General features: G+C 39.2%; 1 protein-coding gene across 1 annotated transcript; it reads left to right on the top strand.

Annotated features, from left to right (window-relative positions):
- Positions 1-37,303: 37,303 nt before the first annotated feature.
- On the top strand, positions 37,304-71,043 carry DSG3 (desmoglein 3; the record flags this gene model as incomplete). Its single annotated transcript, XM_080714704.1, has 16 exons — positions 37,304-37,351; positions 46,357-46,392; positions 47,092-47,220; positions 48,446-48,601; positions 49,033-49,177; positions 50,413-50,579; positions 51,639-51,767; positions 52,273-52,458; positions 56,218-56,489; positions 61,316-61,455; positions 62,762-62,989; positions 64,453-64,710; positions 65,843-65,982; positions 66,281-66,344; positions 68,305-68,552; positions 70,420-71,043. 16 exons carry the CDS (start codon positions 37,304-37,306, stop codon positions 71,041-71,043), a joined length of 2,970 nt encoding a protein of 989 aa, XP_080570830.1.
- Between the last annotated feature and the right edge of the window lie 1,046 nt (positions 71,044-72,089).

The following is a 72,089-nucleotide window of genomic DNA, read 5'->3' as shown; positions in this document are numbered from 1 at the left end:
TGCAGAAGCTGAGAGCCCAATTCGCTAGCAGCAATGGACTTCATCTCCCCACTTAAGACAGAAGCTCACATCCTCACCAAGGAGAGCAGGATCCACTGCTCCAAGCACATCCTGGCCCCCAGCGCAGTGCAGAGGAGCGCAATGGCCATAAACTGAGGTCTCCCGGGACCCCCGGTGCAGCTAATCAGCCCAGCAATATGGGTGGGGCTCCCTCCAACTTGCCCCGGACATTTTTCTTACATAGTATGTTGTCCAGAATTCCTGCACATGTGTGGAAAGAACAGTCTACTTTGGGGGAGATATTTTCAAATATTCAAGGTGGATTGGATTGGACCTTTCTGCCTTTCCCTAATACTGGCTGCCGCCGCTACTGCCATCTTCCGTCTCCACAAAACTTTTTCTTACATAGTATGTTGTTCAGAGTTCCTGAGCATGTGGGGCAGGAACAGTCTACTTTTGGAGAGATTTTTTTCAAAAATTGAAGGTGGATTTGGTTGTATCTGTCTGCCTCTCCTGAATACTGGCCATCGCCACCACCTTCTTGGTCTCTCCTAGAGTATGTTATTAAGTATTCCTGTGCATGTGTGGCAGGAGCAGGCTGCTTTCTGATCGCTTCTGAAATATTATTCCCAAAATCACCTTTCTTGCAGTGGTGGGCGCCGCGCTGCAATCTTGCCTCTAATTCCACCATTTTCCACTCTCTATCCTATATTTCAGATAGGAAGTCATGACTGGAAATGTTTCTCTGTGTTGTCCCAATCAGCTATTAAATCAAAATCTGTTGTCCATGGTTTCTCAGGGGGATGCATGTCCTATTCGGCCACTGCTAACCATCACCACTGCAGCCTTGGTCACAGCTGAAGCTGCAACTGCAGCCACCACCATCTTCCTCACTCTTGAATATTTTTTAGTAAAAGAAAACAGTACGTGTCTTTTGCAGGAGTTGGGGGCCCAAGTACTTAGTAGCAATGTGTTTTATCTCTCCACCAAGAGCGAAGGCCCACAGCTTCACCATGGAGAGCGGGTTTTGCTGCTCCGAGCGCACCCAGCCCCAGCGCTGCGCAGAGGAGCGTGGCAGCCAGGAGCGCCCTTGGCTCCCGGGACATGCAGCGCTGGGCAATCCAACTATGTGGGGCTCCATCTGACACGCCCCGAAGATTTTTCTTACATAGTATGTTGTCCAGAGTTCCTGCACATATGGGGCAGGTGCAGTCTACTTGCGGGTAGATTTCCTCAAAAGTTCAAGGTGGATTAGAATGAATCTACCCACCTCTCCCCGATACTGGCCACTGCCACCACCATCTTGGCCATCCTCCCAAGCATTTTTTAACATAGTATGTTGTCCAGAATTCCTGAGCATGTGGGGCAGGAGCAGTCTTTTTGGAGGGATAGATTTCTCCAACAGTGCAAGGAGGATTGGATTGATTTTATCTACGTCTCCCAAATACTGGCTGCCGCTACCACCGCTGCCTCCACCATCTTGGTCCGTCTCTTCTTATATTTTAGTTAGGAAGTGATGGGTATAAATGTCTCTCTATATTGTCCCAGTCAGATATTAAATCAAAATCTGATGTCTGGGGTTTCTCAGGGAAGTTCCTGTCCTATTTGGCTGCTGCCAGCTATTGTTGCACCATCTTGGCCCCTCCCTTTTAGTATTTATTTTCATAGCAGTCAGGATTCAACATCTCAATACCAGAAAGATTTTCTTTTTCTTTTCTTTTCTTTTTTTTTTTTTTTTTCATTACTAGGGATGCAACCCAGGGGCATTCTCCTTCTGAGCAACACTGCAGCCCTAATTTTTTTATTTTTTGTTGTTTGTTGTTGTTTGGTGGTACTGGGGTTCCTGAAAACCCTTCTACCTCCGGGTTACACTCCCAGACCCTATTTTTTATATTTTTATTTGGAAACAGAGTCTCTTAAGCTAGCACGGCTGGCTTCAAACCTGTGCAATCCTCCTGTCTCCACCTCCCAACCATGGGGATTACAAGCATGTGCCACCATGCCCAGCTATTTTTTAATTTTTGAAACAGGGTCTGTTATGAGTCTTACTGACGCAGTGGTGAGAATGACAGGTCACACTTAATGTCTTTTATGAATACTTGGTTTGTTTTACAGTGCTCATAACACTCCTATCCTTCTCTAACTAAGCCACTGGCCAGAGGCAAAATGGGGCCCCATGGGTAACCTAGGTTTAGGATCGCTGTCACAGCCGTTTTCAATGGTCAAGGTGCAGAGCTTAATGTCCGGGGAGTCAGATGGGGTTGAGCCCAACTGTCATTTAGAGGAATTGTCCAGCAGCTACCAGAGGAATGTTTTCTTCTGGCCGGGCTAACTTTCAGCCTCTAAGACAGCTGGGTCAGAGCCACCGATCTAGCCATTTGCTAGATCTTATATGCCCTAAAGTGATGTCACTAATTGCATAGGCTCATTGCTCCGACTGTCATCTTGTTTTCTCAGCTGTTTCGTCTATGGACATATGTCCGGGATGTATGTCCGTTACTTCATCCTTCCTTATCTTGTCTTCCAGTTGTCTCATCCTACCAATGTGTGCTGGGGGTTGTGTCCATTAATTTGTAATTTGTCAGTTACATCCTTTTTCTGCCTCATCTTTGCATATCAGGCCAGTCCACCTGTCCTTACACTATACCTATATCCTGACATATATTTCATATACTCACAACATTTTTGACATATATTTTGTATGCTCACAACAGGGTCTCGTGAGTTGCGAAGGGCCTCGCTAAGTAGCTGAGGCTGTCCATGAACCGCGATCCTCCAGTCTCCATCTCCCGAATGCTGGGATCACAAGTGTGCACCACCACGCCCGGCTCCAGAAGATCTTTTGGAGCACCTCTAGGGGAGCAGGTACATGCTGTGTCAACTAAAGCGCTGCAACACGTCCTTCTAGGTGTTAGTCAAAGTATATGCACATGGCCCTTACCTTATGACTTCATGTGAGGTGTGCAGCCCATTTGTGGTTTCTAGAATAAGGTGCACTTTGTCATACTCTGTCACTCTGCATCACCCTAGTTCTTTAATCTGGAGCTCTCCCCAGCCACCTCTTCTGCTTAGCTTTCTTTTACTCACCGCAAGCATTGCCATTTCTCAGGAACATGACTTGAGATTCTTCTACTATCCCAAACTGCTCACTAAGCTTCTCTTCTCCCTGCTCCTTCAGTCATGAAAACCCTACTTTCCCTCCTCCTGCTGGCCAGTGAGCTCCCTGAGAACAAGAACTATGCTTCTCTGGGTTCTTTTTATCTCCAGTAATAGGATGCTATACACTCATTAACTTTAGAAGAACTAGTCCAGTTCTCTCAAGTACCTAAACCCAAATGTCTGCAGTTCAGTGGTGTTGCCTCTAGATGGCAGCCTTTGGGATGATCTCCACAGACTTGAGTATAAGTCACCCCAAGCAAGAAACTGCAAGAATTAACTCACAAAGACAATTCCATTTCAGAAGAAATTGATTGTAATGTTATTATAGAAAATAACTTCTTACGCTTTTTTTTTTGGGGGGGGTAGTGGCACTTGGGATTGAACTCAGGTCATTCTGTCTCTGAGCTATACTCCCAGCCTATTTTAGTTTTTTTTTTTTTTTTTTTTTTTTTTTTTGTAAACAGTCTCACTAAATTTCTGCAAGCCTCCCTAAGTTGCTGAGGCTGGCTTCCAACCCGTGATTCTCCTGTCTCAGTTTCCCCCCACTACTGGGGTCACAGACATTCACCACCATGCTTAGCTTGTAGATGCTTTTTGCAGGTTAATAAAATCTAAAAATGTTACAGAGAAAGTGACTCACTACAGTGTAGTTATTTGAAGACTTTAAAAATGGATGATAGCCAGGCGTGGGGCACATGCTTGTAATCCTGACACTTGGGAGGCTCAGACAAAAGGATCACGGTTTGCCAACAGCCTCAGCTACTTAGTGAGGCCCTCTGCAACTTAGTAAGACCTTGTTTCAAAATAAAGAAAAAAAAATAGGGCTGGGGTGTAACTCAGAAATAGAATGCTCCTGGGTCTCATCCCAGTACTGCAAAAAAAAAAAGTGGATGATTATAAGGCAAAACCAATAGCTGCAATCCAGCACAAACGAATATCTAAAAAGACAGTTTTCAGAGCAGTGAGAGCAGATTTGCTATTCCTAGAGTTAACCAAAAAAGATATATGAATTTGACACCAATTTTTTGTCATTGAAATTTTTATATCAGAGTCATTTATACTTTTCTCACATTATTATGAAAATCATTCTGTCAGCACATATATATTTTGTGCTTTCACAAATCTGCGTAATAGTCATAAATTTGCACCATGCAATTTACTGTTCTCTTATTACCAAAAATAGGTCAATTCCAGTTTTTGGCATTAAAACTAGTGCTCTCTAATACTTACATACATATACATTACATTTACACATGTACATTAAACACATGCACAATTATATAAACCTACACACGCACACACACACACACACACAAAGCTAAAGTACAGGATATGCTTTGTGTGTGTATGGTAATAAGTATTGAACCCAGGGGCATTCTATCTCCGAGCTACACCCTCATCCCTGTTTTATTTTTATCTTGAAACAGGGTCTCACTAGGTTGATGAGAGTCTCACTACTTGCTAAGGATATTCTCCAACCTGTGATCTTCCTGTATCAGCCTCCCAAGTACTGGGATTACAGGCATGCACCACCACACGGGCTTTGGATAGGCTTTTAAGAGGGTGCCATATCAAAGTGTCTCTGAAAACAATTTTTATAGAGTTTCACAAATTTCCCTCTTAATTAGAAGGTCAATTTTCGTTTCCACTAACTGCTCTTGACAGGATTTGTTTAGCCACAAACTTAAGAATAAGTAATTTAGCAAATATTTTAATGTTTCAAAGCCTAGTAAGGATTATCATTATTTGATGTTTCCTATCCATTTTACAGAATCTGATACTCAATAAGTGTAAGTTGACTAAATGAAAGAATTAATCACTTAGTAAATCTGATCAATTATTATATATACATAAACTGATTTTTGTCTCTCTTCTCTTACACTGTAATATTACTAGGCAAGCTGGTGGTTCTATAACCTCAGCTGTGTCCCACTGTTTTCCAGTATGTTTTGGTACCTCCTAGGTGCAGCCTCCACCCCTTACTCCTTTTTTCAATTATCTTGACATTCTGGTACACTCCAAGGATTATTATTAGAACTAACTAAAATTGAATTGAATTTATAGATGAGTAACTTTGAGAACTTCAGAAGCCCATCACTAATCTATATCTCTACTTTTTATAGTATGCTATTTTGCACAGGAGTCTTTAGAAAACTTTTGAAGTTTGCAGATCAATGAAAGAACCTGTTGATGACAAGATTGCCTTTCATCATAGAGATTGTTTGATTGATAGTTTAGATTTCTCACATGAATTCAATAACAACGAAAGATCATGTAATAGGAGAAAATTAGAGTTGCTAATATTAAGATTAGAATAAAGGTTATTGGCTTTTGGTCATAATATATTTCTTGAAGTAACCATGAAAGTCAAATAAATGAACCCAAAATACCAGACTTATATGCTACCTAGAAAAATTCCAGTCCTAGAGCCAACTTGTTGTCACAAAATATGGTACGAGAGTTTTCATGCATGTTACAATGTATGACTGTTAGAATATTTTAAGCATAATATAAATACTAAAGACATATAATGAAAATTAATTCCTGAGAAAACTTCTTTAAATTCTGTTTCAGCTTACTTGAAATAGCATTAACCTGAGTTTATATTGGAAAGGATTACTGGTAGCAATTTTTCCAGTGCTTTTGTGGGTGAAAAAAAAGCAAATATGCAAGAGATTGTGTTACATCATATCATTCTTAAAAGGAATACAGAAAAAATAATGAACTTTTGCAAGCTATTTTTTCAAATAAATTCTGTTTTACAGATAGCACCAGCTACTGTCCCGTGTATTGGCAGGTGGTTGGCATGTGCTCCAGCAGGGCTCGTCCACTGTTTCACAAACACAAAGGCAGTGTAGCAGTGTCAACATATGATGTGGGTAAACTTAGTCAAGTGGAAGTGGGAAGTGAGGAGTGGAGAGCACCTTCATCTACTGCTGTTGCCATAAAAGATCTACCACTGCTTGGAAAAGTTTTGTTTTGTTTTGTTTTTAAGAGAGTGACCCTTTGGAGAGAGATGCTGAATGTTTGTCTAAGCAGGAGGCAGTGAGTATTGTGGTAAGGGATGCTAGGTGTTGGTGTGAATGTCCCAGTGCACCCATGTGACCAGGGTAAACACGGCTGACTAGGGAGGTACTGGCTAGGAGGGCTTCAGTATCAGTGACATATGAGCCACCTCTGCAGGGACCATGAAACTAGAAGACGTTTAGACAAGAGAAGAGTAAAACATAAATATTTATGAGTCAAGCACCATGGTAATTTCTTTTCAAAATTGTTCCCATTCAATCTACCTGATGGTCCTCCATTTATAGATTAGGAAACTCTAAAAATAAAAATTCTGAGTTGGATGCTGTGGCACATGTAATACCAGTACTTGGAAGGCTAAGATAGGAAGATCACAAGTTCAATACCAGCTTCAGTAGCTTAATGAAGCCTTCAGCAACTTAGTGAGACTCTGTTTCAAAAGAAAAAGTTTTAAAAAAATAAAGGGGGGGGGGGCTAGAGGTATACTCAGTGGTAGAATGTTCCTGTGTTCAAACCCCAGCATCCCATAAAATAAAGTAAAAATTTGTGGGACCCACCACAAGCCATGAGCAGTTCCAATGCTCTTTTGTTCATTTGTTAAATGTGTGTGTTTTTTTTTTTAATCATTTTCACTATTTGCCAGTGAGCCTGGTAAGCTAAGAGGTAGATAGGGGGAGAAACAAACACTAGATCTTTACCATCAAGGCCCTTAAAATCATATGCAGGAAGAAGAGTTAAAATACAGTCTGAAAAGTGTTACACATGTGGTAGGAACAAGGGTGCAGATGGAAGAACAAAAGAGTGTGCAGCCCAGCCTCCTGGGCCTGGGAAAGACTTCTTCTAAGAATTGGCCTTTGAGTTCAGCTGGAAAGAATCCCAGGAAATGGCCAGATGAGGGAATGAGAAGAGCATTCCCAGCCCAAGGGCAGACAGCAGAAGGCAGCCGCAGGGAGGTGGGAACAGAGACTGGTTCCTCCAAACCCTTGACGTAGTTGGTCAGACTGAAGAATGAAGGCAGCTGGATGGACAGATAAGAAGGCAGAAGCCTGGGTGTGTATGACATGCTAAGAAACTGACATTTTAAGAAATGTTAGCAAATATCTAAGGTATTTAAAGGTGAAAGGTGAATTTGAACTCATCTGTGAAGTTTGCTCTGGCATAAGGAGGAATAAGGAGACCACCAACCAAATTGTAATGTATTAGGGCAGTGAGAAAATGATTTGAATTTTATCTACATCTTAATGCTTGGGATAACTGATTAACTAACTGTCCATACCCTCAAATCATATTATAATCGTGCATTTGAATAATTGAAGCAATTCTCAGCAATAAAGAGGCATGCAAGAGGCATCACAATCCCTGACTTCAAATTATACTACAAAGCAGTAGTCGTTAAAACAGCATGATATTGCACAAAAACAGGTATACAGACCAATAGAACAGAAGATACAGAAACAAACCCACACATCTATAGTCAACTGATCTTTGACAAAGGGGCCAAACTCATATGCTGGAGAAAAGACAACCTTTTCAACAAATGGTGCTGGGAGAACTGGCAAATTCTCCCAGCACCAAACTGCAAAATTATGGGAAATACACACAATGGAATTCTACTCATCTATAAAGAACAAAATCATGGCATTTGCAAGAAGATGGAAAGACCTGGAGAACATCATGTTAATTGAGATCAGCCAAGCACAGAAAGAGAAGGGACATATGTTTTCTCTAATATGCCCAAACTAGGGACTATTAGGAATATCAGTGGGACTCCTGATAATGGAGGGGAAGCTTCAGCAAAGCCAGAAAGGAGGAGTAGGGGAGGAAGAAGGCTGAGGTTATTTATGGAAAAGCTACATTCGAATATGTGTATACATACCAATATAACATAATTAAAATGGACAGTCAGTATTGGGAGGGAGGTAAAAGGGGAAGTGGGGGGAGAGGGGGGAGGGCACCAAGTACTGTCTGAATATATGTCATTGTCAACATAATCCACATTATGATGTGAGACTATAGTACTCCAATAAAAAATAAAAATAAAAAATAATTGTGCATTTGACATTATCAGCAAGTGGTGGTAGCCAGTTAGGCCAGCTGTGCCCCAAAGATGGCAGTGTAACCTAAAAACACCGAGCCTGGTACCTGCCCTTCTGTAACCTCCCTGCAGCACCAGGTGTTGAAAGAGCAGAATAGGGAAATTCAGATGCCTTCCTTCACCTCAAAAATAATATGCTTTCTACGTGTAGTAGAAAAAAGAAATTAAATCAAAAGAAAACTCAATGTCAACATTTCAAGCCATTATTTGCTAGTAGCAGAGCACTGATTATTTTCTTTGCATAAAATTCATAGGTACTTTGTAGAAAATTTTAAATATATACAAAGATAGAAATCATGACCCATTACCCAGAGACGACTACTGCTAATACTAAGATAGTTTTCTTCAGTTCATGTTAATACAGTTCTACTCCTCAGCTGACAGATAATGCCTATGAACCCCAAATTTCTGGGTGTTACTGAATTTTTCTCTAAACCTTTAATCATTGCATTGTTTTTAAAGTTGAGATTATTATATGTAATATTTTTGCTTTTACATTTAACATTTTTTGTAAAAGGATTTTAAGAGATATTTCATCTCACAAAATTTTTTGCACCCTTTTAAAATTGTAAATAATGATGTGACTAATATTTTTGTTCATAGAACATTACATGCACTTTACATTATTTTTATTGGAGTCTACATTTCTGGTTAAAGACAATGTACATATCTAAGAATCTTGATGTTACAACACATTATTAACAATATAGCCCTCAATATTAGTGGGAAAAACCTTATCTACCAGTGCAGTCACCATAGCTATCCAAATTTTTTTAATTTCTGAAGTCCTAGTTTCTCTTTCAGTTCTGAAACTGAGTCTGTGAATTCAATGGATGTATCATATCATTACAAAGCTTATAATTTTTGTCAGGATACCAGCATGATAGAAGAATATTTGAATAGATAACTATACCTCCCATCAGAGCTGAGGTTGTAAAGGGTGTTTGGGATGTCCATAAAAATTACTTGCTTTTTAGACTAAAGAAAATATAGCCTCTGCTATCTATAGAGGTGTCCAGCCCCTGTCAATGTATAGTATAATTGTAGATTTTAAATTATGGGATATAATTTTCTAAGAAAGTACCAAAGTATATCTAATAATTTAAACCTAAATAAATTTCACTTTCCAAAAGGCATGAGAAAACCTAAACCACATGCCACACAGGCATCTCCCAGGCTCCACCTATGAGATGATTGATAGAACTTGATAAGACATTCACCAAGAAGAATCCTTGGGTTCAAATAGTGTGTTGGGGGTAGGATATTCCCAGCAGCACTAGAACTTACCTTCATTCTTAATCTCAAAAACCGGACATTTCTACACTGTCTTTGTGGGTTTCCTGTACCTTATTCTCTGTTATTTTTCATTTCTACCCTTCTTCCTGCCTTCATAAACTTAGGGAATTTATATTTTCTTTCTCACCTGCACTGAGGTAAAGTGACTGCAAGGGAAAAGTTTCTGTGACAAGTGACATCAAAAAAGTAAGAGAAGATGTTGAGTTTTAGTGTGTGTGTGCGTGTGTGTGTGTGTGTAACTGGACATTGAGCCCAGGGGTGTTCTACGTCTGAGATATACCACCAGCCCTTTTTATTTTTTTATTTGGAAACAGGCTTTTTATTTTTATTAGGCTGACCTTGAACCTGAGATCCTCCTATCTTGGTCTTCCAAGTATAGGAATTACAGGTGTGCCCCACCACCTGTGCAAAGTTTTATCCATTTAACACAGATGGAAGGTCTGGATGTGTGAATGAAAATTAGGCATATACAGTTACCATTTTCATAACAAGTATAAGATGGATGCCAACTTCCCAGAACAAATATCTCAAGCTATTAAGATTAATTGAGGTTTGCTCTCTCTCTCTCTCTCTCTCTCTCTCTCTCTCTTTGCTAGAACTTTTCTTTAACAATGACTCAGGATGTCTTCACAGACTACTAGAATCTAATAGTACACACAGCAAGTGCCATAAAAAGCTAACTGGAAAAATAGCTGAAAATGTGATGTTTTGTAAAAAATATCTATCAGTAAAAAAAAAAAAAAAAAAAAAAAAAAAAAAAAAAGAGAAGGAGCCGGGTGTGGTGGCACACACTTGTAATCCCCGTGCTTGGGAGGCGGGGACAGGAGGATCACACAGGTTCGAAGCCAGAGCAAGAGACCCTGTTTCCAAATTAAAAAAGTATAAAATAGGTCTGGGTGTGTAGCTCAGAAGTAGAAGGGTTTCTAGGAACCCCAGTACCACCAAAAAAAAAAAAAAAAAAATGAGAAGGAAAAATCCTTTATCTTATTCTGGTAGCCTGACCTGCCTGGTTTAGAAGTTAGTACCTTCTAACTTCTAACTGCCTGGTTTAGAAGTTATTCTTGACGTGTCCTGCTTGAGCTTGTTTTCTGCCTGGGGGAAGCCGGCTGAGAATCAGGAAAAGGGAGCCATCCTGCAGCCCAACATGTGGGAGCAGGACACCTGCCTGCCTTGAATTCCAGCCCCTTCCATTCACTCTCCCAGGCAACAGCTGCCTGCTGAGAGGAGATAAGGGAGAGGAGGGAGGGAAGAGGAGAAGAGGAGAAGAGAAAAGAAAGAGGGGAGAGAATATGAATCATCCCGAATTCCTCCCTCCTTATGCTTCCCTCCCCTAGAAGGCAAAAGGAGAGAAAAAAAACAAAACAAAACAACAACAACAAAGACTCCAGAAACCCCCATGGCTCAGGAAAAGTGGTTTCTGAGGAACAGCAAGAGATGTTGTTTTTCTAAAGATAAGGGTGTGTTCAGTACACTGAGTGTTTTGGCCAAATATTTGTCAAGCTTTCTCAGCTAGGAGAGAAAAGCATGTTGCTTAACAGGAAAAGGACTGAGAAATGGAATTTGAAGTTGAAACGACTAAGCTCCATAACAGCCCTACTGGTTCCTTTCAAAAAGTTGAAAGAACGCATCCTTCACCTTGTCAACTGGAAAATCTGAGCAAAGTACAGAAATGCCAAACAAGGAGTTCTGGAATCTCAAGCTGTTGTTGAGTCTTAAGGTTGAGAGTATATTTGTCCCTAACCATCCCTTTTGGGTTTCCAAAAGAGGCTCCTGGTCCTTTCCCCACCTTTATAATCACCTACCTGTTGCTACCTCATATATAGTTGTGCTACTCAAACTGGGCTTTAGGAAATACAATCACCATAATGGGCTTTCATTAAATACTCAACAATATAACCCTTCACAGCACGGATTGAATTGGTTCCTTTCTTCCTCTGACTATGGACACAACCTGATTCAAGATAGCATGACTATATCTTTTTTTATGTTTCAGTTCTTGGGATTGAACCCACTGAGCTATATCCCCAGCCCCTTTTATTTTTGCTAAGTTGTCCACTTTGGCTTCAAACTTGCCATGTTCTTGACTCAGCCTCTCAAGTCAGCTAGGTCCAGTTTGTGCCTGGCACATACTATAAACTTGATAAATGCTCAAGGAATGAATATTTGTTGAAAGAATTCTCTTTTTCTCATCACTTCTTAACACTATTACAAACTTATCTCTTCTATTAACTGTAGATTATAGGAAACTCTTTCTCAAAGAGAAACCATAAAAAGATGTAATCAACCAATCAGAGAAAAAAAAATAAAGGTTACATCATTCAACTTCTACCAGCCATGGTTCACATCTCTGCACGAGTAGATTGAGTTTTTATTCATATTTGAGTCCAATTTCCAAATAAGCCACTGAAGTCTATTCACCTTACTCTGCTTCTTTATAAATTTTATAAAATTAGAGAACTGGGTTAAATCAGTATGTTTTAAACTGTTGATCACAATCTCCCTGTCCCAAAAAAATGTTATGAAGTCAATTTGGATGCCTAACTACACTAACATTTTATTGGAATTAAAGAGAATATTAAAAAAGTATCAAAGTACATCATACAAAGTAACAGTAAAAAAAAAAGTCCTACTATTTGTTTCATTTCTAGGTATGTGTTAATGTATAGTAGGTGTTCCCAATGACATATGCTGGTTTTGACCATAGGTGATGATTAAGAGAAATCTAAAAACTACTAGACTAAATTGTCTTAAGTTTTCTCAGGCTCTCAAATGCCTGAATTCTATGATTAAATTGAAACACCTAGGAAAGGTTTTAATAGTAGAAATGGGAAAATAGTTTCTAGCTTCCTCAATATTCCCAGGGCAGTACCTCCCGAAGCAGGGCAAATGCTACTCTTAAGACAGATACTTCATGCATTTGATATTATTCACTTCACATAAAAGTAAGTACTAGGCCTTTTACATAAAGTGCCTCTTCCTGGAAAATACTGGAAAAATGAGAAAGTCCCCATACCCCTGAGGTTACAGAACACAGGCTAATACCCAAAGTCAACTGCTTGCCTGTGAACAGCAATGAATAAGTAGAAATCTGAAATTTAACACACAATTCCATTTAAATTAGTATTACCAAAGTTGAGCCTGGTGGCACATGCTCTAATCCCAGTTTTTTGGAGGCTTAGACAGGAGAATCACAATATTGTGAGGCCCCCAGTAATTTAGTGAGACTCTATTTCAAAATAAAAAATAAAATAGGGCTTGGGGTGTAGCTCAGAAATATAAATGCCACTGAGTTCAATACACACACAAACACACACACACACACACACACACGCACGCACGCATGCACGCACACACACAGGCACACTCTCTCTCTCTCTCTCTCTCTCTCTCTCTCTCTCTCTCTCTCTCTCTCACACACACACACACACACACACTTCTTAAGTAAAAATATAACAAAATGCACAAATGGTCTATATGAGGAAAATTCCAAAAGTTTTAAAAAAGAAAGAATATATACCATATTTACAGAGAGAAAATCTTGATATAGTGAAGTTGTCAATTATTTCCCACATACAATCCCAATCAATATTCCAGAAAGTTATTTGTGGATATTGACAAACTCACACTAGCATTCATGTGAAGAGACAAAATTGAAATATTGACTCTTACTGATGTTAAGACTTACTAGAAAGCTTCAGTAATAAAGACAGTGTCCTGGGCCCAATGGCAGACACCTGTCCTCCCAGTCCTTTGAAGGCTGAGACAAGAGGATCTTAGGTATAAGGTCAGCTTTAGTAACATAGTAAGGCCCTCAGCAACTCAGCAAGACCCTGTTTCAAGAAAATGTTTTTGGACTTTGGGGAAGATAGTGACTGAGAAAAGCAGCATTTACGAGTCCTGCTAACACTCAATCTCAAAATTTTTTAAAAAATCAAAAATTAGGGCTCTGAAGTAGAATGACACTGGGTTCAATCTTCAGTACCACAAAAACAAATAAATCAATTAATTAAGAGTGCAATTAAGACAGTGCAATATCGCAACAGATAGATAAATAGATCAGTATAACAGAATAAAGACCCCCAGAAGTAGATCACATGAACAGTCAGCTGATTTTTGGCAATGGAACAAAGGTGAACAAATGCAGTTAAAGACAGTCTTTTCAACAAATGGTTTTGAATCAAGAACATATCCCCATGCCAAGAAAAAAGCATGTTGCAAACATTACATCTTTTACAAAAATTAATAAAAATGGATCATAGACTTAATTGTAAAATGCTAAACTATCAAACTCCTGGAAGATAACATGCAAAAAAAACTAGATTACCTTGGGTATGGATGTTACCTTTAACTACATCACAAAATGCACAATTCATGAAGGAAATTGATAAGGTACACTACATTAAAATTAAAAACTTCTGCCAGGCATCTCAGAGGCTGAGACAGGAAGATTGCAGGTTAGGGGCCAGCCTCCACACTCAGTGAGACCCTATTTCAAAATTAAAAAAATAAAAAGTCCTGGGGTGTAGCTCAGAGACACAATGCCCCTGCATTCAATTCCCTCACAAAATAACTTAAAAACTTCTGCTTTGCAAAAGACAACATGAAGAGAATTCGAAATCGAGGGAAAATATTTTATATATTTTATATGTAAATATATATATATATTATATATATATATCTGCAAAAGACAATCTGATAAAAGACTTCTATTCAAATATATAGAGAAGTCTTAAGATTCAACAACAACAAAAAAAATTGTGTCTTTGCATATGGTTAGGTCTTTAAAACTGAAGAATGTTTGTGGCTCTTGTATTGCTCATGAGTCTTGATTGCAGAAATCAAAAATAAGTGACTAAGTGATGTAAGCAAACCTAGAAGATGGGGAAAGGAAGAAGAAATTTTTAAAAAAGTGGCAAATAAGCAACTTCCAACTCATTTTCTAACTCATCTGCATTAATAAGAGCGGGCTATGTTAACAGCAACACTTCTTATCGCCCTTCTAGGTCCTAGTGGTTTGGGGGGCTTGCCTCTTCCTGCCCTCTGTATCTGCCAAGTTCAATATGGATCCAGTGACTCTCCATTTTAGGAGAAGAAAGAAAGAGAAAAACGGTGAAAAGGGGCAATGTACCGACTTCTGTGATTCAAAATTTGATAAGCACAGGAGCAGAAATCACTTGGGGCGTCAGCACTGTGTCTCCCTCCTCTTTGGGATCCCTGGCTCCATATTCCCGGTTCTGCCTCAGTTTCCGTCTGTTCTTTTCACACAGCAACACCCCAGGGCGTGAGGCTCTGTCAGCTAGTTCAGCAAGCGGAAGATGTGATTCACTTTCCTGGTAGTTCCTACAAAACCACCCTAGGGCTGAGTCTCATGGCAGTTTCTTGGACCTTGTGCCCATATCTAAACCAGTCCCTAGGAGTAGAGCCATGGGATATATCAGTATTTTCAGGAGTAAAAAATGCATATATTTTATGTAAAAGACAAAAGGAAACAAAAATAAACCCCCTTGGTGGGAGACCTCAGCCGACAAAGCAAACCACATCTCAGACCACACCACCCGCTGAGGTGTGAGGCCACTTTAGAAGAGTTTAAGGGCAGCTTCCTTGAAATCCAGTAGCAGCCCCTCTCCACCATCACCCTAGAATGGCTACCGCATTGCTCCCAAACCAGTCATTTGAGCCTCAGTCCTCTCCAAGCCTTTGTGAAAAGAAATGATAAGGCCTTTTCATAGAAGGCCTTATCGTTTTTATTTTGAAACAGGGTCTTGCTAAGTTTCTGAGGGTCTCACTAAGTTGCTGAGGCTGGCCTTTGATCCTCCTGTCTCAGCCTCCCAAGTACTGGAGTTACAGGTGTGTGCTACCTGGCCCAGAAGTTCTCAGGTTTCATCACAGCCTTTCTGCCAGGATATTGTCAGTGAGAACATCACAACTGGCAGAATGTCCCTCCAGCTGTTGGCAAAGAGAGTCTCCTGGTGCCACAAGTGAGACATCATTGCCCTTTGAGTCCAGACTCCACCCCGCAGCCAAAGCCATCTTTGGAACAGTGTGTCTGCGGTTCCCCACTTGCATCTCTCTGTGACTTCCCACCTGAAGACTGAAGGTCACTCATGACCTGAGGTCCCTGCCCCTGGCTCCATCTGTCTTCCCACTGCAGAGGCACCCTGGGCTCCAGCACATCAGACCTCTCGTGGCCTCCAGAGTGAAGGCTGGCACGACACCCCGTGCCTTCCCATGTCCCCTCCGTCTGGAGTGTCCTCACTGCCATCTCCCACTCAGTGCCCAGAAGCCCTCTCCACGCCTTACTCTATGTGAGGTCACTGCCGTGCATCACACGCTACCCACAGGCATCACACGCCAAACCCACGTGCATCACACTGTACCACATGCATCACATGCTATACCCATAGCAGGTGGGGCACGTGTCGCCTGTACTGCAGCCACAGCTCGCCGTGTTTAAGGCTTCGTGACGACATGGTCCACTTCTCATTTGACTTTGAATCCCAGTGTCTGATTAAAAAATGGGCAGAGACTTAAGCATATGAGATACGAGGTCAAAAAAGATACACAAATGGCTAATAAGCAAAAGAAAAGATACATGATGTGACATATCATCAGAAAAATGCAAGGAGATGACATACATGCCAATTAAATTATGACAAACACCAAAACGCTGAGAGTACCAAGGGCCAGAGAGGAGGTAGAACAAGGAGACATTCGTTCGTTTTGGTGGGAATGCAAAATGATATGGCCACTTTGGAAAACAGTTGGCAGTTTCTTACAAAACTAGGTCTACTCTTACCACGTGATGCAGCCATCATACTTCTTGCAATTGACTCAAAAGAGCTGAGAACCTGTCCAACACAAACCCACAGGTAAATATTTTTAGAAACTTAATTCATAATTGTCCAAATTTAGAAATAACCAAAATGTCATTGACAAACTGTGATACATCAACACAATAGAAGATTATTGCTCAGCACTAAAAAGAAATGAACTATCAAGCCATAAAAAGATATGGAAGTCTGGGTATGGTAGCACACACCTGTAATCCCAGTACTTGGGAGGCTGAGGCAGGAGGATTGCAGGTTTAAGACTAACCTCAGCAAGTTTTGTAATTTCAAAATAAAAAAATAAAGAAGTAATAGGGCTGAGTTATGGCTCAGAAGTAGAATGCTGGGTTCAATTCCCAGTCCAAAAATAAAAAAAGAAAGAAATGAAGTAAACAAGGAACCATAAATGCATATTACTAAGTGAAAGAAGCTAATCTAAAGAAGCTAATCATACTGCATGATTCCAACTACATGACATTATGATAAAGGCAAAACTCTAGAGAGAATAAAGATCTATAGTTACGAGAGACCGGGGAGTGCCCTGGTTAGATATAAGATGCCCCCTAAAGAGCTCACGCATTAAGCTCCCGGGTGATAGTTGTAATCTTAATTTATTTGGGTGGGCACCCGGGGCGCTGGGGTGTGACGGAGGTGTGTCCCTGGGGATGAGGCCTTGGAAGAGGTGGGAGACCTTGAGCTCACCAGCTCTCTGCTTCCTGCTTCCCGCCTACAGGGTGAGAGGGAAGCCTCGCCCTCTCCTCCGTCTCTCCGCTCCCCCCCACCAGGCCCTGAGATCCTTGGTCCCTGGCCCGACATCATCTAAACCCTTGGAAGTTCTTCCAAGGAAATCATGAGCAAATAATTCGTCCTTCCTCTAAATTACATGATCAGGTCTTTGGATTATAGAAGTGAGAATGCTAAGACAAGGAGGAAGAGTGGTAAGCTCGCAAAGCAGAGGATTTTTAGGGTAGTGAAAATATATAGTAGCAGGTACCTGCCCTTTGCATTTATCCAAACCCACAGAAGAACGGATGTGCAGCACCGAGTGGCTCCTCATGTAAATCGTGAGCTTTGGGTGGCTATGGTCTCCCACTGTGTGCTCTTCACTCAACAGCATCCCACTCTGGTCGGGGACACTGAGAAGAGGGAGGTGTCTTTGTGTAGGGTGGGGGAATGCAAGAGACCTTTTGTACTTGCCTCTTAAATTTTCTGTGAATCTAAAAACATAACCCTTTAAAAATGGGTTGTCAGGCATGGTGGCGCACATGAGGCTGAGACGGGAGGATTACAGGTTTGAGGACAGCCCCAGCAACATAGCAAAATCCCATTTCAAAATGTTTTTAAAATGCCAGGCGTGGTGGCGCACCTTTGTAATCCCAGCGCTTGGGAGGCTGAGACAGGAGGATCACACAGGTTCGAAGCCAGCCTCAGCTACCTAGTGAGGCTCTCAGCAACTTAGTGAGACTCTGTTTCCAAATAAAGTCTTAAATAGGTCTGGGAATATAGCCTGGAAGTAGAAAAGCCTCTGAGTTCCACCCCCAGTACCATCAAAAAAGAATATATTAAAAAAATATTAAAGGGCTAGGGGTGTGGCTCAGAAGTAGAATGCCCTTGGGTTTAATCCTCATTACGTACACACACACACACACACACACACACACACACACACACACACACAAATAATGAGGGAGGAACAAGTAATTCATAGCTAAATATTGAAATACTATAATTCACTGATATTTTGAAATAATATTTCAAAAACAAGGATTGAACACTAAGAAGAAATTGAACACAAAACAGGCAAATGCAATTGTGATTGTTAGAAAAACAAAGTGTCTGTCTGTTTTTCCCTCTGCTCTCATACCATATCTGTGGACACAGAAGACTTGAGAGGCCCCCAAGGCTGTGGGGACTTCTCCTCCTGGCAATGCCACCCTCAGAGGGTGCCATTAGGTGCCTCGGTGCCAACCTCCCAGGCTGGCCCGGCCCAGGCCTGCCTCACCATGCCACCCACACTCTCAATGTCAGGGACCCTCTTTCATTTGGGATTCCTGTGGCCCCACTCTGGCTTCATTAATTTGCTGCAGCTGCTCACAGCACTCAGGGGGCATTTACTTGTTTATTATCAAGGTTATTACAGAGAAAAGAGATGAAGAGAGGCACAGGAGGAGGTGGGGAGAGGGGCTGTCTCCAAACACCACCTGCCGGGAACCTGAGGTCCGGCTCTGCCAGGGCTCCTGGAACCCTGCCCTTGGGCCTTTTAAAGAGACTTCCTTGCATGGATGGCAAGGTTGCCAAAAGACTGGGAGGGAACCTGCAGGGCCGGTCTGCTCCCCGTTTTTCTTGGCCTCCTGTGCAGCATTCCTACCTCCAGGGTGCAGGGCAGGGCCCCTCTGGAATGAGGATTAGGACCTACTCTTGACAAGAAATTCTCTTGGTCAGAGACTTTGAACAACACCAAGACAGAAGGGCTCTGGGGGAGATTAGAGTTCTGTAACCTGCATTGGGGAGCAGGAATTCAAGTTTTAATATCCAGCCTTGGGGTGGGAATTATAACCCAGAATTGGAAAGGAAAACCAAATACATACTTCACAACATCACGCTTTTTTTTTTTTTTAAGTACTGGGGATGGAACCCAGGGGCATCCTACCTCCAAGCTACACCCCTAGCCCTATTTATTTTTAATTTTCTATTTTAAAACAAGATCTCACTGAGTCGCAAACTTCACAACATCACATCACAACACTATTTTTTTTTTTTTTTTTTTTTTGCAGTACTGGGAATGGAACCCAGGGGCATTCTACCTCCAAGCTACACCCCTAACCCTTTTTTTTCATTCTTTATTTTCAAACAGGGTCTCACTGAGTTGCAAAGAGCCTCACTAAGTAGCTGAGGCTGTCCTAGAACTGCAACCCTCCTGTCTCAACCTCCCAAATGCTGAGATTACACGCGTGCGCCACCATGCCTGGCTGTTTTTAACTTTCATGAACTCACATGCCAATATGATAAACATACAAACCTCTGGCTATTTGAAATTTCTGTGATTTTAAAAGCCTAAGGAAAGGTGCCTCAGCCTGCTGTGCTTTCAGCCCACCAATAAGGGGCCATGTGGGCCAGAAACCCACTCTGCACCCAATGGTGAAGTCCTCCCAACATGGTCCTGCCCTTCCTTTTAGAGTTCTTGTTGCTATGGGAAAAGCATTAAAAGTCACCACTTACTGGGCTGGCAATTTTTGGATACAATACTGTACTAATTATTTCAGAGTTTTGATTATCTAGTTTATAATAAAAAGTTAATATAAAGCCGGGCATGGTGGCACATGCTTGTAATCCCCATGATTGGGAAGCTGAGACAGGAGATAGCACAGGTTCGAAGACATCCTCAGCTGCTTAGTGAGGCTCTCAGCAACTTAGTGAGATCCTGTTTCTAAATAAAATATAAAATAGGTCTGGGAGTATAGGCCTGAGGTAGAAAGACTCTGGGTTCCACCCCCAGTACCAGCAAAAAAAAAAAAAAAGAGTTAATATAAATCATCTTTTCAGGGTGCTTGGGGAAAATAAATACTAAAGTAAATAATGTAAAAAATGCTCAACACAACAAGTAAGTGCTGAGGATACTCTAGTATCCTAGAGTATATAGAGATCAGCTCCCTTGCCTGTCTGAAATCAAAGTGTTTTGAGTTTATAATAGATATCGGCTTTATAATAGATATAAGCTCCCTTGCCTGTCTAAAATCAAAGTGTTTTTGTTTGTTGTGGTGCTGGGGATTGAACCCAGGGGTGTTCTACTTCCTTAAGCTACACCCCATCCGTTTTTACTTTTTATTTGGAAACAGGGTCTCACTAAGTTGCTGAGAGCTTGCTAAATTGCTAAAGCTGGCTTCAAACTTGCAATCCTCCTGTCTCAGCCTCCCAAGTACTAGATGTGTACCACCATGCCCAGCCCAAAGTGTGTTGAAGTGTTCCTTGGTCTTCAGGCTATCCCTTGAAGGAGATCGGGAAGGGGAACCCTACCTTGTGTTCCACCTCTGGCTCCAAGCAGTTACTGGACTTTTCTGCACCATCAGGAGCCCAGTTAAGAATCGCAGTTCAATTCCTTCATCTCTACCCCCTCATCCAATGACTCAGCCATCTACTTCTTAACTCAGTAAGTACCTAGTGAGGCCCAAGTGTAGGACCAAGCTAGACGTGGCAGAGAGGCCTCATCCCAGACTCTCAGAGCTCCTGTCTGGCTCTCCAAAGGAGACCCTCCTCGGGTCACATGCTGTTTTCTGCATTTCTTAGCTCATTTCAAGATGAACTCAGTTTATGATGCAGCTGCCCACCTTAAACCACTGCCCTGAAGGCCCTCCTGCTTGTCCCTGCCAGCCTCTTGGGTTAGACAGGCGATGGCAAGGCTGGATTGCAGCAGACTAGGGTTTTCAAGGGCATTGCCTTGAATTTGAGGGCTTACCCCTGGGATCAGCCAACTTGCTCCAGGGCAGGCCTTTCACAGTGATGAGGGGACACTTTCAGAAAGCTCTCATATACCCTAGAAACTGCTAGAAAGCCCCTGCACACCTAGTAATGTCACTTTTTTTAATTAACTCCATTGTCAAAGTAGCAATTCACTTATCGTGTACACACACACACACACACACACACACACACACACACAATTTCCAAAATAATGAAAGATGCTCCTTGGGGCTTTTATTTCAAACTTCTAAAAAGAAGAATGTTCCTCTCATTTTCGCTTGTACTCCACAGGCCTCAAAGGAATTTAGAAGTTCAATTTGGGGGACGGGGGATGCTGGGTGCACTCAAGGTCATTCTACCTCTGAGCTACAACCCCAGTCCTTTTTATTTTTCGTTTTGAAATAGGGTCTCGCCAAGTTGCTGAGGGTCTCACTAATTTGTCATGGCTGGTCTTGAACCTCCAATCTCAGCCTCCCAAGTTCTGGATTACAGTCATCCACCACCGTACCTGGCTTAGCTGTATATTTTCATAGTATTTTTATTAATAGACAAAACCCTGAAATAACAACTATATACCATTTCATATTTGGGGGTCAAGTTCATTCTTTCTAAATGGTTATAAATGTCAAATAGTAAAATCCCTATTTTTAACGGTTAATGTTTGGAAAAGAAAAATATAGTAAATATGTAATTTATCAAAATATTATTTTACTTTGATATTTTACACATATGCAGTAAATTTGACATAGATGAATAAAAGTGATGTTCTGAAATATACCATCAAGTTTTCAGTGAAATCTTTTCTTCCATTTACTTTTTAGCTTAATTACTTTTCCTCTCACCTCAACACACAGTTGTGTTCTTTTGCATGAAAATTCATTCTAATAGCTTAGTGTTTATTCTTTATATTTTTCTCTATGTTCAAATAATAATTTACAGTCATATAAAACATGCAAATATATATTTACATACAAAACAAATAACAATATTAGAAAATGAGCAAAAAGTAATAACCTTTATTGTTTGCAATATGAAGATGTGTGTGATGTGAGCAAGACTGGTACCCACAGTGAACATCCCAACACGAGTCTCAGAGTGCAGCTCGCCCAGTCACAGTCACCCGACATCACCACTCCAAGGATGCACTGTGTCCGGGGAGCTCATCACTAGTCAGCAGTTTGGCTCTGGGAACTGACCTACAAGGGGGCAGTGGAGGAAACCAGACAGGTTTAACTTCTCCTTAAAAGCAAGCTCAGAAATGGATGGTTCTTCCTCTACCCATAAACAAGGGAGGCAAGTGAGACTTTCTGTAGCCTCCACCTCCCACCACACTTGTAGTTGTACCTAACAGTTACTGCTTGGGTGGCAGTGGTGTTAAAGTTGTGTACCTGGTAGGTAAGATATTGCAATCTTCTTTTTTTTGTTTTTTTTTTTTTTGTTTTTTGGGGGGGGATAAAACTCAGGTTCTCACATGTGCTAAGCACACATTTTAAAACTGAGCTATACCCCAGCCCCAACTAATTCATATTTTTTATTGAAATTGTAGTCATACATGTTAATGGAGTACAAGATGGTAGAGGGAGGCCGGATGTGGTGGCGCACACTTGTAATCCCAGATTCGGGAGGCAGAGACCAGAGAATCACAGTTGGCAAACAGCCTCAGCCACTTAGCGAGGCTCTTTGCAACTCAGTGAGATCCTCTTTCAAAAAATAAAAATACTAAAGAATAGGCCTGGGGCTGTAGCTCAGAGGTACAATGCCCCTGGGTTCCATCCCCAGTGCCACCAAAAGAAAAAAAAGATGGTAGAGGGATACATGCGCACATTAGCCCTTCCCCAAATTCCACCCCACTGCCTCCCCGCCCTCCTTCTCATGTTTGGCCTAGTGATCGACTTTGATATGTTTGTTAATGTACATCATGGACATTAGAGAATTTCCCTCTTACCTTCTCCCATCCCCCTCAGTTAGGTTGCCTTATTTGCTCATCTATGGTTTCTCCTTCTTCATCTAGTTCCCCCATGACTCTTTTTTCCCTAGCGTCTGCATATTAGAGAGAGCATTCGATTTCTTACTTTTGGTGACTGAATAATCTCACTTAGCATAATGTTCTCCAGTTTTAAACATGTTCCCACAAATGATGTAATTTTGTTCTTCTTTATGGCTGAGTAAAATTCTATTGTGTATATATCCTATTGTTTTGTAATCCATTCATCTGTTGATGAACATCTTGGCTGGTTCCATAGTTTGGCAACTGAATTGTTTGGCTCTGAACATAGATATGCATGCTTTGGTTTGGTAGTTTGGTTTCCATTCCATTGGGTAAATGCCCAGAAGTGGTATTGCTGGATCATATGGTAAATTTGTTCCCATTCTTCTGAGGATTCTCCATATAGTTTTCCAAAGTGGCTACACTAATTTGCAACCCCACCAACATTGTATAGGAGTTCCCGTTTCTCCACATCCTCACCAGCATTTGTGATTGTTTGTGTTTTGAATGATTGCCATTCTAATTTGAGTTAGGTGAAATCTCAGGATAGTTTTGATTTGCATCTCTCTGATTGCTAATAATGTTGAACATTTTTTCATACATTTATTGGTCGTTAGAATTTCTTCTTTTGTGAAGTGTCTACTTAGTTCACTTACCCACTTTTTGATTGGGTTGTTTTCTTAGTAGTGAGTTTCCTGAGTTCTCTGTAGATTCTAGATATTAGAGAAATAATTGGTAGAAATTTTTTCCCATTCTGTAGAGTCTCTGTTGAGGTTTTTGATAGTTTCCTTTGCTTTACAGAAGCTTTTCAGTTTCATGCAATTCCACATATCGATCCACCTTTTAATGTCGTGTGCCTTTGGGGTCTTGTTGAGGAAGTTTTCACCTGTGCCTATGTATTGAATTGTTGGACCTATGCCCTCTTCAAAGAGATGCAAGGTCTCTGGTCTAATTTCTAAGTCTTTGATCCATCTTGAATTGACTCTAGTGAACAGTGAAAAGGTGGGGTTTATTTCAATTTTTCTACATATGGTTAGCCAGTTTTGCCAGCACCATATGTTGAAAGGCTACCTTTTTTCCAGTGTATATTCTTGGCCCCTTTATCAAAAATCAATTGGCTAAATGTAAGTGGATTTGTTTCTGAGTCTTCTATTCTGCTTCATTGGTCTATGTGTCTGTTTTTATGCCCAATACCATGTTTTATTGCTATGGCTTTGTAGTATGGCTTGAAGTTAAGTATTGTCACTTGAAGTCAGGTAGTCCAATTTATTGACTTTTTAATTTTTTATTTGTGATTGATTTTTATCTTAAGTCACAAGGAAGTTTGGAATGATTGAAGCATACATGCACACATGAGCCCTCCCCCCACCCTCCCACACACCTGACTCCCCATGTACAACATCATGATTGGCATTGAAAATTTGTGTATGCAGTTTTTAGGGGCACTTTTTCTGCCATCCAGATTTTCAGTGTGTGTGTGCGTCTGTGTGTGCATGTGCATGTGTGTGTGTTTTACTCTGTGTGTGTGTTTTACTGGGGCTGAGCTATACCTCAGCCTTATTTAATTTTTATTTTGAAACAGAGTCTCACTAAGTTGCTGAGGCTGGTTTTGAACCTGTGATCCTCCTGTCTCAACTGGGATTACAGATGTGAGTCACCATGCTCAGCACATTTCCAGATTCTAATAAAATTCTTTCTCCCCTCTATCTCATGTTTAGACTCTGGGTCATGTCTGAGAACTTCACGAAGTTTCTATTCAGAAATCAATGTTTTATAATAATAATTCTTTTCATCCAAGAACACAATAGTTTTTTCATTTTCCTTGATCTTATAACCTTCATTAATATTCTTCTGTACATGCTTAAGAAAATTACTTCCAATATGTGAGATTTTTAACTGAGAATCTATTATTTTTCTCATTTTACTTTCTAGATTCTCATTAATAAAGAAAAGTTACTGTTTTACATTTTAATCTATAAAAATCCACCTTAAATCTTCTAGGAAAAGTGTTACATGAAAATATATGCTAATAAATTTGAAAACACAAGAAAATATGAATATCTTCCTGAAAAAATGCAAATTATCAAAAGGTAGCTCCCTATGCTGCAAAAGAGGAAAACTTTGATAGACCAATAATAGTGAAGCGCTTCAGTATAGTGAAACCCAGTAACTGGGTGTAAACTACCCTAAGCTCAAAGTGCTGCCTTCAAATCAAGACTGACCAATCAAATTTCACTTGAATTGCATCACTTCAAAATCTAAAAAAGAAAAGAAAAGGGTGTCTTGAGAATCTGTCAACCCTGACTTTACACTGGAGAAGAGAAGATTAATGTTAAGCCACCTTATTGCACAAGATGAGTGACAGGCACAGATACCCTGATGTGTCAAAAATAAAGCTTTACCTGACTCATAAATGCTCTATGCTCATGGAGGAGGAAAGACGTGGCATGTGCCCCACCTTTCAGGTCTCTTTGATGTACAGAAAAGGGTCGTATATATTGCAGCGGCACCAGCCTGGGATCAAAGACCATAAATTCATGCTGCAGAGATTACTCTTTGAGGAACACACTTAACAATTCAGACTAAATGAACTCGTAGGAATCTTGAGAAGTTTCAAAGGAGGAAAGTAAATTAAGATGTTCAAAAAGTTAACATGAGCCAGGCGTGGTGGCACACACTTGTATTCCCAGCATTTGGGAGGCTGAGACAGGAGGATCTCGGTTTGCGGACAGCCTCAGCTACTTAGTGAGGCCCTCTGCAACTCTGCAACTCAGTGAGACCCGGTTCCAAAACAAAGAATAAAAAATAGGGCAGGGGCTGTAGCTCAGAGGTCGAATGCGCCTGGGTTCCATTCCCCAGACCCCGGTGGTGGTGGGGAATTAACAAGTTAACATGAAGTTTTTTTGTTTTGTATTTTTTGTTTGTTTGTTTGTTTTTTGTGGTACTGGGGTTCCTGGAAGCCCTTCTACCTCCGGGGTACACTCCCAGATCTATTATTACATTTTTATTTGGAAACAGGGTCTCTTAAACCAGCCAGCGCGTGGATGGCTTCGAACCTGCGCGATCCTCCTGTCTCTGCCTCCCAAGCGCGGGGATTACAAGCGTGCGCCACCATGCCCGGCAACATGAAGTAATTTTTAAAAATTCAATAGGCTAGCCAGGCGTGGTGGCGCACCCTTGTGATCCCCGCACTTGGGAGGCAGAGACAAGAAGATTGCGCAGGTTAGAAGCCAGCCGCACTGGCTTAAGAGACCCTGTTTCCAAATAAAAAAGTATAAAAATAGGTCTGGGAGTGTAGCCCAGAAGTAGAAGGGTTTCCAGAAACCCCAGTGCCACAGAAGAAGAAGAAGGAGGAGGAGGAGGAGGAGGAGGAGGAGGAGGAGGAGGAGGAGGAGGAGGAGGAGGAGGGGAGGAGGAGGAGGAGGAAGAAGAGGAAGAGGAGGAGGAGGAGGAGGAGGAGGAGGAGGAGGAGGAGGAGAGGAGGAGGAACCAAAAAAAAAGAAAAAGAAATTAAATAGGCTAAGCAACATTTTTTTTAAGTAGATACTGGGATATGAGACCAGAAGTGCTCTACCAGTAAGCTACACCCCCAGCCCCATATTTTTATTATTTTATTTTATTTTGAAACAGGATCTCAGTTAGTTGATGAAACTGCAAGATCCTCCTGTCTCAGCCCTTCAAGTACTGGGATTAGAGGTGCATGTCTCAGTGTCCAGCTTAGAATGACCAACATTTTGCAGAAAGACTTATTAATAATTCAGGTAGGTAATGGACTCCGATCCTCTTCTCAATGTCAGTAGATTTAATAACAATGTTTATTCAAAAGAAAACCAATTAGGAATGTCCCAAACTGTGTAAACTGAAAGGTCAATGTTTTTCTAAGCACTAGGTGAATACAAAACATGTCCCTTTGACGTGAAATGATCGCTCTCCCCCTGAAAAAGGACAGCCATAAAATGTGCTTGAAATGTCTATTTTCTCTGACCAACCATTTTGGAGGTATTGTAGCTTCTGGTTAGGATACCAATTGTAACACACAATACAATAAGTTGTGTATGTTTTATAGCTTTGACATACTTAGTAGGAACTGACTAATAAGCATCATTGTAGCATGCCTCAGTAGGTGAAAGCTAGTAATACTTGAGCCTTTGGAAAAAAAAGTGCACTGATGCTAAGGAAAGAAAACTGGTGACTTCCAGGAAGATGGCGATGGAGAAAAGCAGGGCTTACGAGCCCCGCTAACAACCAATCTCTATTACCACAAAATCAGCGCCTTTCATAGCCAGAAACACCATCAGCAGAGAAACAAAAAATGTAATTACAAGGGACAGAGAAAAAGAGGGCTGGAAAAACGAGACACCAGAAAGAAACCAGATCGCAGTGCTGCGGCTGGAGCCACAGCGCGAAGTGGCGGGCGCCATTTTCCCTTGCAGCACCAGGCTCCAGAGAGGAGGGGAACTCATAATGGAGCTCAGAACCAGAGAGGAGATAAGCCGGCCTCACACCCGAGGACGCAGCAGCAGTGCCTTACTGCCGGCGGCAGCAGTGAGCTCACCAGACGGCACCAGACCAACGCACTCAACAGCCCACCAGGCTCCAGAGAGGAACGGCGGACAGCGAGCCGAGGTGAGCCGCTGCAGAACAGCCGGGTAGGATTCGGCAGATTTCTCGGCGCAGGGAGCATCTAAAGCTCCCAGAGGCTGGGCTCAGCACACCCTGCAGGGACTCAGAGCAGAGCACAAAACCAGAGAAGAAATACGCCAGCCTCATGGCCGAGGGTGAGAGAGCAGCGCCATATTGCCACTGGCGGCAGCAGCAGCGAATTCACTGAGTCCACTACAGCTCCATCTGCACACTCAACAACAGTGAGTCAAATTGTGGCCCCTAGAGGAGAAATCCCAGTACTGTACTCCCAGGGACTTGACCCAGTGGGGGAGTGGCGGTGGCAGAGATATCACACCATAGGAGAATGCCCAACCTGGCACCTCCCATGGTCTAAAGTAGCCTCGATTGACTCCCAGGGTCTTTGACTCTGCATACAACCCAGTAAAGGAGTAGTGGGAACCAAGATACTACAGACTCGAGACCAAGAGCACCTTAAGTGAAGTTGTAGTGACCCAAGGGAAGAACCCAGAGAAGGCACAAACTCTCAAAATCATGGGAAAGAGGAATAACATTGGAGCAATGAATGCCCACAACCCCACAACATCAGAACCTGATAAAACAGAAATTCAGAGATTTCTAGAAGATCGAATCAGGAAAATAACTGTAGAAATAATAGAGGTGTTTCGAAAAGAATTCAGAGAGAGCCAAAAAGAGATAAAGGATGCAATTAATGAAGTAAAGGCCTCAATTCAAAGTACAAACAACCAATTAGACCACATGGAGAATAGAATCTTGCTCTTAGAAGATGATCAATCCAAAAATGAACGCATAGTTTCTAATCTAGAAAAAAATATCCAACAGCAGGAATCTGACATTGAAGAAATATGGGCCCATTTTAAGAGAGCTAACCTAAGAATAATTGGAACAGAGGAGGGAAAAGAAGGTGAAACCAAAGGGATCAACAATCTCTTCAAGGAAGTAATAGCAGAAAATTTTCCAAACATAGAGCAAGAGGTCCATACACAGGTCCAGGAAACTTATAGAACTCCCTTTAGACAGGATCAGAGAAGAGGATCCCCTCACCACATAATTGTCAAAATGACCACTGTGGAAGCCAAGCAGAGAATCTTAAAGGCAACAAAAACAAAGGGCCAAGTGACATTCAGAGGCAAACCAATTAGAATCACTCCAGACTTCCCAAAACAAGTCATGAGAGCCAGAAGGGCTTGGAGTAACATATTCCAAACTCTGAAAGAAAACAACTTCCAGCCAAAAATTTCCTATGCAGCAAAACTTTCTATCAAATTAGATGGAAAAATAAGAAGCTTCCATGACAAACAGAAACTGAAGGAATTTATGTCTTCAAAACCAGTGCTAGAAAAAATACTCAAAGAGATTAACTACAAAGAAGAAATAGGTAACACACACCAGAACCAGAGAAAGAAGATTTTCCATCCAACAGACAACTAAGATTGGTTATCTGTGGAGATTCATTATTTATGTTAGTCTATTACCTATCTCTAAATTGTATTGTTTGCCTTTATTGTTGCTAATTCTTAGGATTTCTAGTTGGAATATTAACATACCTTCAGATATAGTATTTGGAAATATTTTATCCCATTCTATCAGTAACTTTTAACTCTGTTTACATTGTCTTTGGATATACAATATTTTTTTTTATTTTTTAGGGAGTTTGTTTACCCTTTTGTTGCCTGTGCCATTGAAATCATATCTAAGAAATCACTGCCAATTTCAGTTTTGTAAGGTTTTATTACCCAGATTTTCTTCTAAAAGTTTATAGTCTTAAGATTTATATTTAGGTCTTTTATCTATTTTGAGTTAATATTTGTATATGGTGTTAGGTAAGGGTCCAATTTTATTCTTTTTTATGTAATTATTATTTTTCAACAATATTTAGTTAAAAGATTAGTATTTCCTCCACCAAATGTTCATGGAAACCTTGTCAAAAATAACTTGACAATATATGGAAGAATTTATCTCTAGGCTTTTATTTAACTCCAATGGTTTATATATTTGCCTTTAGAACAGTACTACACTGTTTCAATTATTGTAGCTTTATATGGTTTGAAATCAGAAAATATACATCTTCTAGCTTTGTTCTTCTTCAAGATTGTTTTGGGTATCTAGAGTCCATATTCCATATCAGGATAGATTTTTTCTGATATGGAATATATGATAGTTTCACCTAAAAAATAAAAAATAAAAAAAATTCTCTGGTAAGAAAGAAAGCAAAAAGAAATATTGAAATGTTATCTTTAAGTCATCAAAAGCTTGGTATCAGATAAATGAAAATGTTATGTGAGAGTATCATCGTTAATATTGGATAAATTGCTATAAAACTAGATGTCAACCACTAATCCAAGCATGGTAAGGAGGGATGGGAAGGGAATGGGGTGGGGATCAGGTAGGGGCTAACTGGGTGATGTGTGCATGTATGTCTACAAAAGTATTTTCTTTATACCATTATGATGTATGAATACAGTGCACCAATAAAAAATAAATAAAAAAATAAAATTCTTACAACTAAAAAAAAAAAAAAAGAAAGAAAACTGGTGGCCAGACGTGTGGCACACGCTTGTAATCTCAGTACTTGGGAGGCAGAGACAGGAGGATCCGAGTTTACAGACAGCCTCTGCTACTTAGTGAGGCCCTATTTCAAAATAAAAGAATAAAAAGGGGCTGGGGTATATCTCGGAAGTAGAATGCCCCTGGGTTCCAACTCCAGTACTGCAAAAAAAAAAAAAAAAAAAAGAAAAAGAAAAAGAAAAGAAAAGAAAAGAAAAAGAAAAAAAAAAGAAAAAGAAAACTGATGAGTCTTTGTCTTTATTTTTATTTTATATTTTTATTTTTTGTGTGGTACTGGGGGTGGAACCCGGAGGCTTTCTACCTCTAGGCTATACTCCCAGACCTATTTTATATTTTATTTGGAAAGAGGGTCTCATTAAGTTGCTGAGAGCCTAAGTAGCTGAGGCTGATTTCGAACCTGTGTGATCCTCCTGTCTCAGCCTTCCAAGCGCAGTGATTACAAGTGTGCGTCACCACACCTGTCCTAGTACTTATATTTGGGAGAATCCTTTTTCCTCTCCATCTGCGAGTTGGTGGTTCTCCCTCAAAGTGGCTGCTGAGATCTCTAGAGGTCATCTTCTTCATGGTACCTACTGCTTCCAGACTCCATCCTCTTGCAGACAGTCATATGTGGCATAGCTGGACACCTGGATGCTGCTTCCAAAGAGGCAGTGTGTCCATTTCCACTGGGAGCAGAACGTTGTACATGTGATTTTTTCCTGTGGGTGGATAGTTGGATTTAGATTTCCTTTCTTTTCTTTTTCTTTTTCTTTTTCTTTTTCTTTTTCTTTTCTTTTCTTTCTTTCTTTTTTTCTTTCTTTCTTTTTTTTTTTTTTGAGGTACTAAGAATCAAACTCAGGGTGGGTATTCTATCTCTTAGTTACTCCTCCAGACGTATTTTATTTTTCTTAGTTATTTTTAAACAAGTTTTTTCTAATTTGCTGAAGGTTTTGATAAATTGCTGAGACTGGCCTCAAACTTGTGATCCTCCTGTCTTGGCCTCTCAAGTACTGGTATTACAGATGTGTACCACCATGACTGAAAAGTTTTCATTTAAAGCATTTTTTTTTTAAAAATTCCCTTCCCAAGAATTAACAGTAATAATACTGGTACAATCTGACTACCAGAAAAACAAAACTCAAGACTTTGTGATACTTAAAAATACTTGAAGACTTTTGTAAAATGCATTTTTGTCATCAAAAGAAAACATTTAAATATGCAAGTGAAAAGGGAATTAGAGAATGTAACAAATTAATATTTCATAACTGGTTCTCATACTTTTCATGCTATAGCATCATATCACTTGAGAGGATGGAAAAGCTAAGGACAATGTTAGGTTTAGGGGAGGTCTCCTGGATCTAACTGAGATTCAGAAATTTGCCTAGTCTGAATCTAGTTTTCATGATATACTCAGAATCTAGAAAGTTTTAGCATTTAAATATCTTACTAGTGCTAAAATATATTTTTATGATTACTATTTTCATAATTTATGCAGAAAAATTGTTAATAACAGACTTTATGGAAAGAGGGGAACAAGATGAGAAACAGAGATTCTCCTACATTATCAGTGAGAATATAAATTGGGACTATAGACTTTTGGATGACAGCCTATTAGAATCTTGAGTTATATGTGCACTTTGACCCAGCATCAGTACTTTAGATTTCCTAAAGATATTTTCATTTATTCATTTTGTAAAGATCTGGGATTATTATAGTAAGTGGAATAGACAAGATTTCTTCCATGAGTAAGCTCAGAGTTAAGCAGTAGAAAAAAAGCCATATAAAAAAATAACAAAAGGCAGTTGTGGTGGCCCATGCCTGTAATCCCAGGACTTGAGAGGTGAGACAGGAGAATTGTAGGTTTGAGACCAGCCTCGGTGATTTAGTGAGGCCTTCAGCAATTTAGTGAGACCCTGTTTAAAAAAATAGAAATAAAAAATAGGGCTGGGGTATAGCTCAGAGGTAGAATGCAATTGGGTTTAATCCCCAATATGGGGAAGGAAGGAAGGAAAGAAGGAAGGAAGGAAGGAAGGACTTTTCTGAAGTGAGCATGAGGTTCATTTGGGAAATTCCTTTTTCACACTTTTTATTGCATTACAAACACTCCCACAAACATGTAATTACCAAATCAAACAAAATGAGAGCAAAAAGAGGTTGATTCTGCTTCCCAACATAAGTAAAATGTTTTAAAAGGTACATTCAGCCATATTTACCATTTTGAAGTCTGGATTTCAATCAGCATATGATATAAATGATACAAATTTGGGGGAGTACAGGGGCATTCTTCTTCGGAGGTACACCACCAACCCTATTTTACTTTTTATTTTGAAACAGGTCTCACTGAGTTGTAGGGGGAGCTTGTTAACTTGCTGAGACTGGCCAGCAACTGGCAATCCTTCTGTCTCAGCTTCCCCAAGCACTAGGATTATAAGCGTGTGCCATCATGCCTGGTATATTATGCAAATTTTTTGAAAAACAATTCCAGGAATCAATGAAGCATGTTGAACTGTATTGCATCCCATCTAAAAGGAAATTGGACCAACAGCTCCAGTTTCTCTAATTATTATAGATTGTTCTCTACAGATCCACAATTGCACTTTCGGATGTGTCTGGACACATTCAGGTGATGATCTTAATGGAAGAGCCATATGATTTCCATTACCTTGAATAACAAAAAGTGACAGAAGCTACTTTTTCAGGCTATTTCACGATGCATGTATCATTTTGTGGGTGCCTGATTTGTAGAACTAGTAACTCATGAAACTATGACATTCAAGCACAATTACATATCAAAATAATGTGTGACATATAAGATTTATTACATATATACTTCCAGTCATAACAAAAGCCAGCAAAGCCTTGCCAGTAAGCCAAAGCTTAATTAACATTCTCTTCTTGATGGACAAGAGAACTGCCGTGGGCAATGAGCACTAGCTGGAGCAGGGACACCTCTGAAGATGCCTCCCATTGGAATAGTCACTCTTAATGCTGAATATGTGACACAGTTCAATTCTCAGCAAAGAGAGACAGATTTCTTAGCTTTTTTTAACTTGAAATATATAGTATCCATTTTCCAACTTTCATCTTTTCAAAACAGTGCAGCATTAATTGAAACACAATACACATGTAGAATGAGGCTCCTTTTTAATGCTTATTATTGTTATGATTCACATTTTTATTTCAGCCTCTTGAGCAAGAGCCAGTTTCAAATTGGGCCAGTATTCAGAGAGTCAAAACATCGCGACTCAAGCAGAAACCACTGGGAAAACCCTCTCCCTTCTTCCCTTTTCCAACAGAGAAGACACAATACCAAAGCACAGACTATCATCCTACTACTGTGTAAACGTGGCCCCATCACCAGAGTGCTGCACTACCTTAGAGGTCCCCATCTTCCAAAGTAAAGGAAAGAAGTATGGGCTTACAGCTCCCAAGGGCACATGGGAAAAAGATCAGAGAGCCTTGTCTGCCTATGGTGTGCACAATGGCTTTGTTGTTACCTTCTGTGAGTCTCTTTGGAACCCAGAGATGAAGCCAGCCTGCATCAGGTTAAGGATGTGTTACTCTCCAATCTAGGATGCCCACACCTTTCAGGGACCACCTCACCAACAATCCTGAGATGGGTTTTAAAACACAAAACTGAAATATGAGTGAGGTCTTTAACTTGTGTACAAATAGAGGATAATAATGATTTTAAAACTAAATTACTTAAGTGTATCAGCAAATTAGAATTTTAAGAAAGGTAAATCAGAGCAAAGGGAGTCATCTAGAACTCAGTTCACAGTGCAACTTAATAGCTGTGGCCACAATGTTAAAATTCACTGCTATCAGTTTTTAACTCTCCTTGTCTCTAGCACAATAACATTTTGAACAATTTTAAGATGTTAAGTTAGGGAAAGAATTGAAAGCTTATTAATTTTCCTGTTCTTTCCAGCCTCAAAACTTAGAATGTTATCATTAAAACTTGCTTTCCTCACATTAGCATCACCATCATCCTCATCACCATCATCATCATATTTGTACTGGGGTCTCAACCCAGAAACATTCTACCTCCAAGTTTTTATTTTGAAACAGGGTCTCACTAAGTTAAGGTTTTTCTAAGTTGCTGAGACTAAACTCAAACCTGCGATCCTCCCTGTCCCAACTTCCCAAGTACTGGGATTACAGATGTACATCACTGTACCCAGCTTTTACATTATTTTTAAATAACTTCCTCCTTTTTGTAGTACTGGGGATGAAACCCAGGTGCATCCTACCTCCGAGCTCCACCCCCAGTCCTATATTTTATTCTTTATTTTGAAACAGTGAGTTTCGAAGGGCCTCAGTAAGTAGCTGAGGCTGGCCACAAACTGTAATCTTTCTGTCCCAGCCTCGCAAATGTTGGGATTACAAGTGTGCACCACCACGTCCGGCTAACTTGTTCTTTTCATTATAAAATCAATGTATTACTACAAAGCCAAATCAAGAAACATAAAACTGCAGCAAATAAAATATATCTATAATTCTCCTCATTCAAAAAATAGGCTTTAGTATATTATGTTGGTTCCTTCTAATGCTTGCTCATGTTTCTGAATTACTCATTATACTATAAGAAAAAAGTATACACACACATACATTCATCCCAAATTCTCCCCAATGCTAACCGACTTCAAACACTAAATTCAAAAAGGTAACCAAATTTTAGGTTGCTTAATTCTACATTACACAAATCATTAATATATTCAATAATGTTCATCCCAGCTCCCTTGTCTACTCACTTCTTCACTTTCAAAGACTGTCCTAATGTCCAAAGACTGTCCACATTGGGAAGGATTCAGTAGTCACTTTTGATTCTCATTTAAAAAAACTCATGAAACATGATTTATGAAATTTGGAAAGGCACCTCTACTAAGAATGTGAAACCTGGTCTTTCAAAGTTTTCTTTTCAAGTGGAAACCAATTTTTTTTTTTTTTTTTTTTTTTTTTTTTGTGGTACTGGGGTTTCCTCGAAGCCCTTCTACCGCGGGGCTACACTCCCAGACCTATTTTATATTTTTAAATTTGGAAACAGGGTCTCCTAAACCAGCAAGGCTGGCTCCGAACCAGCGCGATCCTCCTGTCTCCGCCCCCCAAGCGCGGGGATTACAAGCGTGCGCCACCACGCCCGACAGTAGAAACCAATTTTAAAGATTCATTAATTATTTCTCTTTTAGACTCAACTCCCAACAGATGCCACAAACACCATTTAAGTCATATAGAGTCACTTAGAGATCATCTACTGTTTTTTCTGTAAAAAACAAGAGAATAAACTAGGCATGGTGGCGCACGCTTGTAATCCCCGCGCTTGGGAGGCTGAGACAGGAGGTTTGCACGGGTTCGAAGCCAGCCTCAGCTACTTAGTGAGGCTCTCAGCAACTTAGTGAGACCCTGTTTCCAAATAAAATATAAAATAGGTCTGCAAGTATAGCCCAGAGGTAGAAAGACTCTGGGTTCCACACCCAGTACCGCAAGACAAAAACAAACAAACAAAAAACAAGAGAATAAGTATTTTTGGCTTTCCCACCATACACTCTCTGTCCAACTGCTTGGCTCACCTGCGCCAGCGAAGCATTGCAGCACCATTTTCAATAGAATAAGTGGGTGTGGCTCTGCTCCGGTAACATTTTAGTCACACACAAAAAACTTACTTTAAAGGCAAGACTTAGCTGGGTGTGGTGGTACACACTTATAATCCCATTACTTAAAAGGTTGAGACAGTAGAATGGCAAGAGTCAGCCAGCCTCCGTAACATAGTGAGACCTTGTTTCAAAATTAAAGATAAAAAAAGAGCTGGACATAAAGCTCAGTGGCAGAATTTCCCTAAATTCAATGCCTAGTTTCAAAAAGAAGAAGCAAAACTTTTCTGGAGATGGCCGTGATGACTACAGTTATATAGCATTGTGGATGTGCTTAATGGCACCAAGCAGTCCACTTACAGATGCTTAAAGTGGTCAACTTTATGGATTGTATATTTTTCCACAGTTTAAAAAGAAACAAAATTCCATTTTTTCAAACCACAAGATGTTTTTCCAATACCTGGACACTATAATCCTTTCTGCCTAAATACTCTGTGGCTAAGAGGATTCCAGATGCATCAATATTTCTAAAGGTATAATTGCTCTTCTACCAAACATTTCTTTGGATATTTTGGAACTTTTAAAAGTTTTATCTGTAAGATTAAAAAGAAACTAAAATTGTGCTGTTAGTTTTTCTATTCTCTCCTAACTTGAGGTAGAGTCCAAATATTGAGGTGCTTACAAGTATGTGGTAAAGGGCAGGTAGACTGCTTTGGGGAAAATGCCCTTTGGGGAAAATGCCTTTGGGGAAAAGAGTACAAAGACAACAAACCTTAATAGTCAATTTGCCTTTAGTTATAAATAAAAATAATAAGAGTGTCATTTAAGTATTATCAGAGACCTAATCATTATTTCTGTATTTCAAATGTCCATAGCAAGGCTGGCATATGCTTGTAATCTCAGTACTTGAGAGGTCAAGACTGGAGGATCACAGGTTCGAGGCCAGCCTTAGCAACTCAACAAGACCCTGTTTCAAAATAAAAATAAATTTAAAAAAAGGCTGGGGTGTAGCTCGGAGGCTCCTGAGTTTAGTCCCCAGTACCAAAAAAAACAAAAAAAGTTCAAGGCACCATAAGACTGTTCACCTCAATTTTATTTCTCCTTTCTTTTATTCAAAATCTGCATTCAAAATTGCTTGATGTGATTTTTTTCTTTGCATTCAGAGATATAAAATACATTATTATTTAAAATATTTTACTTAACTTTAGAGGGACCCCCACATAACACAGCCTGAAAATAAGTGCTTCTCCCACAAGATTTTGGGGGATTTTGTTTCAAGTGTAACCTCAGGAAGTCAGCCAGATGCTTGCTCAGTGTGGTCAGGGCTAGCTTTCACACATCCACATCATGATTAATCTACTATTCATCTAGTTCTTATTCCGCTCTGTCTTCAGCCTGTGAACGTTTCTTTAAGCTTCCAACAAAGGATTTCATTGCTGTGGGAATTGGGGTGTGTCCTAAGTTTTTACCTGGAAGAAAGGGTGATGTAAGTGTTTCTGTTGAGACCAATCCCTGGTTTAGGGTGGGGAGGAAGTGCCTAACAGGCCACCTGTGGTCTCCTGGGCAGACAGCAGAAAGGATACTGAAGGAAGGGCATTTCTAACATCAGATGCAGACTGCTGGAAGATAACCACCACTGCTCACTTGCATTTGCTCACCAGGGGAACCACAGACAATGACTGGGCTCTTCCCCAGAACCACGGGGGCTGTGGTCATTTTAATGGTAAGTCCTGTCTTTAGGAATAATCTCAAGCTTTCCCACCCTTTCCTTTCTTGTTAGAGAATATATTTGATTTCTGACTCCCTATTACAAATCCTAAGAGGAGTACAGTAAAACTAAACATAATAGGATGAAATTCCAAAGATTTCTAATTCCCTCCTTTTGTTGTTTGTTAATTCTGTGTTTTACAAAGGAAAAAAACAAGAAAAAAATTGATTTTAAAGTAATCATTTAGTATTTCTTTAGTTAACCAATTAAATAATCCGAATCTCGGACAATTTTGCATAACACCTTGATTTTCTTCAAAAATGCTTTTATTTGTTTTTCAAACAAATTAAAACAGAGATTGCCTCTTATTTTTAAATAGCTTATTTGTCTTCCATTTTCGAAGACTGCATGTCTTTTATTAAATGTATGACTAAGAACTCTACATGCCTGGACTTAATACCTGACATGTTTTTAAAGTAGTCACAGACCGTTGAATTAAAATCAAAGCAATTTTGACTCTAGAGAAGTTGGAAGGATTATTAAGAAAACAGTTTTTATGGTTAGCTATTATGTACAAAACATACCCAGCCATTGTGGGGGGAGGGGGGAGGAACATAACACTTTATAACGTAAAAATTTTCAGTAGAGTAATACTTATATTGAATGGGAAAGTTTTGTAGAGTGTTGTCAAAAAGAGAAGTGGAATCCAAAGAGGAAATGTTAGCTTAGATGCTACAGGCTGTTTTGTGCCTTAATGATGTGCCAGAATTACATGAAAAATATCCATTACATGAAAAATCCACAGTTAAATATCGTGAAACAATATTTAACCTTTCCTAATGTGATGCTAATCCCCACATTGCCAGTGATGAGGTTAGTCGCGTCGGCCTCAATTCACTTTGCTGCTTCATCTTCTGGGATTGAGAGCCAGGGACTTCAGGAGTGACAGCAAGGTGGAGCTCAGGAAGAATTTCTAAAAATTAGAGTTTTCTATTGTTGCAATAGGCTGCCCTATGAGGTAGGATTTCCCAGCTTTCTCTTTCAAGACAGTCTTCAAATAGAAAATAAGTATCATCCCTTCCTACAACTGTGTCTATTTTGATAGTGTAACTGTTTTTGCTTGCTAGGAAATTTATTTGACTCAAAAACACTGTGGAGAGAAATGTGATCATTGCATGACTTCCCCCCATCCAGATACAAAAGTTCTGGACTAAACTGTAGGTGGGTTGATCACTCATTATGTCCAAGCCAATGACCAAAGCTCAGAAAGTAAGGGGCTATGTGGCCAGAGAGGTCGGGACAATTAGATAAGAACAGATAAGAACTCAGAAATGTACCCTTCTGTCTTAGGGAAGATTTGACTTATACACTGCTCTCAGTCAGCCCTCTTATAGAGTGACTGTGAGACCCTTGTGCTGAAGCTGTTTTTTTAATCTGCAATAACTTTCTTACAATGGACACACAGTTGTTTGAAGAATGAATAAATGCTTGGATTAGGCCTCTCTCAAGCTATAAACCACCTTCAGTTCCCCTGCAATGTTGGCCATGGGGGAAGCTGACTTATAAGATGTTTTTCTCCCCTTAGGAAAATTTTACACAGAGCACACACAAGAACTACTTAAGCAACATAACTTCAAACAAAATATTAAAATGAGTGATCTAGACCTAATCAGTACAATAAGGCAGCTACTTGCCACAGGAGATAATAAAACGCTTGAAATGTAGTGGTTCTAAAGTGAGGCATGTTGTTAAGAGTAAAATATACATGCATAAACAAGGAATGTAAAATGCATCATTGCTCATTTTATGTTGATAAGGTCACTGACAGAGCCAATGGACCCATCAGTTTGACTAGAATTAAAATTTGTGTTGGAGAATCTGGTCATGAATTGGAAAGGTAGAGGAAGGTGAAACTGAAAAGAGCATTCTGAGCAGGTTAATGGAGCCCCTTTAGAAATGGGGAGCCACCCAGAGTTTTGCAATAGTGTGCTTATGGAAAAAAAATACTGTTCTCAAAACACTGAGTGGGAATGTGTATCATTTGTTGTTTAAGGGCAGGGTCTGAAAGTTGGAAGAGGTGTCAGGAGGTTTTGAAATAATTCCACCATCCAATGACCATAGGAGGGCTGCCTCTTAAGGTGATATAATAGCAAAGTCACGGGCTTGAATCTGACTCCATCTGGGCTTTGTAGCCACACTGTCAAATAAGAATGATCACACCTCACCCTCTGCCTAGTTAAAATGGCCTTAGTGAAAGATAAAGAAGTGTGCAAAAAAAGTGCTTTGAGAAATATAGTGTTCTGTAATACAAATACTTATCATTTGTAACATTTTAGTAATAATGATCCTTGGTAACTTCTCACTATTGTGTCTTACTATTTTAAGGAAACACTAATATCAGTTTTATAAGTCAGAAAAAGAGCTACATTTTTATTGAGTTAAAAATAGCCACTAAATTAACTCTGAAATTTCACAGGAAAAATGAAAGCTATATTGTAAAGGAATATAAGGTGAATTCTGGGAAAATAATAGGTTTTCAAACTTGGAGCTTTTCTCAAATATTCAGCTATTGAGTTTTACAAATTAATTTTTGGAAGGGAGGCATGAGGAACACCAGCTTATTCTTTTTTTAAAAAATGTTAGTAGCTAGATGTGGTAGGACACACCTATAATCCCAGTGCCTGGGACATTGAGACAGGAGGATCACAGGTTCAAGATCAGCCTTAGCAACTTAGTAAAACCCTGTTTATGTAGGGATGGGGATACAGCTCAGAGGTAGAACACATCTAGGTTCAATCCCCAGTACTACAAAAGAAAAGGTCATATGGATCAGTTTATTATGCTTGTCTGATCCATTTCACACAATATAAAATAAACAGTTTTAGAGGAAGATTTGTGGTTGAAAATGCTCATCTTCAGAGATTTAACCCCTTGGGAAAAAATTAGTCTTCAAAATAAATCATTGTTCAGTGTTTTTGTTGTTGTTAAATGTTTTTTTTTGTTTTGTTTTGTTTTGTTTGCGGTACTGGGGATGGAACTCAAGGGCATTCTACCTCCTAGCTATACCCCCGGTCCTATTTTTTAGTCTTTTATTTTTGAAACAGGGTCTCACTGAGTTGCAAAGGGCCTCACTAAGTAGCTGAGACTGTCTACAAACCATGATCCTCTGGTCTCCTCCTCCCAAATGCTGGAATTACAAGCATGTGCCACTGCCCGACTCATTCAGTGTTTGTTTTTTTTAAGTTCACAAAATCCACAACACATTTTGTCATATAATATTTCTACAAGAATTTGAATAGTGAGCAATTTCATTTTATATTACCACAGGATATAAAACTACTTGTTATGAAGTTAATAGAGATACCTGAACTCAACATTTTGTTTTGTTTGTGTATGTGGTACTAGGGATTGAACTCAGGGGCATTCTACCTCCAAGCTACACTACCAGCCCTTTTTATTATTATTTTTTGAAACAGGATTTTTCTGGTTTGCTGAGAATCTTGCTAAGTTGCTGAGGCTGGTCATGAAGTTACTTATGACCCTCCTGTCTCAGCTTCCCAAGTACTGGCATTCCAAGCTTGGGCCACTATGCTCAGCTCAAAGATTTTTATATTTTTATTTGGAAACAGGGTCTCTCAAGCCAGCGCGGCTGCCTTCAAACCTGCGTGATCTTCCTGTCTCCGCCTCCCAAGTGTGGGGATTACAAGTGTGTGCCACCACGCCCAGCTCAAAGATTTTTAATACTTAAAAAAAAAAAAAAGATGGTAGTGGATGGGGGGGGGAAGAGTTTAAAAAATCAAGTTCAGAGTAGAATGTGTTCTAAATACAGCAGAACTATCTTCAGCCATCTTTTTAATAGAATATCCAAAAAGTAAATTTTGAAGAAAAAGAGTTTTGAGGTAAATGGCTCATTTTAGCAAAAAGAAAGTCTTTGTGCTATCTTTCCTTCTCTTCACCAGTTGTTACCTGTGCTGTTCAATATAGGAAGATAGCTTTGTTACTGAACATCACCAAAAGCTTTGATTCTAAAATCAGAATAACCTTGCCTGAGGATTCTGCCCAGCCCTGCCTGGCTTGGGCAGAAGTCAGAAAAGATGCAATTACTTCTACCAATTAGCCACTTGCTTAAGACCTGAAACTGGTTTCCATCTGGAACTAGAACATCCAGTCTCCATGAAATTTCTCGTAAACCTCTAGCCTTTGGCTCCTTCTTTCCAGTAAAGAGTCATTCTGTAGCCTGAGGTGAGGGCTTGCTTTGGAAAACTCAACATGAGAAAATATATAGTTACTATCCACAACTATATGATGAAGAACTGAATCTATCTAATACACACATTTTTCTTATAAGGTTTCTATATAGCTGGGCAGCTGTACATTGCACAAGTCCAGTAGTTGTATTCACATCAACAACAGTATAAATAGTGCCCTTTGGAATCGTTCAAGGAGCAGCCTATACAATTATACAATGGAGCACTATTTCTTTGCTCAAAAAGGAAACATTTTCATGTGCCTTGTCAGCAATCAATAACAACAAGTCACTCCATATTAGTCTAAGTGGCTCTTTCATACCTTCTTTGAGGGTGGTAACAAAAGTGATTAACATTTACTAAGTACTTACTATGCTTAAGACTCATCTGTGTGATTTATACCTATTAATTTTTCACTCCTCAAAACAACCTATAATGCAAATATAATTATTATTCCTATATGACAGATGAGGAAATGGAAGGATTAAGCAATGTTCCCAAGTTTTATCATTAGTACATGCTGGGACTAAGATTTGAATTCCGGATTCGATTCAGTATCCCTGCACAACATTCAAACAGAACATTTGCGAATATTCAAGGACATTTGTTAACTTTCTAATTTAATTGAGTTTACAAATCAGTTATTGAAAATGAGTTATCCAAAATAAATAATAATTTCTTAGAATTAAACATATATAATTTTCATCCAATTAATAAATTAGCCTTGATGAATATTAGAAGGAGTCCTAAATTCTTAATTTTAAAATGAAATAAGATAGTCCTGTCTTACGATGTTTCAACTTGTGAATTTTCAGCTTCATGATGGGGCAAAAGCACATCCATACAGCCATTCTCTTTTCCACTTACAGTAAAGTATTCAATAAATTACATTGGATATTTAATATTTTACTATAAAATGGGCTTTGTGTTAAATGATTTCCCCAACTTTAGGCTAATGTACTTTTGTTGAGCATGTTGAAGCACTGTGGTTTAGTAAGTCAGGTCTATTACATGTATATAAAACTTAAGAATATTTTTAAGTTATAATGGTAATTAACTTAAATCAAGGAGCAACTTCACAGAGAGAAATCAGGAAAGACAAAACATGCATTTCTTCTGAGTTATACATATGTAACTTATTCTCTCTGTAATCAGACACATTCAAAATTATTATATTTAATTGATTGTATCAGTAAAACCACTAACATATGTGTGTGTTTTAAACATGTCTTTTTGCAAAAACAACGCCACTAAGTCATGTAATGATTTATTTGAATTGTCTAATTCATTCTACAAATTTCTCATAGGCGAGAAGGCATGATCCACTTTTGTCCCCATTCTACAAAGGGGACATTGTCCATGACCTAGCCCAGCTGGACTAGGCCTCTGCATCTCATCCATGGTATACTAATCTATCCCTCCCCATACTAAACTGTGAGGCAACCCTCATCAAAATCTTGGCCTAGTAAAATGGTAGGTGCTATTACAAATGGTTTGTAAAAATCTAGCTACTGCCAGCCTCCAAAACTGTGAGAAAATAAATTCCTCTTGTTTTAAGCAAAAAAAAAGAAAGAAATCTAGCCACCCATATCCTCCAATTATATTTATTGTGCATCTGCCATATTCAATAGAAACACTGAAGATGAAACTATACTATACATATTTTTATTAGTAAATAGGGCATAGGGATATCAAAATGCTTTTTTCATATGTGTTCTTATAATTTAATAATCAGATTTTCTCTTAATCTAATAAATCCAATTCTTATCTATACCAAATATAAGAAGAAGAAAATAAAGTACAGGAATTCTCAGACTAATAGATGATTTTCCCCCATTGGTATTTCCATTCCAAACTACCAAAAGAGTACACTTGGTTGATTTCAATCGTCAGGAAATTTGTTAGCTCAATCTTAAAAATCTACAATGTATACATATTTTAGAACAACATATGGTACAGAATAAATTTTCATAATTTTTATTTGTCAAATTGTTTTAAAATAAATAATTTCATTAGCAAATTAACTAATATAAGTAGCCATTATATAAGTATCAACTAAAATAATTTGTTTTTTCAAATATGCTATTTTAAGTAACGAAAGATTGTGATTATATATCTAAATATCTAAAAAGTATTGAACTATTCAGAAATATTTCTTATCAATTATCCCATATTTCTAGAATCAAAAAAGAAAAATACTACATTCTATCTTTCCTAAAACTAGGAGATTATTTTTGGTGGTCTGACCTAAAGAAAACATAGGCAAGAGTTAAGCATGAGAGTGAATTAGTTCTTTCAGTATTTTGGGTCTATGAAAAGATTGAGAAAACAAACAACTGTCTACAATGTTAACTCTCCATAGCTTAAGGTTTGTCTTTCCTTTGCTTCCCAGGAAAACAGAAATTGTGCTTTCATGTCTATTAGAAGAGTCATCTCTGCATGGCTAGTACAAACATGATCCATACTTTCTGGATGACTCCCAGTTTCCATATACAGAGGGGCATGCCTAGCCCATTCTTTCCCTCACGTGGAGATGAGTCTTTCCTCTTCAGGTCTAAGAAAGCACTTGTTTAATTTCTACATTGCTCTCTTGTTTTTGTGTGTGCATGATACTAGGGCAAAACCCAGGGGCTCTCCACCTCCAGGCTATACTCCTAAATCTATTTTATGTTTATTTTTATCACTAAGTAGCTAAGGCTGGCTTCAAACCTGCACAATCCTCCTGTCTCAGTCTCCCGAGTACTGAGATTACCAGTGTGCATCACCATGCCCAGCCCCTGCTCTGGTCTTTTATCCCAAGTAATTCAATGGCATTGTCTATAAAGAGTAAAGATGTTATAAATCATTTCAGGGATTGTTATGATAATTCTTTTACCGGATGATTTAAACACGTACTCTTTGAAATCAGAGCTTTTGCTGAAATGTTTTGAATCCTATGTCTAATATAATTTCTCCTTTGGTTCAGATTTGGACTTGTCTATTCATGATAGCCTTTGAAAATAAACACTATCATAAATCTGCATTGTTTCAGGAAAGACCTTTGGTGAGATTGAAATCTAAATTGACTGTGACATAAATTCCTTTCCATCACTAGTTTTCTTTCTTTCTTTCTTTTTTCCTGCTTATTTATGCAGACTTTCATTAGACTCTAGTGTCATGGTGGTTTACACACCTGGGATTCAGGCCGCTGAGGTTGATTTCAGCTCTACCAGAGCTGTTAGTTGGAGCTAAGTGCATGTTCTTTCATATCTTTATGTCCTCACACATAAAAGAGGGATGTAACAATAGAATCTCCTTCAGATGGCTGCTGCAAATGATAACTAAGAAAAATAAGTATAAAGTTTTAAGAGTAAAAACCCTCAGAGGTCACGTAATGCACATTAGCTACTATGATTACTGTCCTGATTTCTTTTTTTCTTCCTTTTTCTTGATATTTGGGATTGAACCTAGGGACGTTCTACCTCTAAGCTGCACTTCCAGCCCTTTTTATTTCTTTTTGTTTTGAAACAGGGTCTCATTAGATTGCTGAGAATCTTGCTGAAGCTGGCCTCAAACCTCAATCCTCCTGTCTCAGATCTGGCTTCTGAGTTATTTTCCACAATTATTTTTTCTAACAAATTCTCTTCAGATTACATCATTAGTGTATCACCCAATAGTTGTTAAACACATGCTGGGGGGTGGGGGGAGCAATATAAAAGCACTGATTGGGGAAGTTTACAATCCTCTTGGTCTAGCAGAGAAATTCTTTAATGCACAAAAAGCAAAAAAAAGTAATAAATTATGGTAAACCATCATGGGCTAAACTGTATGGTACAGATTGTGAGTTGTACAATATCAGAATTTGGGAGGCTGAGACAGGAGGATCGCAGTTTGAGGACAACCTCAGCTACTTAGTGGGGCCCTTTGCAACTCAATGAGACCCTGTTTCGAAATAAAGAATAAAAAATAAGGCTGGGGGTTAGCTCAAAGATAGAATGCCTCTGGGTTCCATCCCTAGTACCACAAGAAAAGAAAAAATGAAAAAAAGAAGTCGGACAAAGCATTCCTGGTGGAAAGCAAGATGGAAAACGATACAGATGAATGTCCTCACTTGCTTGTCTTCACTTGACCTTCATTTAATTTTTCAAACCAGTAGTATGAAAATTAGTTTCAATATTTAAGTTAAAGTAACAAGGAAGAAATGAACAGATCTGTATGGTATTTGTTATTAGACTAGCATACCTCCATCTTTTACAATAAGTGTCACTTCCTAAACTAGACTAGTTCAATCCCATTCTCTCTATTCTCATACAACTAAAGGAAAATGTTCCATAATTCCTGATACTATAGGCTGCCTTTGTACAAGCCAGGTAGGCAAGTAATGGTTTTTAATAACTCCCTGTAACCACTTTTTGAACCTTATTGCAATGATATTTGCTTCCCAAAGATGATTCCCATAGTTTCTGAGAGCTGTTTATAGCATAGCCCTATAAGAAATGTCTGATTGCTATAACCAGCTGTTAGGCATAGATATGCAAAGTACAAGAGATTCTCCTATAGATCACTACAATCTATAGATGTACTAAAGAACTAGAGGAACTTGCTTCTATTGAGGGCAATATTTTTTTTCCTGATAGGAATTTATGCTTTGGATACTTTCTTCAAACTTACTTCTTTTGAAACGGAAACAAACTATAACATGAACACCAGAATGCAACAATCAGAATTATTAATTTTATGTAATTATTTATTTTAAGAACTCACTTTAATTTGACTCTGTTTAAATTTCTACAGGTAGTCATATTGGTTCATGGAGAATTGCAAATAAAGGTAAAGTATGAAAGAATTTTTATAATTAATAAAGTTCAGTTTTAAAAATTAAAATTGGGCCAGGCATGGTGGTGCTGGCCTATAATCCTGGTATTTAGGAGGCTGAGACAGAAGGATTGCAGATTCAAAGCCAACCTCAGCAACTTAGCAAGGCTCTCAGCAACTTAATAAGAACCTGTTTCTAAATTAAAAAATAATAATAATAAAATAGAGCTGAGGGTATAGCTCAGAGGTAGAATTCCCCCTGGGTTAAATTCCCAGCACCACAAAAATTAAAATTGTATTTAGAAAAAAAAAAACAAATATTTAATGTTTAAAATTATTTGATAATTTAATTGTGAAAATATAAAAAATTAAAATTCTAGCAAGTAGCCCAATAATATTAAAAAGGTCATCTATAAATGTATTATATCTCCTGCATTCTTTCTTTTTATCCCTAAACAAATGTAAAAACCTATGTATGCCGGACATTAAGGTATTAGGGGAAAACATATGATTAAACACTAATATTAGAAACCATAAAGATTTGTAATGGGCTTAGTTACTTAATGTTTTTCCCATGACAAAATGTCAGGCTAACTTGAATATTTAACAGTCTTAGATATTGTGAGAGGTTCTGAGCATAGGTGTTCATAATCAATATTCAAAACAAAAACTGTCAACAACATGCCTAATAAAATGAAACCCCTTTTACATAAGACCAAAGAACATGCAGCAGATGAGACAGCAGTGCAAAAAACCAAAAGAAGATATAAACGTGAATGGGTAAAGTCTGCAAAACCCTGCAGAGAAAGAGAAGACAACTCAAAACTAAACCCTATTGCCCAGGTAAGTAAGATCGGCAAGAACTTTGAGAGTAAATGTATTACATGTAAATTAAAATAATACAGCAATTTCAATTAGCAAAGACTGGGAAGTCCACAGAATACTTAGACTAGTATCGTGAACAAAAAAAGATTAATAGTACTAATACAACAATAAGAATAAAAAAGATGAACTATAGCTTCTAAAGAAATAAAATGGAATTAAGAGACACATTGACCAATTTTAATGGATAAACCTGTTTGAATCCAAATTCTAACCAACAAATAGAAAATATATAGAGAGGTAAGACAATCAGATAAATGGGAGTAGACTCTAGATTGCTTATACACAAATAACTGGTGAAGCTGGGTGATGAGATGTATCAGGTCTATTATACTATCAGGTGTATGCAAGTTTGTATGTGTATGTAAATCCCCCATTATAAAGTTTAAAATTGTAATAATAAAACAAATCATTTAAGTACATATTTTAACATCTACGGCCTCAGTCAACATTCTAACTGCTATAGTCCAAAAGACCTAACTACACACAACTTAGAGGAAAGAAGATTTACTTGCTCACAATTTTCTGAGATTTCAGGGTTTAGTTCATGTGAGGCCAGGTCTAAGGAGGTCAGGGCTTAGTGGTGAGAAGTCAAGAAACAGAAAGAATAAACTCTTCTCTCACATCAAGAAAGTCAGAAACCAGAAAGAGAGCAGGGGGAGGAGAGACCTTCTATAATCCCCAAGGCCATACCCCCAGAGATCCTTCTGTAGCAACCAAGCCCCCTTCTCACATTGACACCTTGTTTCTGTGAGGGCTAGGGGGCCATTCAGATTCTAAATACAAACTGTTACACCTACTAAATAATTCCTTTCTTTTTTTCCTCTATTTTCTCCTCTTTAAAGAAACACCCTGTTTTTAATGTTATCAGAAAAGAGAGAGCATTCAGAAACAGCCTTGACAATATTAAGTGCCTTTGGCTTTCTCTCAACATTGTAACATCACTACAGTGCCCTCAATCTGAGAAACTATTCTAAAACCAAAACAGTTAACACAGATTGTTTCACTCTTATGAGCAAAAGCAAGAACTTGGCTTTGCTATGACCTGATAGGGAAAAAGTAATTTATAGAACATCAGAAGGAGTGGATAGAGATGACTTTAGACTGTAGGGTGAAGGAGGGAGTGGGGAGGGAAAGGCCTGAGTGATGTTGATCACCTTGACATTCTGGATGCTCTTGATTGCAGATTTCTTCAGATTTCCACAAAACCCAGAAAATTACCTACCGAATTTCTGGGATGGGAGTTGATCAGCCTCCTCTTGGAATCTTTGTTGTCAATCCAAACACTGGGGATATTAACATAACAGCCATAGTTGATCGAGAGGAAACCCCAAGGTTTCTGGTAAGTTTTGATTTCTTATCATTCAGCTATACTTCTTTTACTCCGTGGCTTAGGTGACTCTTCTACTGGTAAATTTAGAAGAGAGATAAGTTCATGAGTCAGTCTACCCACAAATGCATTAGTCCCTCTACAAAGAACCTCCACTGAAGGTTTGTGCCTCTGAAGGAATGCACAGGGAGTGTAAACGAGTGAGGGAAAACCCAGTACACAGTGGCCACAAACATCATCTTGGCATGAGATCAGCAGCCTGCAGGCAGAGGCAATTGGCGAGAGCAGGCAGCTTTCTCATTTGGTCTACCCTTTGGGGAACTATTTTTCTTCTTTGTACAAAAAGTTCTGTCCATATCAGCCGAGGCCTTATTTTTACAAGTTTTAGTACTATGGAAACTAAGTTTGTAGACTAATAATTAACATTTTTTCTCTGTTCCTAGATCACGTGTAGAGCTCTAAATGCCCTAGGACAAGATGTAGAGAAACCACTTATACTACTAGTCAAAATTTCAGATGTTAATGATAATCCTCCAGTATTTTCGCAAAGCATATTCAAGGGTGAGATTGAAGAAAATAGTGCTTCAAGTAAGCCTTTTATCTATCTACCACTTCCAATTCATCTATTTTGCTATTTATTTATTTTATTTTGAGGTGGTTCTGGGGATCAAACCCAGGGCCTTGCTCATGTTTGACAAGTACCCTACCACTGAATTGCACCCCCAGCCCCAGTTCATCTATTTTAAAAATATAAGTATCATTAAGTTGTGCTGTTCTTATAAACTAACTCATCCTCTTACATTCCTCAATAATTTTGCAAAACAAAAAATTATCAAGATAACCTGGTTTCTCCTTTCTAAAATTTGTAGTTGAGCTGATTATCTACCCCCATTGTATTTCTAGATTGTAATTATGCTATGGAGCTGATAATATTTCACTCTGTACACACAATATAATGAGTACCCAGCAGTCATAAAGCTGGAGGGACATCCTTAGGTAGCCTGAGTGCATGAGCTGGGCTTTTTTAATCGATAAGAGACAAAGACTAGATAGTTTGGGAAAGGGGAATAATCATAAAATCACCCACCAAGGGAAGAAATCAATACTGAAAGTAGCCTCAAACCACCACAAAACCAAAGCTTAGGAAACATTGTGGGATTTTTATAAATAGCAAAAAACAGGTACCACGCTCTACCTCTTTGAGACAGAGATATCAGAAATGGCATATATTTTTAAGCATATAGGTAATTTTCAGATTTTTTTTGAAGGTTTGGAATGGAACCCAGAGGCATTCGAATGCTGAGCTACACCTCCTGCCCTATTTTTTTATTCTTTATTTTGAAACAGGGTCTCACTGAGTTGCGGAGAGCCTCACTAAGTAACTAAGGCTGTCCTCAACCATGATCCTCCAGTCTCAGCCTCCCAAACGCTGGGATTACAAGCCACCTCCCCCGTAGTTTTCAGATATTAAAAAGCAAAGATTGCCTGGAATGGTGGTATACACTTTTAATCTCAGTACTTGTGAGGCTGAAACAGGAGGATCACAGATTTGAGGACAGCCTCAACAATGTAGTGAGACTCTCAGCAATCTCATAAGACCCTGTTTCAAAATAAAAAAGTAAAAAGGAATGGGGATGTAGCTTGAAATTAGAATGCCCCTGGCCTCAATCTCCAATATCCCCCCCACCCACACACATACACACACACACACACAAAAAAAAAAAAACATGAAAGGATCGATGTGAAAACTGTATTGAATATTCAATGTGAACATAATGTCAACTTTTACATATTCTTTAATAAATGTTTTCCTGTATTCTTAGACTCTCTGGTGATGATACTAAATGCCACAGATGCAGATGAACCAAACCATCTTAACTCTAAAATCGCCTTCAAGATCGTCTCCCAGGAGCCTGTAGGCGCATCCATGTTCCTTATAAGCAGAAACACTGGAGAAGTCCGTACTTTGACTAATTCTCTTGATAGAGAGGTAAATCGAGTCATTGGCAACATGAGAAAACCAAGGGTGTAGCCGGTCGTGGTGGCGCATGCCTATGATCCCAGCATTTGGGAGGCTGAGACAGGAGAATTACGGTTCAAGGACAGTCTCAGTTACTTAGTGAGGCCCTTTGTAACTCAGTGAGACCCTGTTTCAAAATAAAGAATAAAAAATAGGGCTGGGGTATAGCTCAGGGGTAGCATGCCCCTGGGTTCCAGGTTCCATCTCCAGTACTAAAAAAACAAAAAACAAAAAAATCAAGGGTGTGCTTGGAAGAAATTTGAGAGCCATGGCTCCATTTTACCTGAGAAGAGGAAGAAAAAAGACAAGAAGCTGCCAGTACTTACCTGGGCCAACCTAGAAAGCTGTTTGCCTTCTAGAGTGTGACTAGTTGGGTGGGATTGTACCTGGGACCCTATACATTCCAGCTGAAGTTAAAGAAAAGGTGAAGAAGGCATTGGCTTGCAAGGACAAAGGTGGCACTGTGACTAGTTCCTCAAATGACAGAGAAAAAGAAAAGTTCTTAGTTGAAGACAGACATGTCTATCTGAAACACAGCCTTCTTCAATATCACATTTTTTTTCTAGATTTCTCCTTTTAATTTTACTCCTGCTTCCAGAACCCCTTCCCCCAAGAAAATCTCCTTTCTCTTTTCTTCCTATCACCCCCACCCACCACCATCCCCATCAGAACAGGCTACATATTATATGCTGCACTACTTTCATAAAAATGATTTTCTCAAGTCTAGTGGAGGAGCTCAATAAGTGAGCTTCCCTCCGATAACCAGCCTACCATACTCATTGGCCAGGTTTGCTCGAAGTGCATAGCCTTGCCATCAGAAGTTCACAAAACAGGAAACTGCTCTAGCCCCCTTGGACTTCCACCCTGACCTCCAGAGCCCTGAATCCCCTCTATCATGGTCAGGTAACAGTGCAGTGCCTGGAATCCATGAAGCATGAACTTGAAGGTTTTCACTTCCACAGAAAGCAAGTTATAGACATTCATACTTTTGAAAAATTAATAGTTTTATTTTTTTTCCTCCAAATTTAGCAAGCTAGCAGCTATCGTCTGGTGGTGAGTGGTGCAGACAGAGATGGAGACGGGCTGTCAACTCAATGTGAATGCAATATTAAAATAAAAGATGTCAATGATAACTTCCCAGTGCTGACAGACTCTCAGGTACACTCATTCTTTCTAGAAGAATCTTTTTACATTTATTTAATGCTTTGCCATCCTAATTTAGTGTTTGTCTGCTTATTGGTTCTTATATTTTCTTCACTTTTCTTAAAAAAATAATAAGCTGCCGGGCGTGGTGGCACACACTTGTAATCCCCACACTTGGGAGGCAAAGACAGGAGGATCGTGCAGCTTCGAAGCCAGGCTCGCTGGCTTAAGAGACCCTGTTTCCAAATAAAAATATAAAAATGGGTCTGGGAATGTAGCCTGGAGGTAGATGGATTCCATCCCTAGTACCACCAAAAAAAAAAAAAAAAATCTATTCGTGTGTGTGTGTGTGTGTGTGTGTGTGTGTGTGTGTATGATCTGTGAAAATATAAAAGCTGAGGAACCAGCAGGAAAGCAATACATAATTTGAGAAGAAATAATTGATACTACTTAAAATAAATGTAATTCTTTTGGATAAAGCCAAGCATTGGATCTTAAATTCTGATATCCTCCTTTTCAGTATATAGCACATATTGAAGAAAATACTTTAAATTCTGAGTTACTTCGATTTCAAGTAACAGACTGGGATGAAGAGTACACAGATAATTGGTTGGCCGTGTATTTCTTTACCTCTGGAAATGAAGGGAATTGGTTTGAAATAGAAACTGATCCCAGAACTAATGAAGGCATCCTGAAGGTTGTTAAGGTAAGGACTGAGTTTCTTTTATTGGTAAAAAATATTCTTATTCTATAAGAACTACCATTTCTACAAATTGTCATTTCTACAAATAAACTTTATTAATCATAATAATACATAAGTAGATAGAATGTTTTAATCACTTGTAGCCCCATTACTTAAAGATAGTTTCTCTTATCATGTTGATTTATTTCCTTCTAAGCTATTGCCCTTTCCATAGCCAACACACCAACACACACACACACACACACACACACACACACACATGCATGTGTTTGTGGGTGGGCACACTTTCAGCACAAAAATATACATATAGCCAGGCGTGGTGGCACATGCTTGTAATCCCAGTACTTGAGAGGCTGAGACAGAAAAATTGCAGGTTCAGGGCCAGCCTCAGCTACTTATGTCCCCCCACCGCCCCCCAGCAACTTAGTGAGACCCTGTTTTAAAATATAGGGCTGGAGGTGTAGCTTGGAGGTAGAATGCCCCGGGGTTCCATCCCCAGTTCCGGAAAAAAAAAATCTCGTGAGTTACTCAAATTCACTGCAATTAGATTCAAATTAGGAAGAGATAAGAATTGTATATTGTGAGTTTGTCGGTCTACTTTAGATGTAATAGCTATAATCATCAGAAGAAAAATTCCCAACTTCTTCTAAAAACTGGGAATGTGTAAACAAAATATACAAGATACAAACTAAATGAGGAAAGCTTCTACTTGACAGTCTTCACTATTACAGACTTCCATCTGGGATACTATAGACCAGAAGAAATAGTGACTATCTGATAATACTCCCTGGCTTTGGACCATATGAGAAATTCCTTAGTTAACTCCTTAAGTCCAGTGGAATAACAAACCCATAAAAACTTAACAAGGAAATTGCTAGATGGTTTGCAAAGCATTACTCATTACTTTTCAGAGTGCTATAGCCATCCCCACTTGCTATGAGGGGTTTGTTATAAATTCCTAAATGCTGAGGAGTAAGATGTTCCTTCTCTCTCATATTGGTTTACTCTCCCAGACTAAAAACCCGAGTCTTACTGGCTTTGCCTCTCCAAACAGACATTCCTACCTCTTGTCTCCACTCCACTGTTTCACCAGTTCACCATCACATTTTTCTTAAGAAAAACTTGGATCCCTTCTCTCTCTCTCTCTCTCTCTCTCTCTCTCTCTCTCTCTCTCTCTCTCTCTCTCTGAATTGAACTCAGGAGGCTTCTAACTTTGAGAACATAGAGCTATGCACCCAGAAATGTTTTATTTTTTATTTTGAAGCAGGGTCTCACTAAGTTGCTGGCTTCAAATCTGCAATTTTCCTGTCTCAGCCTCTCAAGTACTAGAACTAAAGGTGTGTGTTAACCTGCCCAGCTACACTTCTCTTTAAAACCTTCCCTGGTTCCCCATTGGCTGGGAAAGTGGCCCTCAACCCTAATGGCCCATTCAAATCACTCACAGTTTTACCAAAACTGTAGAAATGTAGGAATAATAGGTTTGACTGGTCTGCAAGGTGTCTAGGCAGCAATGAGTCCAAAAATTCTCCTTAGGGCGACTCTCTTCTCTTCAGTTGGGACTGACAACAACCTGCTGCCCTTCAAGAAGCTCACCTTCCTCTTGACTGAGCACAAGACGCTTAGCTGTCTTCAGCCAGCACACTCTCAGTCGCCTCCTGCAACTTGGGCAAGTGCTTTTCCTCTGCCTGGACACTTCCCAGCATCCTTGATGTTCAGTTCAGACCTGACCCTCTCAGAAGCTTTTCCTAACTCTAAGTAGAAGTAACCCCTCACTTGCACACATAGGCTCTGTAATTTGTAATGTCCTATGATACTTATCTCCGCACATCATCTTCTTTCACTGGGAAATGCTGAGCACATGAAGCCAGCCACTTCATATTTAAACCTCAAATCTAGGTCCCATGTCACAATTATATTTTTGATAATAAACTGTTATCAAAATTAATGTTTTTTTATCTCATAATATTCAAAAGAGAAGACCACTGAATGGAAAAAGTTATCCTAGGATTCCTCAGGTCATGATCTAGGCCACCTTGGTAAGTGGGTAAAAAAAAAAAAGTTTTCATGTGTCAGGCATGGTGGCACATGCTTATAATCTCAGCATTTGGGAGGCTGAGACAGGAGGATTACATTTCATGGACAGCCTCAGCTACTTAGTGAGGCCTTTTGCAACTCAGTGAGACTGTTTCAAAATAAAGAATAAAAAATAGGGCTGGGGGTATAGCTCAGAGGTAGAAGGCCCCTGGGTTTTATCCTCAGTTCCAGAAAAAAAAAAAAGTTGTCATGTAAGACTACGTGAAGACAATTCTATGAAAAGTTGGTGTAACACCACTTAGCGTAATGTTGAGGGCTTTGCCAACCAAGGTCATTAAGACAGAGTGACTTTTCACCTAGAAATTTTTATTGAAGTCAGAAAGACATGGCTGCAAATTAATCCAATGACTGTTCGTGAACATCAGCAGCAGTTTTCATAGGAATGCATTACCTGCCTTAACTTGTTCAGCCCTCACAGAATTCTGATGACATGGTGCAATTACAGTCCTTGGGAGGCTGAGACAGGAAGATTGCAGGTTTGCCATCAGCCTCAGCAACTTAGCATGACCCTGTTTCAAAATAAGTAAATAAACAAAATAGGGCTGATCCCTAGTACCACAAAACACATGGAAGGAAGGAAGGAAGGAAAAGTTGAGCCAAGAGTGTTGGCACAGACATCTAATCCCAGTACCCAGAAAGCTGAGGCAGGAGGCTTACAAGTTTGAGGCCAGTTTTGTCCCTGTTTGAAAATAGAAATAATTTAAAAAGGCCTAGGGGTGTTGGGTGTGGTGGTACATGTCTATAATCACAGTACTTGGGAAGTTGAGACAGGAAGATTGCAGGTTCAAGGCCAGCCTCAACAACTAAGTGAGATTTGTTTCAAAAGTAAAAAATCAAAAAAATAGGACTGGGTGTAATTTGGAAGTAAAATGCCTTTGGGTTCAGGCTCCAGGAACACCTTCCCCCAATGCAGGAGTTTGGCTAAAAAGTGCAGTGCTCCTGGATTTAATTCTCAGCACCATAATAAATAATAATAATAAAATGAAAACTGAGGATCACAGAACTTGAGTGTTGTGTCATGAGTCACACAGTTCTTAAGTAGTGGCAGGACCAAGATTCAAATCATCTTACTACAGCAAATTGGGACTCTTCCCACTACACCTAAGCCTAAAGAGACTTAGTGATGGTTATGAGGGCTAGAAAAGAGTTATCCTACTTTGTAAATAGTAACTGCCATAAGGAGGCCTTAGGAGTTAAGAATCATAAAACTGTCCATATATCAACATCACAATGATTTCTGAAGTTGCTTTGTTCTGTAGATTTATTCCTATCATTCTGAACTACATTATTCACCAATAAAGTAAATTAAAAAAGAGAAAGAAGCCAGGCATGGTGGCACTCTTTAATCCCAGTGCTTAGAAGGCTGAGACAGGAGGATCTCGCAGGTTCAAAGCCAGCCTCAGCTACTTAGTGAGGCTCTTTGCAACTTAGTGAGACCCTGTTTCCAAATAAAGTATAAAACAGGTTTGGGAGTATAGCCTGGAGGTAGAAAAGCCCCTGGGTTCCACCCCCAGTACCCCCCCCCACACACACACACACAAAGAGAGAGAGAGAAAGAAATAAAAGAACCCTTTGTTGCATCTTGCAGAAAGATCTCTGTCCTCTACTGGGTTTGCCAGATTGTGTTTTTGTAACACTTCTTTCATTCTAATTTTATATTTACTGCAGGCTCTAGATTATGAACAAATACAGAAAATGCAATTTAGTATTGCCGTAAAAAACAAAGCTGAATTTCACCAGTCGGTTATCTCTCGATATCAAGTTCAGTCAACCCCAGTCATTATCCAGGTAATAGATGTAAAAGAAGGAATTTCATTTCGGCCTGCTTCTAAGACATTCACCGTGCAAAAAGGCATAAGTATTAAAAAATTGGTTAATTATGTCCTGGGAACATATCAAGCCATCGATGAAGACACTGGCAAAGCGGCTTCATCTGTCAGGTAAGACTGTTTTATATAACACCTTGTTATTCCTTGACATAGTTTTTACCTAAAAGCTATTCCAATACAATGCACAAATAATAGAGATAAAAAGGTTACAAAGATACAGAACCATATAACTTAAGAAGAGACATGCAAATTATGAAAATATACTGTAGTATGGGCAAAAATAACATGAACATAAGTTAAAATGAAAATAAAGAAAACACCTTAGGCTGCCAAGAGAGATCAGAAAAAAGTTTCACAGAGACTTCCAACTGAGTTTTCAAAAGAGATTTATCAGAAGACCATGTTTAAATCAGATAAAACATTACTGTACATAAATCAGAGGAATACACAAAGGCATAAATGCCTAAAATATGACTATTATGCAAAGTGATGGCTGTATTGTAAAGAACAAGGGCAAAGGCATTTTATTGTACTGAAGAAAATATAAATAGATTAATACATACATAAGGATTATGAAACAGGGCTCATTCTTGTCATGTTAATTTTTTAAATTTTTTATTGAAGCATCTTACTCATACATCTTAATGCAGTATAAGATGGTAGAGGCATACATGCACACATCACACATTTAGCCCTTCCTCAATTCCCACCTCATTGCCTCCCCCCTCCCTCCTTCTACTGTTTGGCTTACTGATAGACTTTGATATGTTTGTGAATGTACATCATGTACATTAGAGACTGTCCCTCTTTCCTCCTCCCATCCCTCTCAGATCACCTTATTTACTCATCCATGGTTTCTCCTTCATCTAGAGTTTCTCCTATGACTTTTTTCCTTCCTAGCTTCCACATACTAGGGAGAGCATCTGATTTCTTTTCTTTTTTTACTTCTTGTGACTGACTAATCTCACTTAGCATAATGTTCTCCAGTTCTATCCATTTCCCCCCAAACAACATAATTTTGGTCTTCTCTATTGCTTAGTAAAATTCCACTGTGTGCATATCCCAGTTTTGTAATCCATTCATCTGTCCATGGACACCTGGGCTGGTTTCATAGTTTTGCAATTGTGAATTGTGAAGCTGTGAATATAGATACACACACATTACATTCCTTTGGGTAGATATCCAAAAGTGGTATTGCTGGATCATATGGTAGATTTGTTCCCATTCTTCTGAGGATCCTTTATATTGTTTTCCAAAGTTGTTGCACTAATTTGCAATCCCACCAACAATATATAGGAGTTCCCACTTTTCCACATCCTCACCAGCATTTGTGGTTGTTTATGGTTTGAATGATTGCCATTCTACTTGGAGTTAGGTGAAATTTCAGGGTAGTTTTGATTTGCATCTTTCTGATTACTAATGATGTTGAACAATTTTTTATATATTTATGGTCATTAAAATTTCTTCTTTTGTTAAGGGACTATTTAGGGACTCAGGGAAGTATGTCACATTTTTTGAATTTGCTAGTGATTACTTTGTGACCCAGTATATGGTCTATTTTGGAGAAGGTTTCCTGAGCAGGTGAGAAAAATGTGAACTCTGCTGTAGTTGGACAAAATATTTTGTATGTGTCTAAGAGGTCCATTTGGTTTATGGTGTTAAAGGCATATTTACTGACCTTTTGCTAGAAGATTGGTCTAACAGTGTGAGAGGAGTGTTGAAGTCTCCCAGTATTATTTTATTGGAATCTATATGTGACTTAATGTCACAAAGAGTTTTTTTTTTTTTATGAAAGTGGTTGCACCTATGTTCGGGGCATAAATGTTGACTATTGTTATTTCTTCTTGCTGGATTGTTCATTTTATGGGTAAAAAAAATTACCTGCTTTGTCTCTTCTGATAAGCTTTGGCTTGAAATCTTATTTGTCCAATATCATAGTTGCTACTCTTGATTGTCTTAGAGTTCCATTGGCATGGATTATCTTGCTCTAATCCTTCACTTTTAGTTTGTGACTACCTTTACTTGTAAATTGTATTTTTTGCAGGCTGCAAATAGATGGGTTCTTGTTTGTAATCCATTTTGCCACCTTATGTCTTTTTATTGGGGGAATTGAGACCATTTATGTTCAGAATGATTATTGAGAGATGATTTTTAATTCCTAACATTTTGAGTTTTAACTTCTGTTTGAGGTAGTGTTTGTTCTTCTTTGCTTAGTTGTTTGTTTGATAAAAATTATTTCTCTGGTTCTTGTGTTTATTACTTAATTCTTCTTTGCACTTTATCTCCTTGCATATTTCTCTGATGCTGGTTTAGAAGACATAAATTCTTTCAGTTTCTATTTGTCATGGAATATTTTTATTTCTCTATCAAATTTGAGAGATATTTTTTCTGGGTAGAAATTTGGGGCTGCAAGTTTTTTTTTTTTTCTTTCAGAGTTTGGCTCCAGGCCCTCCTGACTCTTATGACTTGGTTTGGGAAGTCTGGAGTAATTCGAATTGGTTTGTCTCTGAATGTCATTTGGTCTTTTGCTTTTGTTGCCTTTAAGATTCTCTCCTTGGCTTCCATGTTGGTCAGTTTCACTATTATGTGGTGTGGTGAACCTTTTCTCTAACCTTGTCTAAAGGGGGTCCTATAATTCTCCTGTACCTGTGTATCAAGCTCTTTTTCTATGTTTGAAAATTTTTCTGATATTACTTCTTTGAAAAGATGTTTATCCCTTTCATTTCACTTTCTATTTCCTCTTCTATACCTTTTATTCTTAAGTTAGCTCTTGTAAGATGGGCCCATACCTCTTCCATGTCCAACTCATGCTGTCAAAATTGTTTTTTCTAAATGATATACTATATGTTCATTTTTGGAGTGACCATCTTCTGAGAGCAAGATTCCATTTTCCATGTGGTCTAATCTATTGTTTATATTTGGTATTGATGCCTTCACTTCAATGATTCATTGACTTCATTCAGAGCTTCTTTCTGATTCCTGTTCAGGTGTCAGATTCTTTGTTTATTTGTTCCTTGATTTTTTTAAGCCTGTCTCTATAAATTCTTTTCAGAAATCTTGTATTATTTCTACTGTTAAATTTTTTATTTGTCCTTCTGGCCATCTCTGCAATTCTGTGTTGTTGGGTTCCATTACTGTGGGATGGTGGGAGCTCATTGCTTCCTTTCTATTCCTTTTTCTCATGATTTCAGATTTCTCAAGTTTGCATCATTTTTGGCTTTTGATAGCTTTCTTTTGTTTTTAAGGTGTCAGCTGGTATATATAAAAGCAAGTTGTGTTGAATTTAATCTTGAAGCTTGAATGAGGAGGAAAGTGATGAAGTAGTTACTATATGAACTACTTATAAAGTAACATAGGATTAAATGAATGAGATTTTGAGTTTGGTAAGGTAATATATATTAGAAATTAGAGAGAGAGTGAATATGTAGAATTCTAGTAACCTATGTAGAGTATTTAGTATAATGATATGAAGTGGATTTAATACAAGACAAAGAAAGAAAAAAGGAAAAGAAAAAGGGATGAAGAAAAGAGAGTCTATATGACCAAGGGAAGAATCTCGTAAAAGGGATGGGGAAGAGAGCAAACAAACAAGTGCACATGCACACACACACACACACACACACACACACACCAAAAAACAACAAAATAATACATCCCTACAAATACATGAATACTGAGCTGTCTTGGTCTCTTTAGTCATCCTGTGTCTGCATGGATTCTTTCAGCTACTCAAGGTTCACATTATATAATAGGTTATTGAGCATGTTTCAAGCAATCTCATTTGCTCTGTAACCTATAATAATGATATCAATTTATAACCCCAGTTTTTGCTCTCCTTCAATGATTGGAACCCTGGGCCTGGTGTCTCTCTCTGTGCAGGAGCCATGTGTCACTGGACCCTTTCCCATTGCAAGCCTCAGTCTCTGAGCTCTCAAAAAGGACCTGCCTCTGAGACTCTTATTCTACACATGTGGCCAGTATCACTGGGACTGGATCTAGTGCTAAGCACAGGTCTCTATGCTTTCCATTGACACTGAATCTGTGTTTCTCCCCACCTGTGTAGGTGGCAGGTGCCACTGGGACCAGACCCAGTGTAAATGCAGGAGTCTGAATTCTTCACATCTAGGGATTGATTGACCTAACTTCTCCCAAATCACCACAATTGGGTGGTTGTGGCTATCTCTGGATGTCTTACTAGGGCTCTGAGCCCTGGGGACTGTAGGCCTTTTTGCTTGATTGACCCTGGGGGCTATCTGGTAATCCATATTTCTGCTGTGTCTGACAAAAAATTCCACCATCACTTTCACCAAGTGAACCATAAAGTCTCAAACCCTGAGATTCTATTGCTTACTGTGCAAGTCACTGCAGCCACAATGGGCAGTCTCCCATGGGGACGGCTGGTTCACTTACAGTGTTGTTGAGTACCACTCTGGAATCCTGGAGGATACAATGAGCTCGGCTGCCACTGCCGATGAACTGCAGCTGCTTACTTTGTTTCAAGTCATTGGATTTTTTGCTGAGGATCTCTGGAGGCCACAGTGCCAGCATTCTTGGTGCAGTGAAGCAAGATGGCATGATTATGGTCCCCAAGGTGATAGCCGTTGGAGTGGGGAGGGTGCTTTCCTGCTCTCTTTTCTTTCTACCTTTGTTTCTGCCACCTTTCAAGTCTCAGTGCTCTGTTCAAATTTATGCTGGTTTCTTTCTCTTGTCAAGATGCTGTTTTCACAGTGATAGAGATCAAGTTTCAGCAGGACCGATATGAGTTGCTTCCCTCAGTTGCCATCTTCTCAGAAGTCTTCATGTTAATTTTTGACACTTTTTATAACCACACATTTCAAGGTCTTACATTAAATATATTTTAAAAAATGAGTCATTTTCATTAAATAAGTAACATTTCACATTTGAAACAAACTATTATTTTTTCTATTATAAAACAGATATGTCATGGGTCGTAATGATGGTGGTTTACTAATTGTTGATTCAAAAACTGCTCAAATCAAATTTGCCAAAAACATCGGTCGGGATGCTACTTTCATAGTTAACAAGACAATCACAGCTGAGGTTCTGGCCATAGATGGTAAGAAAAATATTTAAGTAGATTTAGAGAACTGTTACTCCACTTGCATTTCAATATGAATGGATGATTTGGGTTATTTCATATATTTCCTTTATGACTAAATAAAGATCATTATCTTAGAGGCTTTGGGCTCAGGTCTGTGGGGAATAAATTCAGGAGTGAAGACAGAATCCCAGCTTCTCAAAGGGTTTGGAAGCCCAGTGATTTTGCTTGGTCCTTGTGGTTTACGGGAATTAAGGGAAAAATTTTGACCCACAAAAGTTTGAAAGGATCAATAAAGATTCCTATGGAAAGCCAATTAGGGAAGTTCAACTCAAACGTAAAGTTTGTGAGTTGTTTGAAGAGACCTTGTATACTTACATCACTGCACAATAAAATGTCCCTTTCTGAAGTGTTTTAAAATAATGTTTGTTGAATATGTGCACTTCCCCAAGGATAAAATGAATGTATTAGTCTATGCTCAATGCAATAACCAAACACCAAAAAAGGACATATATATATATATATATATATATATATATATATATATATATTGCCATTTGCAAAAAAACACTGAGGTAAGAACAGAAGATACTCATAATCTCACCATGTGGAGATTTTTACTTTATTATTTTCAATTTGCAATATTTAAAATGTCTTTTCATGGGGCATGGTGGCACATACTTATAATCCCAGCATTCAGGAGGTAGAGACCAGAGGATCATAGTTCATGGACAACCTCAGTTACTTAGTGAGGCCCTTTGCAACTCAGTAAGACTCTGTTTCAAAAAGTAAAAAATGACAAAAAAAATGGGGTTAGGGGTGTAGCTCCGAGGTAGAATGCCTCTAGATTCCATCCCCAATACCACAATAAAATAAAATAAAGTAAAATAAAATGTCTTTCCAATAAACTTATATATTAGGTAATAAAAATAAATAATTCTTTATTATTCCAAATACCTTGGTTTAAGCTTCAGAAGCAAAAATCTTTTATGCACTAATTGAAAATAAAACCAACACAGCTTTAAAGCTATTATTTTTGTGCTGATTCCATTTGTCATCAATGAATTGATCACCTTCTGGGTCTTGGTTTTAAGCATATTTAATTAATAGGGAGCTCGACTATTTGGAGACACTAGCCAGTGTGGTAAATTTAAATTTGTTTTTTATAAGTTGCAGAAATAGGGTGACATCTTCTGGCTTCTGAGAATATCAAATATAATTTCTCATGAGAAGATATGCTAACTTGGCTGCAGTAAAAAGAAGTTAAGTCTTTTTTGGCACAACTTTATCCTACATACTTAAACTCTAAACATTATTCTTTCAGAAAACACAGGGAGAACTTCCACAGGCACAGTATATGTTGAAGTACCTGGTTTTAATGAAAATTGTCCACCAGTTGTCCTGGAGAAGGAAGTGGTCTGTAGTCCTTCACCCTCAGTGGCCGTCACGGCTAGACCACTGGACAGGGACAAATACACTGGCCCCTACACATTCTCACTGGAGGAGCAGCCTCTGAAGTTGCCAGTTGTGTGGAGTATCACAGCGCTAAATGGTGAGTAAGCATGAAAATGCTCTCACAAATGAAAGTCACTGCTTTTTTATAGTTCCAGAAGAATAAGAGAACTCATTTGAGAACAGATCTCTCCCAAAAACAAATGAAAAAAATTATTTGCAATAAAGATGTGATCCTAGCTTTGCAAGTCCCTTCTCTCTTCAGGAGAGAAACTGAATGCTATGAAATAATGGTAGCACTATTTAATATTTCCTGGTTTGCATTTCAAAATTTTTATATTTTGATTGCTTAGTTAAACCTCCACAGTAGGAAAAAATGATGAGCCGGACATATATTTTATCAGCACTGTCTGTATTTCTAGGTGCATAGCGTTTTCTCTGAGCAGGCTGAGCAGACAGGAAGTGCTGGGGAAGTGGGGCTGTTCTGGGTTCCCAGCAGGAGCCATCATGTTTGACATCCGTCAGGAACCTGGTGGTGGTGTGAAATTCATCAATCCACTGGCCATTGGAGAAGGGTTAATCCTCTTCTCCTAAGCCCTTATCTCATTCACTTTACATTTTCTATATTTCCCAGAAGTCTCATCAGAATAGATGTTAGACTTCTGCACCACTTTTGCATCTTCCCATATATGTGATCCACAGCGCCACTGTCGAGACCACCACAGAGTTCATCTGCATGGCCTTCTGCCCTTGGGCCTTTCTGGTCCTCGTTCAGGTCTAGCTCCAAAATGCACATGTAGCATTTGGCTCCAAATGAGTTTGCAAATTCATAACCACTGAGGAGGCTGATAAAGAAAGATGAGAGGTCCGCCACCCAGAGTAGCTAGGGTGAGGCTGGCCAAGGAGGCCACAGCAGTTGGACCAGTGGCTGAGGCACAATGTCAAAGGTCATGGGGGTCGAAAATGATTCCAGTGCAATACTGGCTACAGGGTCTCCCTTAGAAATGGGTGGCATCACAGTGCAGAACAGAGGACCCTCAGTGTCAGGAGTCAGATGGACACCTGGCACGCTACTGCGAACACCATGCAACAGGCCTTCAGTCACAGAATGAGGACTGAGAGGAGCAGGTGAAAAGCTGAAACTCAGCCCTGGTAAGTTGGACATGAGAAGGTGGCATTCATGAGAAGGTGTACAACCAGAGGCCACATCTGTCTGAAAATCAGTGTAGAGATACGGGTGAGGGGTTAAGCCCAGGGGCCCTGATGTCTACAGCATGCCCACCTAGCATCCTCTTTGGTGAGAGAAGCAGGGCAAGACCGAGTCCTGGCTGTGAAAAATGACAGGCCTATGTGGATCAGAGAAAGACAAGAAGGTAGGTGTAGACAGATTTACCCAAGTGTTCCTCTTTTAGCCCTCATCACTGCTTAAACCACATCAGCCCTGCTACTGGTGACAGTTATCTTGAAGGCAGCTCTAGCTCTGTAATTAAAAAAAAAAAAAGTAATCTAAAGAGTAGAGGCCACCTTGCCCTACTGTTGACTGGTATGGTGGTTTCCCTACAGCAACCTCAGCACTCCTGAGAGTCCAGCAAGAGGTTCCTCCTGGGAAGTACAGAGTCCCCCTCCTAGTCACCGATGAGCAGGGCAGGCAATGCGAGGCACCGGAGAACTTGGTTGTAACCGTCTGTCAGTGTGATGAGAGGGGCGCCTGCGGAAAGTACTCCCCAGGAACAGATCCTGGGACCAGGTACAGGAGTCAGCCCTCCAAGCTGGGGGCTGACGCCATTGGCCTGCTGCTCCTCGGGCTTTTGCTGCTGCTCTGTGAGTATCTCCACGTGCCACACAGTGTTCATTTGCAAAGGGCTGTGAGCTGCTCATATGTGCAACATGGGGAGAACATTCTCTAATCGTTTTCTAGGTTAAGCTGGGGGAAGTGGTAATTTCCAGAAAGAATCAGAAATGTTTAACTCATTGATTGCTAAGAGGCTACATAAATATGACAAAGCAACTCATGTATGCAGACACTTAGAACAAGAGAATCAAGAAAGAAAAATAAATCATGACAACTCTTCACATACAACCAATAATGCTCATGGCCCACAAGTATGGCACATTGTTTGTTTGTTTGTTTGTTTTATTTTCAGTGCTAAAAATCAAATCAAGGCCTTAAATATGCTAGGCAAACACTCTAACACTGAGCTACATCCCCAACACAAGAGCACCACTTCCTAAGATATCTTCCCTGTATTCAAGTCCCATGAAATTCTAAAATAAAAAGAAGACCCTCATTAAGAAAACTTAGGGACGATATATAGGATATTAAAAGCTTTGAGCTTTATAACTTCATTTAAAGAAAGTGGCTGTCAGAAGTTATTATCTAATAATAATATACCTGCTTTCAAGAATGAGCATTTTCCTTGATCCATTAGCATGAGAATGACATTAAACTTTATTGCCAAGGATTAACACAAAAAGAGTAATATTTTTAATGGCAGGAACTCCCTCTAAGGTAAGGATTCTCAATTAAGAGTGCATTGGTAGCCATTTATTGGGTCATCTCCCTAAAATTTTGGCCATCCAGGTATCATGGCCATTTATATATCATCTGGCACAAGAGCCTCAACATGTACAAATAAATACAGTAATCAAAAATGTATGAAGGAAAAGAATTGAGATGGAGCAACCCCTTTTATCATTCATCAAACAGTGTCTGTTTAAAGACAGTGATATACCTACAGCAAGGAACAATCTAACTTGTCTCCTTCAGTTGAATAATAGGAAAATTTAGTGTGCTTAATTTACTAAATTTTATTTTGTAGAAATTAGTTGTATTCATTATTAGCTTTCTTACATATTTAAACTGTTGTGTTTTCTTTGTAAGATTTTTGACAGTTATATCCAACAATTCCCAACTGATTCAAACATTCTGATGTTTTCTCTTGTTTCTCACTAGTGGCCCCTCTTCTGCTGCTGACCTGTGACTGTGGAAAGGGTCCCCTTGGGGGGGTAGCAGGTGGTTTCATCCCAGTTCCTGATGGCTCAGAAGGAACAATTCATCAGTGGGGAATTGAAGGAGCCCAACCTGAAGACAAGGTAAAAATTCAGTTTATATGCAATCATATATAGAAATATTCTTATTTGTATTGACATAGAAAAAGAGACAGAGGAGTATAAAAAGAAGTGATTTCTTGGCCCTCAATTGTGAGTAGTCAGTGCTGATATGGAGTCTTAGAATTGTAGCTCTTTAGATGTCAAATCCTAAAAATGGTTACTCCAAAAATAATCTTGATTTCTTGTAATGTTGTCATTCGTAAAAAACTACATTTCACACATATTACTTTGAAGTCTGGCTCATTTTTAAATGTATTTCTCTTTTGAACATGGTTTGCAGGAAATCACAAATATTTGTGTGCCCCCTATTACCACGAATGGAGCAGACTTCATGGAAAGTTCTGGTGAGTGAATAAATTTACTTTTGAGCAATAATGGGTTAAATGAGAAATATTCAAACAATAAGACATGCTCAAAATTATTTTCTTAATAATTTATATGTGTATATGACAGGAGATATTACCATTAGAGAAAGATAATTCAATATTTGCATATTAATCAATTTCATGGAATAGACCTGGCCTCAATAAGTTAATTTATCCACAAATGTCATCATTCTTAATATCTAAAACTTTCTATACTTTTCCCAAATATTAATAAACTTAGGTATAGCTCTCAAATAATCAATTACTAGTTTTTTCATTGGTAAAGATTTTACATATATCAAAAAATGTAAGCCAGGCATGGTGGTGTATGCCTATAATCCCAGTACTTGGGAAGCTGAGACAGGAAGATCACAGGTCCAAAACCAGCCTCAGCAATTTAGTAAGACTCTCAGCAACCTAGCAAGACCTTGTTTCAAAGCAAGAAAAAAATTTAAGTGTTGGAAGTGTTGGGGGTGTAGCTCAGAAGTAGAGTATTTCTGGGTTCAATCCCCAATAACACACACATAAAAAAAGTAAGGAAAGGAAAACACAACCAACATCTATACATAAACAACTAAACTTTTGTTTGTTCTTAACCTTGGTCATCATTTTTGCAATTAAAGTCTGCTGTGCATACCCATGATGCCCCCCTTTTTTCTCCCAAACTGACAGCATGCCGATTTGAGTTCAATTACTAATTCTTACATTCAGTCATAATGGAACATCATTACTTATATAGTTGTGTATGTGAATTTGTTTATATCTTTGTTTATACCAAATGACTATTTTATTCATATTTTCTCCATTTCACAACTATGCTGTAAATTTAAAGGAACAGTAAGACATGATGCCTTAATTTTACTTAATTCCATACTTGGTAATAGATTATTTAATCTGCATTAGATTTCCCCAGGTATGTACTTGTCCACCCTTATCAGCTACTCTAACTCTCACCTGCTTCTCCCATTATAATTACAAAGCAAAAATTATATTCAGAATTCTCCAGAAAAAAAACAGTCCATGGAAACATAATATAAAATCAACAGGCAGAGTAGTCATTCATTAAATTTTCTTTAGCCACTGAGCCATCACATCAATATATACTATTTGCGTCACTGCATTATGTAAATTTCCTCTTTGGTTTCTATCCTGAGCCAATATAGTGCTCAATTACAATTTTTTTTCTTCATGAGTACAAATAAGCACTGTCTTCTAACCTTTTCAAGTCCGGGTACTGAATGTTCTATTTTTACTTTTCTATTTCTGGCCATTATTACTAAATATCTATTCTACGTGTGTGTGTGGCAGTACTGGGGATTGAACTTAGGGGTATTCTACCTCTGAGCTATACTCCTAGCCCAGTATTATTTTTTACTTTGAAACAGTCTTGTTAAGTTGCTGGGGCTGGTCTCAAACCTGCAATCCTGCTGTCTCAGCCTCCCAAATCCTGGGATTACAAACATGTACCATCACACCACACCTGGCTTCACTTTTTTTTTTGTCTCCTTTTTTTTTTTTTTTTTTGGTGGTACTGGGGTCCCTGGTAACCCTTCTACCTTCAGGCTACACTCCCAGACACCTATTTTTTATATTTGTATTTGGAAACAGGGTCTCTTAAACCAGCAAGGCTGGCTTCGAACCTGCGCAATCCTCCTGTCTCTGCCTCCCAAGTGCGGGGATTACAAGCGTGCGCCACCACACTCGGCCCCTGGCTTCACTTTTTAATTAGAATATTTTCAAAATGTTTTCATCTGCTAAAATCCCTTCCTCTGTTACTCAAACTTAACACACTTTGGGAAGTTCTTATTGACTCTAATCACATAATTGCATTTTGTCCCCCATATTTACCTGACATGGCATCAAAGATCACTAAAAGTAATAATAGCAATAATATAAACCACAGCATGAGATGTTAGAGAACTGTCTCCACTGCTTTTAGAAGTTTGTACGAATACTTACGCTGGAGAGACCGTAGTAGAAGGTGCTTCGGGAATGGAACTGACCACCAGACTTGGAGCAGCCACCGGGTCTGGAGCTGCCTCGGGATTTGGAGCAACCTCTGGCCTCGGCCCCTGTCCTTGCGGGCAGTCAGGGACCATGAGAACAAGACATTCTACCGGAGGAACTGACAGAGACTATACTGATGGGCCCATAAATGTGAACTTCCTAGACTCCTACTTTTCTCAGGTAATCGGGTAGCAAATTCTGTGGCTTTGTTATCTTATTTAGATATCTTTCTACTTGATTATATACTTCAGCTTTGTAGTTCAATCATGTGTGTGCATGCGCATGCCTTAGACAGAGAGACAGGCAGCCTGGGTATTGCACAGGGCATTCTACCTCCAAGATACATGTCCAGCCCACTTTCTTTTCTTGTTTATATTTGGTTTTGAAACAGAATCTTACTAGGTTACAAAGAGTCTCACTACTTGGTGAAGCTGTCCTTAAATCTATGATCCTCCTGTCTCAGCTTACCAAGTGCTAGAATTACAGGTGTGTGCCACTACTAGCTTGTAGTTCATTCCTTTAGAGCTTGTCAAAATGTAAGAAAAAATAGTTTCTTTTGGCCAAAATAATACAAATAACAAAATAGCTATCAAAATTGGGTCAAAATTGGGAAGATAGCCAAAAAGGAAGAAAATATAGCAAGCAGTCTCTTATTTCCCAATTAGAAAAACAAACAGAGGGGAAATTCTTTCATGTTTGGGGCTCAGCAGCATTGCCCTTAACTTACAAAGCAATTTAGTATTTCATATATCATAAAATATGTTGAAACGTGTATATAGTTTCCTGAGAAGGATAGTATTCTTTGCATTAAAAAAAATACCACAGTAGCCAAAAAGATTAAGAATCACTGAATTAATGACCAAAAAAAGTAAAGAGGAAGTTGAGACAGGACTGAAGAAAGGCCTTAGAGGGAGTGAGGTGTTGGGAAGCACGAGGCAGGAGAGGGCCAGGGTGCGGGGACAGAGCAGCTCTGGGAGGCGGCTCTTTGGCGGGATACGAGGCAAGCTTAAAAGGAGTCTCACCCAGAGGCTCAGTATCAGAACTGGCACACCAGGGTCTGACTTGCATCTTAGCAGATAAAGACCCACTCTATATTTGAGGCAAAACTGGAAAACGCTATTATAAGGATAGTTCAAGGTACATCATGGACCCTAATTACTTATTGGGCCCCCACAAGGATTGTAGAAACCATACAAAGACTCTCATCAGGGTGAGCATTGTCTCAGTGTGCAGTGGAAGACCTCCCCTACCACCACCCCACATGAAGTAGCCATGGTGCCCCTAACTCAGGGCCCAGTGAAAACCTCCAGCCAGCATATATGTTTGCTCTGTAGACCTAAATCCATATACATGCCTTTAAAATGGAGAGCCAGCCAGGAGTGGTGCCTCATACCTGTAATTACAATACTTGGGAGGCTGAGACAGAAAGGTCACAGGTTCAATACCAGAATCAGCAACTTAATGAGACTCTCAGTAACCTAGCAAGACCCTGTTTCAAAACAAAAAATAAAAAAAGGGCTGGAGGTATAGCTCAGAGGTAGAATGTCTCTGGATTTAATTCCCAATACACACAAAAATCAAAAACTAAAACATAAACCCAGGAGAGACTCTATTTTGATGGAATGTTGGCCATATTATTGTCCAAACTTTTTATAAGACTGTTAGCCAGGCATGGTGGTGCATGCCTATAATCCTATAATCCTAGTACTTGGGAAACTGAGACAGGAAGATCACAGATTTGAGGCCAGCCTCAGCAAGTAGTGAGACTCTCAGCAACTTAGGGAGATCCCATTTTAAAATAAAAATAAATAAATAGATCCGGGGGTGTAGCGTGGAGGTAAAATGCCCTGGGTACAATCTCTAGATTTCCACACACACACACACACAAAAAGAAAAAAAAAACAAGATTATTGACATAAAAGAGTATTTCTTTTCTTCTATGGATTACCCAATTTGGACACTCATAACCAAGAGTTGTACAAACACTGTTAGATTGCTCAAAAATCTTTCTTAAAATTCATCCTCTCTGCTTTCTCTCCATCTTTAGAAAGCACTTGCCTGTGCAGAGGAAGAAGATGTCCAGGACACAAATGACTGCTTGCTCATCTATGACACCGAAGGCCGGGAAGGCCTGGAGAACGGCCCTGATTCTCCCGTGGGTTCTCTGGGTTGTTGTAGCTTTATTGCTGATGACCTGGATGACAGTTTCTTGGACTCGCTTGGCCCCAAGTTTAAAAAACTTGCAGAGATAAGCCTTGGTATTGATGAGGAAACCCAAGCAGCTCCATCGCCTGCTAAGCACAGTGCTTCTGGGGTTGACTCCTGCAGTCGACCCAGGGATGTTCGGCAGCCAGCACTTAATGGGTGCCTGGCTTTGGCTGGCGGTGCAGGAGCTCTTGCCTCCTCTGCCTCTGGATCTGTGCAGCCAGCAATTCCCATCCCTGACCCACTGCTGCACAGTAACTATTTGGTGATGGAGACATATTCCGCTTCTGGTTCGTTTGTACAGCCTACCACTGGGGTTTTTGATCCGCTCCTCACACAAAATGTAATAGTGACAGAAAGAGCAACGTGCCCCCTTCCCAGCATTCCTGGCAGTGTTGCTGCTCCAATGGAGCTCTGTGGATCACGCAGTATGCTCTGTACAGAAGATCCTTGTTCCCATCTATGACCAGCATGAACCAGAATAGTGTAACAGCAGAATCTGAGTATTTGGACTAAATCATTTAAAATAACAGCAAAGCTCTCTATATTAAGCTCGTTTGGCACTTATTAGGAACTATCAAAAGTAGGGCATGATTAGAATTTAACTATGTTGGTTTATACCCCAAATCCTAAATCTCTTTTCAAATTGTAGTAAACATTTATGTTTCTGTAAAAAAAAAAATCTTAGTTGGGCATGGTGGCTCATGCCTGTAATCCTAGGACTTGGGAGGCTGAGACAAGCAGATCACAACTTGAAAGCCAGCTTAGACAATTTAGCAAGGCTTTCAGCAACTTTGTTAGACCTTGTTTCCAAATAAAATAGGGATAGGGGTGTAGTATGAAGGTAGAATATCCCTGGGTTTCATCCCCAGCACCACATACACAAAAAAATCTTAAGATCAGATTAGGTGCAAAAACTGCCTAAACATTTTTAAACTTATATTTCCAGTGCCAAAAAAAGGCGTCTGTCCCTTTAAAATGAAATGTGGTTCAGTGGGTTAAGCACTTGGAGTTGAGTCCTGGTTCTTGCCTCTGTCATCTTTTTCTTGTATCATGAGTAATGATATCAGAATACCATTACTAGCCATTTAAGATCACAAGGTGTTTGCTAAAGCATTTTGAGCTACTCTGAATAGAGGACACAGTGTAGCTGAGTTTCTTCCACCTTCTGGTGTCAGGAGGCCATGAGCGCATCTTCTACAGGAGCTGAGGGCTGTGGCTTACGTGTTAGATGTGCTGCGTCTGTGATTCCCAATGTGCTCACAGAAAGACAATTTTATAATAAAATAACAGAACATTTAAGAAAGTTTAGTGTATGTGTGTAAATAATATTTTCTGTATTTTTTAATCACCTTGGAAGGATTTGTCCAAAGAAAATACTTTATATTGAACTCCTTCCTAAACATTTTTTAGTAGCAGCCTGGTATCAGTATTTAAAAATAGGTCCTTATTCCTTTAAGTGTTGGTGGGTAGATATAAGTTACATATGACATATAGTGAGGTTTATTATGT

The sequence above is a fragment of the Muscardinus avellanarius genome (assembly GCF_963383645.1).
Source record: "Muscardinus avellanarius genome assembly, chromosome: 17".
Lineage (NCBI taxonomy): Eukaryota > Metazoa > Chordata > Mammalia > Rodentia > Gliridae > Muscardinus > Muscardinus avellanarius.
Note: the sequence above shows the minus strand (reverse complement) of the source record. Positions and strands in the feature narration are given on the sequence as shown.